This window comes from Hibiscus syriacus, unplaced genomic scaffold (genome assembly GCF_006381635.1).
Source record: "Hibiscus syriacus cultivar Baekdansim isolate YM2019G1 unplaced genomic scaffold, ASM638163v2 tig00111835_pilon, whole genome shotgun sequence".
NCBI classification, from domain to species: domain Eukaryota; kingdom Viridiplantae; phylum Streptophyta; class Magnoliopsida; order Malvales; family Malvaceae; genus Hibiscus; species Hibiscus syriacus.
This window is the reverse complement of record NW_024063193.1, coordinates 1,053,719-1,125,807: the sequence shown is the minus strand read 5'-3', so window position 1 is coordinate 1,125,807 and position 72,089 is coordinate 1,053,719. Positions and strand designations below refer to the sequence as shown.

Sequence of the window (72,089 nt, the reverse complement as noted above, 5' to 3'; positions counted from 1 at the left end):
GTGGAGTATTCAAGAACGGAATGAAGCTCAACAAAACTCAAAGGCTATGCACATGTTGTGTTGTGCAATTGATCCTAATGTATATAAAGGAGTTTCTTCTTGTTCAAGTGCCAAGAAAATGTGGGATAAGCTTGAGGAGATCTATAGAGACAAGGAAGAAGAACCAAAAAAGTGATGTCTCTATTAGCTCTCACAGAGCCAAAGGTATCTTCTAACTCAAATATATCAAATTCAAAATCTTTTAATGAGTTACAAGATGCTTATGATAAATTATTTTCAGAGTTTGAGACCATGAACTCCAAATACAATAAATTGATTTCTAAATTTATGCTAAAAATGATCTTCTTTGAAAGCTAAAACAGACTTGGAAAATCAAAATGAAATGTTGAGAAAAGAGTTAGAGCTTTCAAAAATAAAATCTGAAAACTTTGAAAAAGAAATTTTCAAATTAAACAAACTTTTCTAGAAATGAAATGGATTTTGAAAATCAAAATGAAATCTTGAAGAAGGATTTAGAACTCTCAAAAATGAAATTTGAAAGTATTGAAAAAGAAAATTTCAATTTAAAAGATAAGCTTGAATGTTTAACAAAAGAATTAGAGATCATTCTAAATAATTCATCTAGTTCAATAATGACAATATGTTCACATTGTCATTATCATGGTCATAAGGAACATACTTGTCCTTTAAAGAAAGGAAAACGATTTAAAATTAGACAAGTATGGATTCCAAAAGGAACAAGAGGCATTGAAACTAATGTTCAAGGATCCAAAGCAATTTGGATACCAAAATACTTAAATGTCTCTTGTAGGTGTGTGGGAGCAATGGTGATGAAGTTGATGATATTCAAGATGCTCTAGCCACACATGAAAAAGTAATGGGTAACCTCTAAACTTAATTTGTTTTATTTTATTTGGTTGCTCATTTATTCTATGCATGCATGAGGTTTTAAATGTTAAATAATTCTAAATGATTATGTTTTGTCTCATGTATGTTGAAAAATATTGTATGATGAACATGGTAATTTTTTTTATAAACTCTAGTTCATCATATTAATTTTTGGTCAAAATTATTTTTTAAAATGTAATTGATATCTCTTTAATAATTAATATTGATTTTTCAAGAACTTTGGTTTTGCAAAATTTTGATCTGAATTTTTAATGTTTATGCATAGATTTTGTTTAAATATTATAAAGTTTTAATGCATAACATTTTCAAAAACTTTATGCATGTGCTCTTACTCTCTATAATCAACATTGCATAATGTTTTATATGTGAATGGGTTAAAAGCATAATCTTTTGAAAAATAAATTTGATAAAAGATACAATGTTTTATTTTAAATGATTACAAAATTGATTGACATAGCATCTACTTTCGATTATGCTTATTGGTCATAAAATAGGGATATATACATGGTTCATTTAGATTCTTTTGATATGACTAATTTATGCCTAGTTTCTAAGGATGAACATGATAGTTGGTTATGGCATAGGAGACTAGGACATGCTAGTATGAGTGTTTTGCAACGGTTAATTCAAGGAGACCTAGTAAGAGGGTTGCCTAAGCTTATATTTGATAATGATAAAATCTGTGATGCTTGTGCTAAAGGAAAACAAAAGTGAGTTTCTTTTAAATCCATTAATGATGTATCAACTAGTAGAGTTTTACAATTGATCCATTTAGATCTTTTTGGGCCAACTAGAACTACTAGCTTGGGTGGAAAACAATATGCATTTGTCTTGGTAGATGACTATTCTAGATATACTTGGGTTCTATTTTTAAATACTAAAGATGAAGCATTAGAACAATTCATCACATTTTCAAAAGTAATCCAAAATGAAAAAGGTTACTCTATAACTAGTGTTAGGAGTGATCATGGAACTGAATTTGAAAATCTTGGATTTACTGAATTTTGTAACTCTAACGGTATTAGCCATAATTTTTCAACACCTAGAACCCCTCAACAAAATGGAGTTGTTGAGAGGAAAATTCCAACTTTAGAAGAAATGGCTAGAACCATGCTTTGTGAAAATAATTTGCCAAAATATTTTTGGGCGGAAGCCACAAATACCGCTTGTTATGTTGTAAATCGAGTAATGATTAGGCCAATTTTAAAGAAAACTCCATATGAAATTTTCAAAAATAAAAAGCCTAACATTAGTTAATTTCATCCTTTTGGATGTAAATGTTTTGTTTTAAACAACGGTAAAGAAAACCTTGGCAAATTTGATGCTAAAAGTGATGAAGGAATTTTTCTGGGTTATTCCTTAAATTCTAAAGCCTATCGTGTATTTAATAAAAGAACTTTAGTTGTAGAAGAGTCTATACATGTTGTTTTCGATGATAATCCCTTCCGAGGAAGGATTCTTGTGTGAATGATGATGTAGGTGTTATATAAATACAAATGACGTTAGACATGACGTTGGAGAACCATATTCAAAGGAAGAAACGAAAAATGAGGAAACTCATGATCCTCTTGAGAATCCAACCATTAAAGAAAGGGAAGTATCTTATCCAAGAGAGTACAACTATGTCAAGGATGGTGAAATTATAGGTGATCCATCAAAAGGGGTAACAACTCGATCTTCTCTTAGAAATATTTGTAATTATGTTGCATTTATCTCATGCATAGAGCCTAAGAATATTAAAGAAGCATTAAATGATGAACATTGGATTATGGCTATGCAAGAAGAGTTAAATCAATTTGAGAGAAGTAAAGTATAGATATTAGTTGAAAGGCCTAGTAATAAATCTACTGTAGGTACTAGATGGGTATTTAGGAATAAGCTTGATGAGAGTGGTAATATAGTGAGAAACAAGGCTAGACTTGTTGCTCAAGGGTATACTCAAGAAGAGGGCATAGACTATGATGAAGCAAACGCTCCCGTAGCTAGGATGGAAGCAATTAGAATGTTATTAGCATTTGCATGTTTCAATGAATTTAAATTATATCAAATGGATGTTAAAAGTGCATTTTTAAATGGTTTTTATAAAAGAAGTGTATGTGGAACAACCTCCAGGTTTTGAAGATTCAAATTTTCCGGATCATGTTTTAAAATTAACAAAAGCTTTTTATGGTTTAAAGCAAGCTCCTAGAGCTTGGTATGAAATATTGTCAAATTTTTTAATTAAAAAAGGTTTTTCAAAAGGGAAGGTTGACACTACATTGTTTTTGAAGCATAAAGGTAAAGATTTATTAGTAGTTCAAATTTATGTTGATGATATAATATTTGGTTCTACTAATGATGTTCTTTGCCAAGAATTTTCTAAGCTAATGCAAAGTGAGTTTGAGATGAGCATGATGGGGGAGCTCTCATTTTTCTTGGGACTCCAAATCAAGCAAAGAAAAGATGGCATCTTCATCAATCAAGCTAAGTACGTCAAAGATATGATCAAGAAGTTTGGACTGGAAAATGGGAAACCTCATGACACTCCAATGAGCTCTTCAACAAAGCTTGACTTAAATGAAGGAGGTAAATGTGTAGATGTTAAATTATATAGGTCAATGATTGGATCTCTACTTTATCTAACTGCAAGTAGACCGGACATTATGTTTAGTGTTTGCTTATGTGCTAGATTTCAATCATGCCCTAAGGAATCACATTTACTAGCTGTTAAGAGAATATTAGATACCTTAAGGACACTCCTAGTTTAGGACTTATCACTAAAAATCCCATCCAACACTCTAGAACTAAGCACATTGAAATAAGACATCACTTCATTAGAGACCATGTCACTAGAAAGATGTATTCTAGAATTTGTTGATACTTTGCACCAATTAGCGGATATCTTCACAAAACCTTTAGACAAGGAAAGATTTTGGACACTTAGGAGAGAATTAGGTTTAACCAACCTATCTTCACTTAGTGTTTAAAATAATTTTGGCACTTTTAAGAATATATGAAAAATGCTTATAATAATTTTTTTGATTGCATTCATTGCTATTAGTTAGGGGGAGTTTATGATTCTTAATGAAAAAATAATTTTATGTTCAAATATCATTTAAAGATTAATTTAATTGTTTGAACATGATTAATTTTCAATATATGAGTTGCCAATACCACTAGAGGAAATTAATTTAGCATTTTGGGTGTTTAAAATCGGATTTTAGCATTTTGGTGCAGAGGGAATCGATCCCCTCATGAGGGAACCGATTCCCCCTTTGAAGGGGAACCGATTCCCCCCACAGGGGAATCGATACCCCTTGGGGTTCTGGTTTTAGCACGGGCAGAACCCAATATTTGCTCAAACCCTCTCTTATTCCTTCACGCCGTTTCTTACCTCTACTCTCTCAAATCTCCATTCTTGCCTCAAATCAATGTTTTTAATCGGAATTCACTTCAAATATCATCCTCTAAACCTGTTGGAATCATCAAAAAAAAAGTGCAAACTTCACCTAATCTCCCTCAAATCTGAAATCCTTCAAGGTATTTTTCCAAAACTTCTATTTCATCAATTTATAAACATAGAACTAGTTTTAATTAGTTATAGGATGAACTTTAGATCGGGCATTAATTGTGTTTTGATTGAATTATGTTGTTGTTATGAAAACTATATTGTTTCTCAAAACCGTATTTTTCAAAAGTTTTCAAAAACTTTGCCATTAGGATTGATTTAGATAACCTTGAAATATTGAGGACTCAATTGAGTTTTGGGATTGATTGAATTACATACATGTTTTTTTTTAAATTTGCAGGTTACATATTCTCTTTCGATTCTTAAACCATGTCAAATCCTAAACGACCTAGGACATTGTCTAGTCGCTCAAGTCAAAACCGACCTCTTATTCCTCCACCCAATCCAAATAACCAAAATATGACCATTATGAACTCTTGTTTCAACGTACCTGGTTATGGACAAGATCTATACCATATGTACCATACTTGTTTTGAGTCAATATAAAATCTAGGAAGAGTGTATCCCTTCGATCCAAGCTATAGAAGATATGGACTTCCAATATCTTCCTACTCTTAAATCCTAGAAGTTTGATAAACGGTTTTAACTCAAACCTTTGGTTTATCATCAATTAGTCCATATTTTTCTATTCCAATGTGGTATGTGTCCAAAACGAGCTCCGATCTGAAACTATAGGAATTTGATCATATCTTTTAGGACAATTCATTTTTATTGACTCCGGCACAATCGCTACCCATTTTGGACTAGATACCTCAGGTTTAATGAAAAAGAGACTGTGGATTTACCCTATAAGTCTAAGGATAATGAGAGTACCCTAGGAACTCATCGTGATAGATTCCTTCATTATTTGATCTCTTTGTGGTTTAGACCATCCGGAGGTAGGTACTCCTCCCTTAGGAACATAGATATATGGTGGATATATTGTATCCAACATAAAAAGAAGATTTATCTACCACAGATCATTTTTAGTGAGTTTCCATAAACATTGTTCCTTCCAAGAATATAGAAACCTTGGTTTATGGTTGTCTCCTTAGTAATTTGTTTATCAAACTCGGTCTTTGGGTAAATGGGTTTATCGTCCTGAACTCAGAACTTTTAATTGTGAAACATTTTGATGTTCATGGATTGTTTTATTTTGGGTGTTTGAATTTGTTGGATAAATGGATATTTGAACTTATATGCTTATATATTTGGTTTGATTTTCACTTTCATTTTGAGCTTAATGTTTATTTTTGCATCATTTACATATCAGTTGCATTATGACCAATTTTGCCATTTCACATTAATTATGAATATTGATTATGAAAACTAATGGCTAACGTTTCTCTTGCTTGTGTGATCTTAGCAGCTTATATTATATATAATCAATTGGCTAACTGATTTCAAAACCATATTTAAATTCTTTAAATGTCTTTTTGATTTAACAAAAAGGGGGAGAAGTGTTAAAGTGTTTTTAATGATAAATGGGAGAATGTTAAAGTAAGGGGGAGTAATTTCAAAACTTGATTTCAAAATCTTAAAATTACTAAAATGTTTTGTTATATCAAAAGGGGGAGATTGTTGAAAACATTTTGATATTTCGATATAACAATTAAGTTAAATGAATTTTAAGATTTTCCAAATGATTTTCTAAGTATATTCGATAGAATTATTCGAATATCAAAACATTACTCCAAATCTTTCAAAGATCATTTTTAATCCTTACTCAAAGTGTAAAATTAAGTTTTAATCTTAAACAATTTCAAAATAATTTTACAAAGTATTTCGAACCATTTCAAAGCCAAAATTCCAGATTGCTCAGAGGGAACCGATTCCCCCCTAAGGGGGTACCGATTCCCCCCTGAATGGTTTGGCTCCGAGAATTCCAGTATGCTCGGAGGGAACCGATTCCCCCCCAGGGGGTACCGATTCCCCCCTTGTATAACAGTCGAAATATTTGAATTTTACACTTAGGGAACCGATTCCCCATAGGGGGTACCGATTCCCCCACGCTCCAGCTGTTTTATTAATTGTTTTCACACTAAAACGGCTATATCTTCACTAATCATCCCCAACGTTAAAAAAGTGATTCAAGGTGTATTTAAACAAGTTCTGAAGCCCTTGATCAACAAGAAATTATAGAGAAACAAGAGAGAAAGCATCAAACACCAAGTTTGTGCAAATCAAGCCAATTTTTCTTTCAATATTCATTTTGCTTTCAAAGAACACCATTTGTGCTCATTTGTAATTATTTGTGAGTGTTCTTTTCTTGTTCTAGAATTGTGCAAACATCTTACCTTGAGAGGTTTTCCTTGTAAGTTTGCAAATTTGTAATCTTCTCTTTGGGAAAGAGTGTTCTCAAGAATTGGGGTATATTCTTCAGGGTGTTGTAAGGTTATCTCTTTGGCCTCAAAAGAAAAAACAAATTAGTGAATTTGTTGGAAAATCCTTAGTGTGGATAGCTAAGGTAGTAGACGTAGACTTTGATTGAGAAAGTCGAACCACTCTAAATCGCTGTGCAATTACTTTCAATTTTCTGCAAAAGCTTCCACCAAATTTTTAATTGCCAATTCACCCCCTCTTGCCCAATTCCGTCAATCAATTAACTCAACAGTATGGGTTCAAACTACCTTAAAAATTAGTTAAACTACGCCATAAGTCCTCAAAATTACAAAAAACCTAAAATGATACTAAAATTTTAGAACATCTTAAATGAGTATCTAAAATTGGAATATGACAAATCTTCCCCTTAAGAAAATTTCTACCTCAAAATTTTATTTGGCGGAAAAAGATGAGGAAATCACTCGTTCATCGATCTTCGAGTCTCCCAGGTGGCCTATGAAATACTACGGTTACTCTATAGAACCTTAACTATTAGTATACAAAGACTTCTCATAACACGATCCTTGAAGGCAATGATCCGAATAGGTTCCTCTTTATAACTCAAATAAGGTCTCAGTTTGATATCCTCAATGGAGATGATATGCGACGGATCAGAACGATAACACCTCAATATATAGACATGGAATACATCATGAATGCACTCAAGTTCAGGCGATAACTCAAGTCGATTAACAATTAGACTAACATGACGTAGAATCTGATAAGGTTCAATAAACCTCAGACTCAACTTTCCTTTACGACCAAATCTGAAAACTTTCTTCCACGGAGATACTTTCAGAAAAACTTGGTCACCCACATTGAACTCAATATCTCGCCTCTTCAGATCAGCATAAGACTTTTGCCTATCAAAAGTAACCTTAAGCATGTCTTGAATCAACCTAAATATACTCTCAGCCTTCTAAATAATATCGGGTCCTAAAACTATCCTCTCGGACAACTCAATCCAACATAACGAGTTATGGCACCTATGACCATACAATGCCTCATACGGTGTAATCTGAATATTGGTTTGATAAATGTTATTGTATGCAAACAACTAAAGGCAATTGAACCTCTCAACTACCACTACCCTGGAAATCTATAACACATCCTCTCAGTATATCCTCTAGAATCTGAATAACCCACTGAGACTGACCATCAGACTGTAGATGATAAGTTGTACTAAAATTCAATCGGGTACACAAAGCCTCATGAAGAGCCTTATAGAATCGCAATGTAAACCTTGAATCTTGATCATAAATAATAGACAAAGGAACCCCATGAAGAAAAACAATCTCAGAAATATACAATCGATCCAATCTGTCTAGAGTATAAGTGGTCTAAATCGAAATGAAATGAGTAGATTTGGTGAGACGATCAATGATAAGCCATATTAAATCCTTCTTAGACTGCATCAATAATAATCTACTGATAAAATCCATAGTTAATTGCTCTCATTTCCACTTGAGAATCTGAATGGGTTAAAGTAAACCAGATGGAAACCGATGTTCAACATTTACTTGTTAACAAGTCAGACACTTAGTTACATAATCAATGACATCTCTTTTCAAACCAGACCAGTAACACCTTTCTATGAGATTCTGGTACATCTTAACACTACCCAGATGCATAAAATAGAGATTATAGTGATCCTCCCGTAAAATAGTATTTCATAACTCAAGACCATTCAGAACACAATAACATCATCGAAAACATAATGCACCATTCTCATCGAAGGTATTCTTAGAATAATAATCCTTCTCAGCTTGTTTTGAAAACAAGAATAAGAATACATCGAGAGATTGCTTTGAATTAATATCAGCCTCCAAGGTAGGCTTAACTCATAGTTCAGTTAACAAAGTACCATCATTATATAAACTTATGCTGGCAAACATCACCCTCAAATCAGTAATCGCTATACGACTCAAAGCATCAATAAATATATTGGCATTTCTATTGTGATGCTAATTCTCAAAATCATAATCCTTCAGAAACTCTAACCAGCGATGCAGTCTCAAATTAAGATACTTCTAAGTCAAAAAATATTTCAAACTTTTATGATCGATATAGATATATCACTTCTTCCTACAAAGGTAGTGACTTTAGATTTTCAGTGTAAAAACCATTGCAGCTAACTCGAGATCATGAGTAGGGTAGTTACACTCAGGCAACTTCAATTGATGAAAAACATAAGGTCTCATAAGCTACTACTTTACCATCCTGCATCAGAACAGAACCCAAACTAGTATGTGAAGTTGTAAAACTAATATTTTGATATAACAAATAAGAGCAAAATATTTTTGGACTAAGTTGAATTTATTTAAAATTTTCATCAAAATAATTTAAAGTCTAATCAAAACATTAAAATGAGTATTTTGACCCGAAATTTCGAAATTTCTACAAGAATTTTGAAAATTTTGAAACTTTCCAAGATAGTTTCCTAAAAAGTTTCGATACTTTCCAATAGTTTTGAAACCATCTCAAGAGTTTTGAAACTTTCATTAAAGTTTCAATACTTTAGGTCCAATGGTCATATTTTTTCCAATGGCGCTTTCGAAGAGTTTTGAAACTTTCCCTAGAGTTTCAAAACTTTTTGTGCAGAAAGTCTTCCAACGGTTCCAAACCTTCCTAAACGGCTAGTAACTCATTCCAACATATAAAAAAAGTTCAAGACACTTGAAGAAGGTGAACAACACTTATCCAAGCAATCAAACACAAGGGAAATTTTTTTCATTCTTTATTTCTCTTTCTCTTGCAAATATTTACATTTTTGTGAGCTTTAATTTGTAAACACCTTCCTTTTTAGAGGTTTTATTGTTTATAATTTTTTTCTTTGTAAAGGGGTTTTGGTTCTAACTAAGCCTTTACAAATCTAGGGAATTTGTAAAGGTTATTCCTTTATCATTGAAAAAGAAAGAACAAATTAGTGGATTTGTTGGAAAATCCTAAGTGATGAGCTTAGATAGTGGATGTAGACTTCTTTGAGAGAGTTGAACCACTATAAATCATTGTTCAAATTTTCCTATCTTCATACTCCTTACTCCCTAAACTTCAAAAATCCAATTCATGTCCTTTGGGTATATTCTGGTTGATCGAACGAGCTTCATCGAGCCTAACAATTTGTATCAGAGCGGGTCACAAATCAAAGGTCTACAACCTTGTTAAGATCCTTAAAGGCTTCTATCAATTTTCTCAAGCAACCTAGAAGATGGATTTTTCCTCTGGTTCTTACTACATCGAAGATTCTTAACCTGTTAACAAAGAACCATATTTCAATGGAGCAAATTATGCTCATTGGAATAATAGGATGGTGATATTCATTTAAGATACCGATTTAAATTGTTGGAGATTTATCTTGACGGGTCATTCTACTCCAACTAGAGTTATGACAGAATGGAGTGAAAGAGAGAATAAAGAGTTCCAAATCAATGCTAAGGTCATGAACATTTTTTTGTACATTAGGTCCAGATGAATATGAAAGATTATCCTCTTGTTCAAAGGCCAAGGAGATTTGGGACAAGTTCCAAGTCACTCATGAAGGAACCGATGAAGTGAGAGAAACGAAAATTGGTCTTCTCAATCATAGCTATGAAAATTTAATATGAAACTGGACGGAGACATCAAAGCTATGACGAATAGATTTTTAGTGATTGTCAACGATCTCAAGGGATATGGAGAGATCATCCGTAATGAGAAGCTTGTTAGGAAGATAGTACATTCTCTTCCAAAATCTTGGCAATCGAAGAATACGACGATCATTGAAATGAATAACTTAAAAACTCTACCACTTGATGAACTTATTGGCTCCCTTTTCACTCATGAGATGATGGAAAATGAGGAAGAACAAGAAGAAGAGAAGAAACAAGAAAAGAAAGAAAAATGTGTTGCCTTGAAATCCTCTACTCAAGATGAAAGCACTTCAGGTGAAGAAAAAAATGAAGAAAAATAAATGACCAAGTTCTTCAAGAAATTCCAACGATTCATGGCTTCCAAAGAAAACAAGAAGCATGAATCAAGCAAGAAGAAAGGTCTCTGGTAAGCTTTGAGTGCAAAAGGATGGGATATGCCAAGTATGAATGTCCTCTCCTAAAGAAGAAGGGATCAAGCAAAAAGAAAACATTTGTAGCGGATTGGAGTGATGAAGAAGACTCCGATGATGAAGTAGCTACCCTATGTCTCTTGGCCATTCGAGAAGATTCAATGGTAACTTCTAACTTTTTTGATTCAAATTCTTATTCATTTAAAGAGTTACAAGATGCCTATGATGAGTTGTATTTGGAATTTGAGACCATGAATTCCAAATATAATAAATTAATTTCAAAATTTAAAGTTTAAAATGATTTGATTTTGAAAACAAAAGTTGATTTTGAAAAACAAAATGAAACTTTGGAAAATGATTTACAGCATTCAAAAATCAAAATTGATGATTTAGAAAAAGAAAATTTTGATTTGAAAGTTAAGATTAAAAGCTTAACAAAAGAAAAATAATTAATTTCTAAAAACAACTCATTATGTTTAAAAATGGCAAAATACTCACATTGTCATTTTCATGGTCATTTGGAACATACTTGTCCTTTAAAGAAAGGAAAACATTTTAAAATTAAACAAGTATAGGTTCCAAAAGGAACAAGGGGTATTGAAACTAATGTTCAAGGGCCCAAAGCAATTTGGATACCAAAATCCAAATAAATGTCTCTTGTAGGTGTGTGGGAGCAATGATGACAAAATGAAGAAATTGAGATGCTCTGGCCACACTTGAAAAAGAATGGGTAACCTCTAAGCTTAATGTTATTAATTTTTATATAATTGGTTGCCTATTTTTTTTAAGCATGCATGAGTTTTGATCTTAAATTATTATGTATTGTTTATCATCTCATGTATGTTGAAAAGTGTATAATGATGGAAATTTTAAAGTTTTAATAATTGTTCATAATTTTTTAGTTCATCATAATGATTTTTGCTCAAAATTTGGTTTTATTGTTTTGTTTTACAAATTTTGATTTTTGACCTTAAACTTAAGAGAAAATAACCTCAGTGACCGAAAATCCTTTATAATATACGATTTTAACCAACTTTTTTTGGATTTTCCAAAATGACCAACAAAATCGCAATGCGATCTCTAAATCGCAACGCGATCTCTAGTATCGCAAATAAGTTTTCAGATTCGCAACGCGAATTTGGAAAATCGCAATGCGATAGTCCGAATTGGCGTTGCGATAGCACTGTTCACCATTGCGTTAGCACTGTTCACATTGCGATAGCACTGTTCACATTGCGAATTTGCGATAGTATTGTTGTTTCCTGTCCAGAAGGATGCAAAAAAGCTTCAAACTTGGGATTTTTTTTGTTTGAATTCTCTTTAATGGTGTATGAATTTATATAGGAAGAAAGAGATATTGTGATGATCAACGACAAGTAAGAATCATCTGGAATTAGTTAATATGCTAAAAAATAATTGAGCATCCATTAATAATTCAAAAAGTGACGAAAAAATAACACTGAAAGGAAAAAATTTACAAAAACAAGATAAAAATTTGTACAAAATAAGATAAAAACTTGAACAATTTTTGTAAGAAATTAAAGAGACTTATTGCACAAAGAAAACTAAAATCCTTGATCTGTAAATAAAAGAGATTTATAAACTAAATATGTGAAATAGAGATCATTTGTAATTAAATTATTTGCGATCAGATCGATGTAGATATTACGAGCGTAAAAAGAGAAAAAGAGTGAAAGAAAGAAAGAGAGATTGACGGTGAATTAAAAGAAAGAAAATTAAGAGATTAAATATAAATAAATAATTATATTTTATTCTATCATAAATAATTTAGAATTTATATTTATTTAATTTAATATTATTTAAAATTTATAGTTTATCATCAATAAACATTATAAAATTTATTTTTATTTTTAAAATATTATATTCTATCATAAAACCTTATAAAGAGAATTCAAACAAAAAAAATCCCAAGTTTGAAGCTTTTTTGCATCCTTCTGGACAGGAAACAACAATACTATCACAAATTCGCAATGTGAAGAGTGCTATCGCAATGTGAACAGTGTTATCGCAATGATTTTGGACTATCGCAACGCGAATTCGGACTATCGCATTGCGATAGTCAGAATCGCATTGCGATTTTCCAAATTCGCGTTGCGAATCTGAAAACTTATTTGCGATACAGGAGATCGCGTTGCGATTTAGAGATCGCATTGCGATTTTGTTGGTCATTTTGGCAAATCCAAAAAAAATTGGTTAAAATCGTATATTATAAGGGATTTTCGGTCACTGAGGTTATTTTCTCTTAACTTAAATGCTTATGTTTATGATTTTAATTGCAAATGATATCTCTCTAAAAATCGATATCAGTTTCTTTAAATGCATAATATTTTTGGATAGCTTAATGCACATACACTTAAATACAACAATTAATATTGCGTAAAGTATATTAAACTTGGATATATTGAATTTCTTGTGCTACTAACTTGTTTGTTCATCTTTGTTGAAATTTAATGTCTTTTAAGTATCAAGCTTTTAAAGTCAAATTTTTGTTTGGAATGCATTTGTTGAGGGGAAGCTTTTGATTTTTCAAATGATTTTAATGCTAAGATTCTCTACTTACTCTCCATTGTTATTTTTGAACCTAAAGTTTGAATTAATTTTTATATAACAAAAAGGGGCAGAAATATAGGTTTGAAAAATTCAATTTCAAGAATGAAAAAAGGGGAGCTTTAATATTTTCTAAAATATTTCTTTTTTCATTAAATGTTTTGATAAGGGAAAGCTTTTGCCAAAAATTTTTTTCAAAGGTTTTGTTATATCAAAAAGGGAGAGTGTAACACCCCAACCCGTATTTGACTCGAACACGAATTCAAGGTTCCACATTGACTTTTCAAATCTTTGATTTTTAAACAAATAGTTGGCAATAAAATTTTCTTTTGAATAGTAGAACATTTATATAAAAGATAAAGAGTACAACTTTCCAATTCAACTGAAAACATACAGTTCATCATTTACATATATATACCATAAAATTTACATTTACAAAAACTGATAAGAGCATTTCCATTTAAACCAAGGATACATGACAACAAAATGTACAAAACTTAATAACCTACTATTTCAAATTGTTCTGATCTGATCTTCACTGCTTATGTTGTCATCTCCTAATATTCACTCTTCTGATCTCTTTGAATCTACGTGTGAAACAATTCACACGCTAAGTCTTTGACCTAGTGAGCCAATAAGTAGCATAAAACATTTCAAAAACATTTTCCAATTGAATATATAAAACCTTTCATACTTGAATGAAATATGGTTTCTAAGTTTTCAGTAAATCACTCTTTATTTAGCTTACATCTTTATTCTCTTAGCCCAATGTATAACACTGAGAATTTAGGATATTTGAGTACAATGAGGTTGTGCACAATTGTTGTCATCACAGTTCATATAATTTGCATTGAAGTGCCATGTAGAATTTGTCCCGAAAGACCGCGTAGAATTTTTCCCGAAGGACCACATAGAAATATCTCGAAGGATCACATAGATTGTCCCGAAGGACCGCGTAGAACCCTCTACTCTTTTGCATGCCAACTATACCCCTAATTCTCACATATACTCCTTGGGCTTTAACTTCTAATTATTTTAAATTTCACCATTTAAAGTGTATCTTATTTGAATATAGAGCATTCTCGTAGATCATTTATACGTAAAACATTCCACATTCACATGACACATGTTCATATTCAACACATTTAACCATAAAACTTAATTTAGCATATAATTGAATAAAACATCATATAATATTGCATAAAAGAATTGAAAATAGTTTTCTATCGAAAACTTTGAAGTTGTCTTATCGCAAGCCGTCCTCAAATCCAATATAAAACAATTTGATTGCACTCACATTTGCCTCACTAAAGTCTTTTACTCTTATGTTTGAAACTTGTAATATCGAGTTGTCCGAAGGTTGATTTTGATCAAAGTCTACACAAAACAAACGAAAATAAATATCGGAATTCGAATCACTTATCCTCAATCATAAAAACTTAATCTGCAAGAAACACTAAATATCTCATTTCATACTTAGTAGTATCGGTATTCCATCTACAGTACTGATACTTCTCTTTGTTGGTATCGATACCCCCATGGTACCGATACCATTTCTACATAATGGAATTTTAGCTTTAAAATGGTAACGATACTTTTACTCTTGGTATCGATACTCCCCTTACAGTATTGGTACCCCAACAATCAGTACCAATACTGATTCTTGATTTTTAATCGATTTAGCCTTGAAGTATTGGTATTGTTCTTATAGTACCGATACCCTTGCCCAGATTTCATTTTTCCCAATTCGAATTTTAACCCAAAATCATCTAAATCCTTTACTTTTAACTCTAAGCATCTCCTCACTCTCATTCATACTCATACTAATCACTTATCTTCATAAGGTCATATAAATCTAGGACTGAGCTTTCCTATGCCTAAAACGAAGTACTTTCTTCAAGGTGATACTTTGAGGAAAACTTTTTCACCTTCTTTAAATTCAATTTCCTTTCTTTTCAAATCCACATATGACTTTTGCCTGTCTGATTCCACTTTTAGGTTATGTTGGATCACCTGAACCTTTTTTTCCACTTCTTTTATCAAATCAGGACCATGAACCTCTCTCTCCTTTAATTCATACCAATTAAGAGGCGTTCTACACTTTCTTCCATATAACGCTTTATACGGTGCCATTTTAATACTGGATTGATAACTATTATTATATACAAATTCCACAAGCGGTAAATACTTTTCCCATGATCCATGAAAATTAATCACACATGCTCTTAACATATTCTCAAAAACTTGTATGGTCCGCTCTGATTGACTATTGGTTTGAGAGTGAAAGACAGTACTAAAGTTCAGTCGAGTTCCCAAAGCTCCATGCAAGGATTTCCAAAATCTTGAAGTAAATATTGGATCTCTATCGGATACTATTAAGACTGGCACTCCATGTAATCGAACTATCTCCTTGAGGTATAAAGCTATATACTAATCCATCGAATAATCTATTCTGACCGGAATAAAATGAGTGGTCTTAGTCAATCTATCTACAACAACCCATATTGAATCCATCTTGCCTGGTGTCAAAGGTAATCTATTTACAAAATCCATCGTAACTCTCTCCCATTTCCATTGGGGAATAGAAATCGGTTGCAAAAGTCCCGAAGGCACTTGATGTTCAGCTTTCATTTATTGATGTTTTGTTATGGCTCTTTTTATGCCTGGCAATAAAAATGCTCTTTCATATCTTGTTACATCTTGCTTCCCCCTGAATGCATAATTAATGGACTACAATGTGCTTCAGAAAGTATATCTCGCCTTAAATCCTCATCATTGGGAATATAAACTCGATCTCTGAAATATATACATCCATTTGACTTAACTTCAAAGTCTGAGCTTTCACCTTTCTGAATTTACTTGAACCAAACTAAACACTTATCATCTTTCTTTTACAAATCTTGTATACGCTCCAATAATAATGGACTTACCTTCAATTCAGCCAGCAGAGCACCATTACTTTTCAACACAAATCGAGCACTTAAGGCACGTAAAGCAGCAAAAGTCTTTCGACTCAGAGCATCCGCTACAACATTAGCTTTCCCGTGATAATAGTCTATAATCGCGTCATAATATTTAAGTATCTCTATCCACCTTGTTTGCCTTAAGTTAAGCTCTATTTGAGTCAACAAATACTTCAGACTTTTGTGATTAGTAAAGATGAAACATCGTTCACCATATAAATAGTGGCACCAAATCTTTAGTGCAAAGACTACTACTGTTAACTCTAGATAATGAGTCGGATAATTCTTCTCATGAGGATTAAGTTGTCCAGAAGAGTAAGCGATTACCTTTCCATCTGGCTTTAAAACCACATCTCAACCCATTTAGAGAAGTGTCACTATAAATGGTAAATTCTTTGCATACTTCTGGTTGCACTAGCACTGGAGCCTCCGTAAGAATCTTCTTTAAAGTTTTGAAACTCTCCTGACATCTACTTGTCCATGCAAAAATCACATCTTTCCTTAACAGCTTGGTCAAAGGGGAGGAAATCATCGAAAAGACCTTTACGAACCTTCGATAATATCCTGCCAATCCCAAGAAACTTCGCACTTTAGAAACATTTTCTTGGAACTTCCCAATCTAAGATAGCTTTTATTTTCAATGGATCTACCTGAATTCCATCAGAAATCACATGTCCTAGGAAAGCCACTTTCGATAGCCAAAACTCACACTTAGAAAGTTTAGCATACAACTTCTTGTCACGCAATGTTTGAAGAATCACACTACGATGAGCCTTATGATCCTCCGTAGACTTTGAATATACTAGAATATCATCAATAAAAACTACCATAAACTGATCGAGATAGGGTTAAAAAACTCTATTCATCAGATCCATAAACACTACAGGGTCGTTCGTCAATCCAAATGGCATTACTACAAATTCATAATGGCCATATCGAATCCTAAATAATGTTTTTGGAATATCTTTCTCTTGCATCTTCAATTGGTGATAACCTGAACGTAAGTCGATTTTAGAAAATACCGCAGCTCCTTTAAGTTGATCAAATAAATCATTGATTCTAGGGAGAGGATACTTATTATAGTCACTTTATTGAGCTGTCGATAATCAATTCAGAGGTGTATCGAGCCATCTTTCTTCTTTACAAATAATACTGGAGCACCCCACGGTGACACACTGGGTCTGATAAATCCTTTGTTCAAAAGCTCTTGTAACTGAACTTTTAACTCCTTTAGTTCCTTTGGGGCCATCCTGTAAGGGGTCATGGACATAGGTGTTGTTCCCGTCATAACTTCAATTTGAAATTCTACCTCCCTATCTTGAGGTAACCCTGGTAATTTCTCCGGGAATACTTCTGGGAACTTTCGAACAATAGGAATATCTTCCAATTTTTTATCCTTAACTCTAGTATCAATTACATTTGCAATAAAAGTTGGACATCTTTGCAGCAACAATTCCTTGGCTGACATTACATATATTACAGTTGATAAAGGATTGAATCTTTCACTAATTACCATCACTTTTCAAAATTACTCGTTTCAATCGGCAATCGACATTGGCATAATACCGATATAACCAGTCCATCCCCAAAGTGATCTAAAACTCATCAAAGGGTAATTCCATCAGATTGGCAGGGAATTCAATTCCCAGAATATTTATGGGACACCCTTGAAATAACTGATTTACCCGAGCACTATGCCCCAATGGGTTAAACGCTATCACATCATTGCTTATAGCTTTTAATGGAAGTTTCAGTTCTTTCACCAAATTACTATAGATATAAGAATAGGTTGATCCTGGGTCAATCAAAACCAAAACAGGTTTATCACATAACTGAAAAGTACCTGCAATGATCTTCATTAGTCTTGAGGTTGTATACCCAAGCAGTTGAACGAATTTCAGGTTTACTGATCGACTCAGATTGATTCCACCCTCTGCCTCGTCCTCTACATCTCTGAGATACAGCAGCAGATCCCTAAGATGATGCAACTTCTCTAGTCATTAATGGGCAGTCCCGGATAAAATGTCCCGGGTCTCCATACCGGAAACATGTTCCAAAGGCCATTCTATAAATGCCACTATGTTGTTTGCCACAATGTTGACATTGATTTGCTTTTCCTGCTATGGATTCTACCGATTAATTTTGCCTAGCTCTTCCCGCATTAGATCCTCTACCTAAGGATACAGTTGACTCGGATCTTGCTTAAGGTCGAAAACCTGAACCTCGACTTTTCTTTGATTATGATGCACTTGACGAGGCACAAGTTCTCTTTTTCTACTGGGTCATTTGTTCCCCGAATCTTTCATTCTGAGCTCGCTCCAAAGCTTTAGCTCTATTCACTACTTCTTGAAACATGGAAAGATTCAATGCTAACATTAATTCTTTCAGTCTAGGACATAACCCTTCCACAAACCAATTACAAGAATAGTTTTCTGTTGGAACCAACTCCGTTGCAAATCGACTTAGCTTATTAAATTGACACTCGTACTCATACACAGTACGATTCCCTTGTTTCAAGCTCATGAACTCTTATTTCATCTTACGAATAAATTGATCCCCAATATATTTATTCCTGAACTCCACCAGGAAAAATGGCCATGTCAACTGATCCCTCGTAGCTCTCATCGACACATTTGTCCACCATATCCGAGCTTGTACTCTTAGTAACGATATAACTCCATCTAACTTCTCCACTTTAGAATAGTGGAGACCCTCCAACATGATCTTTATATCATTCAGCCAAAAGTCTGCAGCCACATGACCTTCATCAGCTTCACCTTTAAACTCTGATGCTCCTAATCCTTTCAATTCTTTGGTTACATTCATCTTAGGAGTTCAAGTAGCAGAAGATTGGAAACGTGTCAGATTAGTGTCCAACATTCTGAAAAACACTCCTTGATCTTGAATAGGCACCCATTGAGACGCTCGTTCTTCACCTAGCCTAAATGGGGCATGCGAATTACTACTTCCTTCTTGACCTTCTCCCACTTCACTTCGGGAGCAATCAAAATCCGACATCTAATAAGAGAGAATTATTATTCCATCAGTGAGGACAACATAATAATTACCTTATCAGATTAGAAATTTTTTCTTCTAGTTTGCATGTACACTGTTTAAAACAAAACTACTTCATTTTGAACTTAAAATCAATTAAACCATAGCTTTAATACCAATAAATGTAACACCCCAACCCGTATTCGACCCGAACACGAATTCAAGGTGCCACATTGACTTTTCAAATCTTTGACTATTAAACAAATAATTGACAAAAAAATTTCTTTTGAATAGTAGAACATTTTTATAAAAGATAAAGAGTACAACTTTCCAATTCAACTGAAAACATATAAATCATCATTTACATATATATATACCATAAAATTTATATTTACAAAAACTGATCAGAGCATTTCTATTTAAACCAGGGATACATTCCAACAAAATGTACAAAACTTAATAACCTACTATTTCAAATGGTTATGATCTTATCTTCACTGCGTATGTTGTCATCTCCTAATCTTCACTCTTCTGATCTCTTTGAACCTACGTGGGAAACAATCCACACGCTAAGTCTTTTACTTAGTGAGCCAATAAGTAGCATAAAACATTTCAAAAACATTTTCCAATTGAATATATAAAACCTTTCATACTTTAATGAAATATGGTTTCTAAGTTTTCATTAAATCACTCTTTATTCAGCTTACATCTTTATTCTCTTAGCCCAATGTATAACACTGAGAATTCAAGATATTTGAGTACAATGAGGTTGTGCACAATTGCTGTCACCACAGCTCATATAATTTACACCGAAGTGCCACGTAGAATTTTTCCCGAATGACCACGTAGAATTTGTCCCAAATGACCACATAGAAATATCCCAAAGGATCACATAGATTGTCTCGGAGAACCGCATAGAACCCTCTACTATTGGCATGCCAACTATACCCCTAATTCTCACATATACACCTTGGGCTTTAACTTCTAGTTATTTTAAATTTCACCATTTAAAGTGTATCTTATTTGCATATAGAGCATTCTTGTAGATAATTTACACGTAAGCATTCCACATTCACATATCACATGTTCATATTCAACACATTTAACCATAAAACTTAATTTAGCATATACTTGAATAAAACATCATATAATATTGCATAAAATAATTGAAAATAGTTTTTGATCGAAAACTTTGAAGTTGGCTTATCGCACGCCGTCCTCAAATCTAATATAAAACAATTTGATTGCGCTCACCTTTGCCTCACTAAAATCCTTTACTCTTATGTTCGAAACTTGTAATATCAAGTTGTCCGAAGGTTGATTTTGATAAAAGTCTACACAAAACAATCGAAAATAAATATCGGAATTCGAATCACTTATCCTCAATCATAAAAACTTAATCTGCAAAAAACATTAAAAATCTCATTTCATACTTAGTAGTATCGGTACTCCATCTACAATACTGATACTTCCCTTTGTTGGTATCGATACCCCCTATGGTACCGATACTATTTTTTCATACTGGAATTTCAGCTTCAAAATGGTATCGATACCTTACTCTTGGTATCGATACCCCATTACAGTATCGGTACCCCAAAAATCAGTATCGATACCCCAACAATCAGTATCGATACTGATTCTTGATTCTTAATCGATTTAGCCTTGAAGTCTCAGTACTGTTCTTATAGTATCGATACCCTTGCCCAGATTTCATTTTTCCCACTTCGAATTTTAACCCAATATCATCTAACTCCTTTACTTTTAACTCTAATCATCTCCTCACTCTCACTCATACTCATACTAATCAGTTATCTTCATTAATTCTCTTATAACATCCAAATTTCTCAATAATATTCTTATAAGTAAGAATCATATATTTTCATCAAACATGTTATTATTTATTTCTAACACTTCAAATCTCTTAGCTAGGACTTTGACAAGTCAATTCTACCTTTAGAATCCATTTATCAACCAATTTACCAATTTTCACTTCAAAACATATCTTATTCATTCCCTAACAACTCCTTATTAACATAGTTTTTCTTCATTTCCAAGCTTCCTTAATCTTATCTACCTCTTAAAGCTTTAATACAAACTCATAATTTAATAAAATCAACAACTTACAATAACTCACCTTAACCCAGGAAGCCAGGAGCCAAAGAATAAAAAGAACAGAAAATAACTAAGTCTTCAAAATAATTCTTATTTCTCCCTTATCCACTTAATATCTTAATATAATATGGATAAAAATCCATATGTCGAAAAAGACCATCTTTCCCTTCTTCTCTTCCTTCTTTGCAATTAACTCCTAACACAAAATATCCAACCATTAGTCCTTGAACTTATCACTTATTCCAATTACACTACTAAATTTTAAATTTCTTACATTTTGATCATTGACCCGATGTTTGGGGTATTACAGAGAGATAATATAACTAATATTTTGATATAACAAATAAGGGCAAAATGTTTTTGGACTAAATTGAATTTATTCAAAGTTTTCATCAAAATAATTCAAAGTCCAATTAAAACCTTAAAATGAGTATTTTGACCACAAGTTTCGAGACTTCAACAATAGTTTCGAAACTGACCAAGATAGTTTCCCAAAAAGTGTTGATACTTTGGGTCCAACAGTCATATTTTTTCCAACGGCTCTTTCGAAGAGTTTCAAAACTTTGTGTGCAAAAAGTCTTCCAACGACTCCAAACTTTCCAAAACTGCTAGAAATGACTAGTAACTCATTCCAACATATAAAAATAAGTTCAAGACACTTGAAGAAGGTGAACAACGCCTATCCAAACAATCAAACACAAGAGAAAAGCTTTTCATTCTTTATTTTTCTTTTTCTTGTAAATATTTGTGTTTTTGTGAGCTTTAATTTGTAAACACATTCCTTTTTAGAGGTTTTCTTGTTTACAATTCTTTTCCTTTGTAAAGGGATTTTGGTTATAGCTAAACCTTTGAAAAGCTACGGAGTTTGTAAATGTTATCTCTTTATCCTTGAAATAGAAAGAACAAATTAATGGATTTGACAAAAAATCCTATGTGAGGAGCTTAGGTAGTGGATGTAAGCTTCATTGAGGGAATTGAACCACTATAAATCATTGTACAAATTTTCCTATCTTCATATTCCTTACTCTCTAAACTTTTAAAAGCAATTCACCCCTTTTCTTGGCATATTTCGGTTGATCGAACGAGCTTCATCGAGCCTAACAGAAGCATCACAATAAACTATATAATCCTTTCCAAACTCGGGTTGGATAAAAATTGGTACCTAAGTCAGAATAGATTTCAATTACTCAAAACTCGACTCTTGAGCTTCACCCCAGATAAAAGAGACATTCTTCCTTAGAAGTTTCGTCAAAAGAGTTACAATCGTAAAAAACCCTTCTACAAACCTTCAGTAATAACTTGCCAAACCTAGAAAACTACGATCCTTAATCACATTCTTAGGTTTTCCGGTTTTGAATAGCCTCAATCTTTTTCAGATCAATATAAATACCCTTAACAGAAATAATGTGACCCAAGAACATTACCTCGCTAAGCCAAAATTCATACTTACTGAACTTCACATATAGTTGTTTTTCCTTCAAAGTCTACAGAACAATCCTTAAATGCTCATCGTGATCAACCTCAAACTTCGAGTAAATCAAGATATCATTGATAAAAACAAAAAAAAATTAATCCAAATACGGTTGGAATACACGTTCATCATATCTATAAAAGCAGTAGAGACATTAGTCAACCCGAATGTCATCACTAAAAACTCATAATGACCATAACGAGACTAAAAATATCATTTTAGAAACATTAAAATCTTTCACCTTCAGCTGATAATAGCCATACCGAAGATCAATCTTGGAGAAAACAGTTGCACCACGGAACTGATTAAACGAATCATCAATGCACGGTAATGGGTATTTATTCTTAATCGTCAGCTTATTTAGCTTCCGATAATCGATGTACAAACGCAAAAACCCATCATTATTCTTAACCAAGAGTACGAGAGCTCCCCACGGAGAGCTACTAGGCTTAATAAACCCTCGATCCAATAACTCTTGTAACTGAACCTTGAGTTCCCTCAATTCCTTAGGTGTTATGCGATAAGAAGCCATGAACACTGATGCAGTACCTAAATACAGTTCATTTACTAACTCTACTTCTCCCTTAGGTGGTACACCTAGTAACTCTTACGGGAATAGCTCTGGAAAGTCATTCACCATATGAATCTGTTCAATTCCAGAAGTAAACTTCCTCAAATCTAGAATATAAGCAAGGTATGCTACGAAACCCTTCCGAATCATTTTTTCAACTACCATGGCTAATATAACATTAGACAAATAAACCTGTCACTCACCAATCAAAATAATCTCCCTATCATCAAAAGTCTTCAAAACTACTTTATTGCATTCATAGTTCATATTAACTCGATGTTCTTTCAACCAATCGGTACCCAAAATAAGATCAAACTTGTCTAACGCAAGTTTCATAAGATTTACCGGAAATATCTCTCTACAGAGCTCGAGAGGAATGTTTTTATAAAAAATTTCAACCACAACAGACTGACCTATAGGAGACTAAAGAGTAACATGACAGGAAATGAGCTCAACTGGAATGCCAAGATTATAGGCTACGAAAATTGCAACATACTAATGGGTAGACCCGCTATCAAGCAAAGCAAAATAATAACCTAAATGAACGGTTAAAGTATCTATGATAACATCTGGCTCATTACGATCTTCACGTCTTCTCGTAGCATAAACAAGAGTATACTGCCTAGACCCATACCTCATAGAACCTCTAACTGGGGAAAATCATCCCTACTCAAAGAACCCAATTCACGACTAGATGAAACTGGTCGACTCTGACTACGACCCCTTGGAGTATGAGATATCCTGAACTGTCATATCACTCTATTTCAGATCTATAAACTCTTGTTTTCGCTCTTTCAGATAACGACTACCCAAAAATCGACTCTGAAAAGCACTTCGAAAAAACTCATAGGTCAATTGATCTCTCGAAGTAGTTATCTTCACTAAATTCACCCAATTCAGAGCATCATCCTTCAACAATGAAACAACATCTTGAAGTCTCTGAACAATCGGATAATCTATCTCATCTAGAAGATGATCGATATCCTTAATCTAGTACTCCCCAATATATGGGGATGCTCGAGTAAGCCTTCTGAAATACTCTACTCAGTTAGAAATATTATCGACAAAACAATAATGACAATGTCCTCTGGTTGAACTCCAACGGATCTCTAAAGTAAACATCATACTGCTCGACTAACAACATCATCCTTTAAATCATCCACTGATTTGCCTCCAGTGGCAGATGTATGCCCAGTATGTTTAGTACGTCCCTTATATGACTCAACTTCAGGAACTAATAAATCTCTATCAGAATAAATCGCTTGGCCTCTATGGCCTAGAGTGTCACCAAATCTACTGGATTGTACAGAAGGACATTGACTTCTACGGGGTAGCATACTATCTACTAAGTCTAAAATAAAAAAGTACACATAAGCTAAAGTTAGATATGGTATTAGAGTCTTAAATTAGAATATTAATATTCAAAAACAGACAAGTTTAAAATCATTTAAAAAAAATTTGCATTCAATACAAATTTCAAAAACTATTTCCCATACCCTATGTTTTTCGATGCATGAAACTGTTGTTTTACATAACAATATAAAATTTGATGGGTAACAAGTTCGAAAATTAAACCCAAACTCTGATACCACTAAATGTAACACTTTAGACTCGGCCTAGACATTATGATTTAATCTTGGAGATCACATCAATATTTCAAATTCACAGAAACCATGAAACTTTTAGAATAAAACATGCATTTTCAGAATTTCAATATAAATCCGAGTTCAAAATTATTAGACCTTAACAAAAGAAAATATACGAGTTTAAATATCAAAAACATGTAAAATACAAAATCCCAAAATCATATATGAGTGCATATAAAATTGACGAAAAATAAATAATATAAAGTCTAAAAAAGTCCATACAATGACTTAAAGGAAAATGAGCTACTGAACGATCCTCTAGGTACCGATTGTAATACTAAAAGTCGAAAAGATCTGAAAATATAGAAACTAGAATAGTGAGCTAAAAAGCCCAGTGTGTCTTTTACGATAAAATAGATAACAATATATATATATATATATATAACAACACAAATCATGCGTAAACAGTAAAATCAAAACTTATTCATCAGAGTGTAACATCACTAACATAAAACTATACCTTTCGCCACAGATAAACAGGATGGGGACGTTCCTATGAAGAGGATCCAATTCAGAAACATAAATCAATATGAGGATTATGCCCTCCAAAGAGGATTCCAAACAGAAGCATGACGATGATATAATTCCATGTAGAAACAGGATGGGGAATTAATCCCTTTTAGAATCAGGATGGGAAATTAATCCCATGCAGAATCAGGATGGGGAATTAATCCCATGTAGAATCATGATGAGTAAATAATTTAATACAGAACCAAGAATGCATCAATATGCAGATCATGAGTGATGCAACATTATTGAGAAATCAGAAATGTCACAAATAAATGTCACCACATTATGAACATGCTTTTAGAGAGTCATTTGACATAATAGCATAATACATCAAAAGTATCGAACAGATCTAGAGAACACACCTATAGTAGCTAAATAACACTGACTAAGCCTTACATTTCCCATAGTCGGTTCCATTAGGTCATGAGGAGTGGGGACCTAAAAATAATACCCCCTATATGAATATAGATATCAACAGATAAACAGAAATAAACTATAAAATAACTAAACATAACTTACACATATATCGGGACGAGTGGATGTAATTGAATTAAGTAAAACGGGAGTGGTCAGGGTTTATTAAAGAGTTTCTGGAGACACGAGAGTACCTTAATAAAATAATACCAAAAAGTGAGTTCAAAATCTCACAATTCACTTAACATAATTTCGATCTCAAGCGATAAATGACGCAAAACATCGCTTTTAGGTTAGAATCTGGCAAAACAAATTAAAGACATTGAAAAACATAAATACATGGGTCTTTGAAAAAAGTCAACGGTTAAAATCAACGGTCAACGAGTCGGGTCGGTCGACTGATCCAGTAAGTTCGGTCTAGAAGTAAATTGGTTCAACCGGTTTTGCAATTAAAACCGCCCAGAGTAGTTCCACACGTGCACAATGGTGCGTGGGTGTGTGGACAGGTTTTTGGTGATCGGAAAAATACCATAATTTGTAGAATTACATTTTAATGCACGAGGAAGTACTTATCTGGGTCGATTTGCGACGGAATTGATTTTTTGAAAACCAAAAACTAAACTCCCTCACTTGACACTAACGGAAACGACAAATTGAAGGTACCGAGCGAACAACGACGAAATGAACACAATAGCGCCGACGATGAGAGTTATGACGGCTTGAGTGTTGACAGAATAAAGAAAAATTGAATGAGAGTGATGGTGGAGAGAGAAAACGAGAGAGATAGAGAGATGAAAGTGGGGGAAACGGCTTAACAAAGGGAAAAAAAGAGTACGAGTTCAAACTGTCCTAAAAATTGGATAAACTATGCTATAGGTCTTGGAAATTAAATAAAAACCCAAAACGGTACTAAAATTTTAAAACAACTTAAATGAGTATTTAAAATTGAAATGTGACACATACCATTTGGACATACTACCATGTTGTTGACCTTTTGTTGTTTATATTAAATTGTTCACTGTTATGTATTTTTAGGGATGACATTGGATTAATTATATATATTTTCTTAATTATTTGAATATGAAGATTTGTTTTGAAGTTTATATTTGTTTGTATTAATAGATTATTTGAATATTATTATTAAAATTTGAATCGAATTAAATAAGTTAAGGTATACCATAGATTTATAAGTCACTTAATTATGCTTAAATGATCATTTTGTGCACTTAACTTTTAAAAGTTACAAAATTATCACTAAATAACTTGGTAATATATAATCATAATATTTTTTTTAATCATTAACGAGACACACAAACTTTCCTTTTTAACTGATTCGGTGATAATTTTTTGTGGTTAATCTCTCATTGTTTTATAATGGAATTAAAGATTGGATGTGGGGCAAAAGCAGGTTGGTACGGCGTTTTAATGATTTAGAATCTTGGGGTAAGACGTTCAAATCAATTACTAATTACTAATTACATAAGGAAAAGGAAAATGACACTATAAATCAGGAGTAAAGCATTTCCTTTGCAATGTACATGCGAAGATAACGATGTTTCTAACGACAGCGTTTCGAAACTGAATCTTTGAACATTGAGCTGAGATGTGAGCTGTTTCAAATTAAATTGCGCAAGTTTGGAAGTTGGATTTTGCAAGTAGAAAACTCTTTTTTTATTATATAAAATTTAATGTTTGACACAGTTAAGGGAGAGTGCATATTATATGTGATTTATGAGGAAAAGAAAGAGGGAGAAAACAAAAAAAAAAAAAAACTCACCTTTGACTTCCTCCTCTTCTTCTTTTCTCTCTCTCTCTGGGTTCTTTTCTCTTTTGTTCATAAGCTTTTTTTTTTCTTTCAATCAATGTCCTTATGTGTTTGACACTCATATGAAACATTTTGCTTCTGTCTCTTGGATGGATCCCCAAACAATCCCAAGGTATGTTCTCTTCTTTCTGCTTCTTCCTTCGTTGGGGTTACGTTTCTCTCTGTTTTGTTCAATCTTCCCTTTTGAGTTCCATTTCCTGAGATTTCTGAGGGAAATAAAACCGAACTCAGCTGTTTGATCCCCTTTCACATCTAGAGATCGGGAATGATCATTTCTTCCTGTATCTGTTCTGTTTTTTCTTTTTTGAATTTGTTAGTTCGTGGATCAGTTGATTCATCTGGTAGATAATTGATAAAAGAAAATGGTTTAACGTTGTTAAACTCTTGCAGTTTGCTAGATCTTCATTCTGTTGTGCTGCAACAATCCGTTAACCATTGTTATAATGAGCTTTTGTTTGTATATCAATTGACATAGTCATTTCTGATATTATCTCTTATATTTCTGATATAATGGACCATTTCCATGTTTGATTCATCCCCAAGAAGTTAGTGAATCACATAGATAGAATTTCACTAATTGAAATAATGTCTAGTTAACGTTTAGATCTTGCTGGTTGATTCGATGGTGTGTTTTTATACTGCATTTATAAGATTTGGGTATTTTTTTTCCTTCCAGGCATTAGTAATATCTACAAGGTCTGGACAAGTCTTGAAGAAACTTAGGAAGAGCGAATTATGAATTTAATGAAGTTCCCAAAGCGATACTTGATTGTTATTTTAACCTTCGTTAGCACATGTGTTTGTTACATAGAACGTGTCGGATTCTCTATAGCTTACACTGTTGCGGCCGATGCTGCCGGGATAAACCAGTCAAACAAAGGCACGATACTTTCCACGTTCTATTATGGCTATGCCCTTTCTCAAGTTCCCGGAGGATGGGCGGCTCAAAGGATTGGGGGAAGGAAGGTTCTGCTTCTCTCGTTTGTGTTATGGTCATCAACTTGTTTTTTGGTACCGCTAGATCCCGATAGAGTCACTATCTTGGTCGTTGCTCGGTTGCTCGTTGGTGTAGCACAAGGTTTCATCTTCCCTTCCATCCACACTGTCCTAGCACAGTGGGTTCCGCCACATGAGAGATCGAGATCCGTTTCACTTACAACATCCGGGATGTACCTAGGTGCAGCCATGGGGATGCTTGTCCTTCCCAGCCTGGTGAAGTTCAAAGGTCCCCAATCTGTATTTCTTGCAGAAGCAGCATTAGGTGTCCTGTGGTCTTTGCTTTGGTTTGAGTATGCAACCGACCCCCCTCGATCGGAGCATCCGAAAGCCGCCGCCGCTGGTTTTGGAGAATCTTTGTTACCTACCGATGCAAGTCAGAAGACAAAACTCGAGAAAGGAGGGAAAACCGCCAAAATTCCATGGAAGAGAATTTTATTCAGCAAGCCAGTTTGGGCAATTGTGGTAAACAATTTCACATTCCATTATGCTCTATATGTATTGATGAACTGGCTACCAACATACTTCGAGCAGGGCCTTCAGCTCAGCCTTCAGGAAATGGGTTCTTCCAAGATGATGCCCTATTTAAACATGTTTGTGTTCTCAAATATCGGCGGGGTTGTTGCTGACGACTTGATCACCAAAAGAAAAATGTCTGTGACTAAAACGAGGAAGCTCTTGAACACCGTAGGATTTATAGTCGCTTCGCTTGCACTGATGGCACTCCCAATCTTCAGAACATCCGGTGGAGCTATTCTATGTTCTTCAGTGGCACTCGGCTTCTTGGCACTTGGGAGAGCTGGCTTTGCAGTGAACCATATGGATATTGCACCCAGATATGCAGGAATCATGGTGGGGGTCTCGAATACATCCGGTACTCTATCTGGGATTATCGGAGTTGATATGACCGGACGGCTTCTCGAAGCGGCTAAAATCGAATATTCAGATCTTTTGAGTCCTGAAAGCTGGAGAGCAGTCTTTTTCATTCCGGGATTGTTGTGCATACTTAGTTCTTTCGTGTTCTTGCTATTCTCGACGGGGGAGAGGATTTTTGACTGAAATAAAGCCATGTAAAACATGTAATTTAATATAGAAAGCCATAGAAAGGTTCTCAAGGAATCAACACAGAGCAGTGTGCCGTTGGAAATCATTCTTTTATTGCTGTATGTGTTATTTGGTTTCTAGAGGTTTTAAGGATGATTATACTTCATGCATGGATATTGAGACTGATTTGATTTGCAATGTGGCATGATTGTTTTGAAACCCCTAAATACTTGTTGGTAGTAGTTATTCGAGTTTATGAATGACACAGGACTCCAATGGTGATTCATCTTGGTTAGTTGAATAAAAAATCGTCTGTTCGCCAGTTGAATTGATGTGATTTGGTTAGAATTTTTATGTCAGTTAATGTGTCGAGATGTGCATTAACATGAAGATGAATTAGATCGGTAGAAGGTTTTATAGGAGAGGGGAATTTGAGATTGGTGGCAATGGTTAAAAGGCTTGATAGAATGGGTACTAGACTCGTTGACAGTGTTCCCAGATGATAATCGAAAGCATGATCTCAAGTTTTGGTCTGAATATTTGCTTTCGGTTTCACGAATTAAAACCAGAGATTGTTGCCAATACCATGAATAAGTGCTTCATTTTCATGGCTAATTTCACTTGAAATAATATAACCAAATCTTTATGGTCTTTACATTATGCCGTAGCAAAGACATACAATACTTGGAAAAAAGAATACGAGGGAAGATCAAAACTTCAACTCAATAACTCAGTTATTCTTAACCTGCTTTGAACCAACAGCAAAGAATTATGTGATGACTTCAAGAGGCATGCCTTTGGTTTCTGGAACTTTTAAGAAGACAAACACAAACACTTGCCAACACCCCAAAGACACCGGTAAGACCTATGGATTTGAGCAACACCGGTAGTGAATATGCGACGATTATGGAAGAAATCCAGTAAACAAGGGAGCATATGGAAATGCAGATGCCTCAAACCCGTGTTGGGAAGATCTCGGCGCAGAGAATGCTGGGAATAGGACTTAACCCCATGGCATAGAAACAGCAGGTGAGCACAACGCTAGTGGTTGAGATCACTGCACGCAGGACGCTCCCCAGTCCCACAATACTTCCGAAGACCAATTGAGAAAAGATAATGCCAGGACCGGGATTGTGAGGAGTAATAAATACCTGAAGAAAGTGGAAGCAAGCAACAATAATGAAAAGAAAAGTTGGGTAGTTTTACGGTGTTAAAAGCTCATATATGAATCAGAGAACAGTTTAAAATATAATTAGTTAAAAGCATAAACTTAACATTCCAGATTATTATCTCGACCGTTGCAGTAAAATCCGAGAAGCTTTTGGTATTTCTCGGTTCTTTTTCACCATGTTATGGGCTAACTTTCGGCATACTAGACACTAACTGCAATTACGCCAGAAGAAAAGTGTACAGATATCTTGTGTTTTGAATTTCTCGTTGCACAAGATATCCATTGTTTTAAGGTAAGACTCGTTATCATTCCAACAGAACTCGAAAAGAAAAATGAATACATTTACCTTCTACCAGAAATGTCAACGTATCGCATGACAACGGTTATACTAGGAAGCATCAACAAGGTGGTAATACAGCTGACGAGCAGTGATGCAGAAGATGAACTCATTCCAATTTTCGAACCAAGACTCCAACTCCTGCCAGTTCAAGAATTGAAGGAATGTAGTATAGAATGCTGCTCATACCGGAGAACTGTGTTTTAAGAAGAAAAGAGAAGAGTGATCTTCAATAAGGAAATGATTTTAAGATGAGAAACAAAAAGACAATATAGAATTCTCGATATTTCTGCATACACAAGTTAGAAGAGTTATTTTGGGTCGATATTTGAAAGAGAAGAAGCAGACCAGTAGAACAATATGGCAAGGTTCTCCACATTACCTGCTGAAGCATTTCAATTCTGATGCCTACTACTAAAGCATGATTGACCCCTGGTTCAAAAAGATCATTCCAAATTGATCCCTTTGCAGTTTCAGCTGGATGAACCATGGCTGGTCCTACCGGATCTTGCTTCATAAGATCCTTGGAAGAAATAGCTGACTGACTCACCAGAGCAGCAGCATGGAAATTGTCGGAGCCTCCAAGGACATCAGCAGCAGTCGAAGACATTACAGATCTCTGCCTAAATCCAGTCATGCTCTCTCCGTGAAAGTAAATTCTTTGAACTGATGTCTCCTTTCTTCCATCTCGGCCTTCTCTCTCATAATATTTCCATGCTAATTGACTAGGATTTGAAGGCAATTTGTAGGCAAATCCCCATGCTACTCATTGATTCCATAGCAATTTGTAGGCAAATCCCCATGCTACTCATTGATTCCATAGCATTTGTAGGCAATTGACTAGGATTTCTCATTCTTGCAATGCTTTCCTGGGCAGTTGGAACGATGTCCTTATCCACACTGGTCTGCCATGAGATCAAAGGAGTCCGCACATTGTCATCAGAGTCATCAGATTTCTCGTCTTCACTCTCTCTCATAACACTCTCCTCATCCGACTCTTCGGCTCTTTGGGGTCTAACTTCTTGTTGACTTTGATTTACCAAACCAGACATGCTGCTGCTAACAAATGAAAAAAGTGAACTTCTGTGCACACTTCCTGCTTCGGAATACCTATCATGGACACTTCCAAAGAGGGTGACAAGAGGATCCACATACGCAAGAGTACTCTGAGCTATGCTTCCTTGCTGAGACACAAGACCGGGTCTGAAACTTTTTTGTACGCTTGCTTGCTGAGGCACAGCACCAAATCCGAAACTTTTCTGTCCAGTGACAGGTCTGGCGGTCCAGGAAGGACCTTCTTCAGTCCCATGTAACTTGATTCTATCTTTTTCAGAAGATATATCAGGGAGTCTAGAATCCCGATTGATGGGGGTAATGATGTACTCCTCTATCGACGTTTCACCTCCTACACCGAGCCCCTCAACTAGCAAAGCCATCTCAACTGTTCATCTAAATAATATCAGTACCATCCACATGACGAGTCATTATTCGTCATATGCAGCCCATGGTGGGCAAAGACTAATAGCCTTTGATATGCACACAAAAACTCATTAACAAAAACACAAACCTAAAAGATTGACTGGAGTCGAACTAACCTGAAACATCTTCCCTGCCACGTATCATTTGCAAAACCTTCTTTGCTTCATTCATTCTACCTTTGCCTACAAGCCATCTTGGTGATTCAGGCATGAAGAATACAGTTAACGCAAAATATTCAAGGGAGGGAACAGAAAGAACCCTAAGCATCAATCTCCAATTCGGTAATGCTGTAAACGACATTCCAAAAACCATGCAATATGAAAGAAACATTCCAATGTAACCATTAAACGGAGGAAGAGTATTTAAGAGTCCCCTTATTTCTGATGGTGCAGTCTCAGATATATAGATTGGGACCACAGTTACAGCCAAAGCGACTCCTACTCCATCCAAAAGTCTCGCTAAAAGTAGGACGTTGATGTTGGGAGACCATAACATTACGATACCACTAAGAAAATAAAGCATAGATGATATGATTAACAAGGGACGACGGCCTAGCCAGTCTGCCAAGTTTCCCGAGCCAATAGTAACGCAGGTGGCTCCAATGAGAGACATCTCTATAAGCAGGCCTTCTATAGTCGGTTGACTCTCCAAATCAAACTCTTTCTTTATGTACATAACAGCACCTACAGAATGAAGCAAGAAGAGGATAACTAATTAAATGAATCTGAAGAGAAAGCCAAATCACAACATGCTTTACCATGGATCTTTGACAAATATGAAAGTGAGCATTTGTTTTGATAAATTACAAATTTGGGGAAAGGGGTGGAATTTGAACCCTGGAAAATGATCATTTTAGCCCAAAGACTGAAATTTGCATACGTTCGACTTATACATACATGTCTATATATATAAAATAATGAGAAAATAATCTCAGTGACCAAAAATACCTTATAATATACGATTTTAACCAACTTTTTTTGGATTTGCCAAAATGACTAACTAAATCGCAATGCGATCGATAATTCGCAACGCGATCTCCAGTATCGCAAATCAGTTTCCAGATTCGCAACGCGATTCTGACTATCGCATTGCGATTTTCCAAATTCGCGTTGCGATTTTCCTAATTCGCAATGCAAATACGTAAATCGCAATGCGAATACGTAAATCGCAACGCGAATCTGACTATCGCAATGCGATTTACATAGCGCCATTCGTATCCAACGCGTATTTTTTTTCAAATTCCAAACACGAATATATTAATATATCGGAACACTGAATCGTCCACAGTATATCCCGTAATCGCAGCTCATAACCTAAAACCCTAAATCACAACTCAGTCTCATCTCCATCTCTCACTCTCTAAGGCGATATCCGTCCCCATCTCCGACGAAATCAGTCCCCATCTCCGACGATATCAGTCTCCATCTCCGGCGAAATCATTCACGATCAGAAATGGAAAATCAACCAAATCAACCACCAAGGGTTAGTTTTTTTAATTATTTTTATTTTGAAATTTTTGCATTATTATTAGGTTTTTCATATTGAAATTGATGATAAATTTACTGGTGTTTTCAATAATAGATTAACCATTTCACTTAGATTGCTTATTATATTCATTCGATTGCTGCCAATACTGCTAAACTGTTTAGTCTTTAACCCTGTGAAGTTAGTATTTGTCTTTGTTTTGTCTTTTGGTTGAAGTAATGCAATCCATTCAAGTTTCTTTCAATTTTATTATTTGAAACCGAGAATGACTATCGCAATGCGATTTTCATTTTGCGTTGCGATAGTCAAATTCGCGTTGCGATAATCATTTTCGTGTTGCGATTTTCATTTTCGTGTTGCGATTTAAAGTTTCAGAAACTATTATTCTTCTGCAAATTAAAACTTGAATGAATTGCATTACTTCAACCAAAAAACAAAAAAAAATACAAATTCACAGTGTTGCAAATTTAAGTTTGAAGAATAAACTGCTACTTTTTATGTTTATTGTTCTTGGTATATCTTCACAGTGTAGTTTTTGGTATATCTAAATTGGTATGTTTATTGTTTTTGCAGAACTTTTATTCGGCACAATTGACCTTAAGAAATAAAGTAAGCCTGGCCAAAACAATTGCGTTTTCACCTACACAAAGAAAAATATTTGAGGATACTTGCTTTGGGCCATGGCTGAAAGTATAACATCCGGGTGGAGATGCTATGTTGACCCATCTGTTTCTTCAAACCATGACTAGCGATCTACCAGAGACTATACAACGTCGTGATGAAGAGATATGGTTTGATTTTCCACCGGCCTATACGTGTTTTGGGCGGGAGGAGTTTTGCTTAATCACCGGTCTACGCTTCGAACACGATGATGTAGATCGGTACACTAGACATATTACCCGCCTATCATGGTTTTCCCGGGTTTTTCCTGAGCTGTCAACGGAGAAGTCGAATTTACACGTGGAAGACTTGACGAGATTATTGAATAAGAAAGATGGTTTTACTCGGATGGATGACGTCGATGTTGTCCGAGTATGCCTTCTAATACTTTTGCAAGCTGACTTTTTAGGCAGAGAGGCCCGACAACCTATTCCTAATGATATAATTAAATTGGTAGAGGACCTAAATGCATGAAACCTGTTTCCGTGGGGTTCGTATCTATGGAGAGCTACATGGAATAAGTTGTCGTCTGCCTTTGATGATCGGAAAAGTTTGCGTGGCGATGGTTCCAAATACACTTTGTCAGGCTTTATTTGGGCCTTTAAGGTAATAATTTTTATATAATGTTTCCAAAATTATAATTAATTCTTTAACAATTACTAATGTTTGTTATTATATTGTTTGTAGATTTGGATATTTGAGGCCTTTCCCGCCATGAGACATATGCATTAAAAACTTCTAATGATATTCCTAGGGCTATTTCCTGGAAGAGGAAACGGTCCTTGAAGCAATGGGAAGATTTACTACCGTATACTACAATAATTAATGTAAGTTAACACAAATACTACCATATGTTTATAAACAAGTTATTACTAGTACACGTTTAACTTTGTTTGAGCTTTTATATTGTTAGGAGGCCAACACTCCATTACAGAGGCTGACCCACGGAAGATGAGCCTGCCACTGATTGGTGGCAAGCTAGTAAGCTTTTTTTGATGGCACGGATGATGAGCAGCCACCACTTCGAGAGCCATCACCTCACCCAGAGTCATCACCTGATCGACCCGAATATACACCTCTACAACGAGAGTCATCACCTATTCTGTCACATCATCGAGCCTCTTCTCTACCATCACCTCATGATAGGCGACCGGCAAAGATGCCACGACGTTTATCTCCCTGTTCTCCACCTCCACGGGATGAGTTAGGGGAGTTACGTAATGAGGTCAATGCCTTGCGTGAGGAGGTCGGTACTTTACGCGATGACAATGGTGCATGGCGTGTTGAGGTGTCTACTTTACATGGTGAGGTAACAGCTCTACGTGAGATTGTAGCATCATTGCATAATGAGGTTCATACTCTACGCAACGAGGTAGATTTAATATTTTTCATTTTTAACTTGATGATAAATTTACTCGTAATTTCACTTAGATTGCTTAGTAAATTCATTCGGTTGCTGCCAATTCTATTTAAGTGTTTATTTTTTAACCCTGTGAAGTTAGTATTTGTTTTTGGTTGTCTTTTGGTTGAAGTAATGCAATCCATTCAAGTTTCAATTTGCAGAAGAAGAATAGTTTACTATCGCAATGCGAAAATGACTATCGCAATGCGAAAATGACTATCGCAACGAGAGAATCGCAATGCGAAATGAAAATCGCAACAACAAAATTGGATCGCGAAAATGACTATCGCAATGCGAAAATGACTATCGCAATGAAAGAATCACAATGCAAAATGAAAATCGCATTGCGATTCTCTCATTGTGATAGTCAAATTTGCATTGCGATAGTCAAATTTGCATTGCGATAGTCATTTTCGCATTGCGATAGTCATTTTCGCGTTGCGATAGTCATTTAAGCGTTGCGATAGTCATTTTTGCATTGCGATTTTAAGTTTCAGATTCTATTCTTCTTCTGCAAATTCAAACTTGAATGAATTGCATTACTTCAACCAAAAGACAAATATTAACTTCACAGTGTTGAAAATTTAAGTTTCAAGAATAAACTACTACTCTTTATGTTGTCATTGAACCTGCACTAAACCTATATGTTGTCCTTTTAAATGTTTATATAAGTGCTTACTTCTGGAATGTTATCTGATGCATTTTGTGAACAATGATATAATAATGACTTGGGTGAATACCATGCAAGTTTAAAATATATTTGTCTTTGTTTTCACTTTTTAATATCATGTCTGTTTATTTACTGATTTATGTATTAATTTATTTTTAGCGGCCCGCTAAGGTGGATGCTCTACGTCGGGTTTTTCTTGCAAGACGAAGTTCATGCATCAGACGGTTTGCACGTTCCATTACGTCTCCGTTCACCCCAATAGTGCGAAGAATCCGTAAGAAAAAGCCCGACTCACCTGTCATCGTTCAAGAGGCCTCCCCTATCGTTCAAGAGGCCCCTATCATCCCTCAAGAGTCCCCTCCCACCGTTCAAGAGGCCACTGTCATCGTTGAAGAGGTCCCTCCCAACATTCTAGAGCCCGATTCACACGGCGTAATATATTGAATTATTGAGAAGCCCCCTCACGTGCCGGACATGATGGATGACTGTTGGCTTTCGTATAAGTTACCGGCCAGTACCATTCCGGCAGATGAAGTGGAGAGGAAACAACTACCGGAAACAATTCTGGATAATACCCTTTGGGCTAAGACCGCAGTTGATTTTTATCTACATGAGCGGAGCCAAGGGTGTTACGCTGACATATACAAACTCAACGATGATATGCATTTGTTGATTGAACGGTCTTGGTGGGGTGTATTATTAGGGGTTGAAGACAACAGCTATTTCGATGGGAGGTAAGTCTTATATTTCTTCTTATATTTCAGTTTGATTAATTTTTTTTAAAATTTATATAATTCACTAATATATGTCTTTTTTTTAAAACAACATATTGATGCATGGGTGACACGTCTTCTAATTGTAAGGAAATTGAAGAAAAATATAAAAAAATACGCGATATACAATTATGCCGACGTCTTTTCACGTAGTTCACTTGAAGAATCAACGACAGGAATCATATGTGTTGGCTAATGGACAAGCTAAACTTTATCCTGTATGGTTGGAGGTCGATAAGGTTAGTATATTTGTTTAAATATTTTAAAGGTGTTCATAAATAAGTGCGCAATTTGAATTATTACATTTCGATGCAGGTGTTTATTCCTGTTTTGGAACATACTCATTGGCTTCTCGTCGAGCTTCAGCTCCCATCCCTAAAGACAATAGTATATGACAGCATGATAAATTACATATCATTATCTGATTTGAGAGATATTATTAAGGGATGGAGCTCTCATTTGGCTAAATTCTTGGATGCAATTAATTATTGGACTAATTCTGGAAACAAGAAGCCAAAGAAGTTCAATGTTATAGTTATCAGAGACGAGACCGCGCCACAACAAACGAAGGAAGCCAGAGGGGATTGTGGTCCTCTCGTATGCATGTGCTTGGAGCGTTTGACGACAGGAAGTACACAGTTTCTACCTCCCACCGATAGAGATAGATGTGCAGTAGGCTTGTGGTTTCGGCATTTTATGGCTATAGCGATATATGCGAGACGCTGCCTACCTGCATCTGCGTCATGAAAGTGTCCATAAACAATTTGTATGTCAAATGCAAGTGTTGTTAAACATATATACTCTTTTTGGTTTGAAAATGTTTGGTTAAGTAGCTAGAATTCAATAATTTGTTGTTTGTAGGTTTTAGATATGTAGAAAGTGTTGTTGATTCAATGTTTGGTTTCTGCAGGTTAATCCTGAAGTGAGCTGCGTGAAATGGATGTATGTGTGCAAAAGTTGATTCAATAATTGATGAGGATATAATTCTTATTATTATTTTTTGATTGTTTAATTGATTTGTAAAAGATGATTTGTAAATGTTGATTTGTTTAATTGATGTGTACATAATTATTATTTGTACTTGTTTAATTGATTGAAATGTAATAGTTGATTTGTTGATTTCAATCTGCATTATGTTGAATGCAAAACAGACTATCGCAACGCGGAAATGACTATCGCAACGAGAGAATCGCAATGTGAAATGAAAATCGCAACGAGAGAATCGCAATGCGAAAATGAAAATCGCAACGCGAAACTAAATTCTCGTTGCGATTTTCATTTTCGCATTGCGATTCACTCGTTGCGATTTTCATTTCGCATTGCGATTCTCTCGTTGCAATAGTCATTTCCACGTTGCAATAGTCAATTTCGCGTTGCGATAGTCATTTCCGTGTTGCGATAGTCATATTCGCGTTGCGATTTCCGTGTTTCGATAGTCAAATGAATGTCTAATAAGTGATAACAACTGAACATATCATAGCAATGTTCAAACTCAAGTTACTAATACATGCATAACTGAAAATATTAAAAGTTCACACATAATATACACATAATACAACATTTGCATTTAAAAATCACCTAAGTTAACAGTCCCAAAAGGTGAAGCCGGTTGTGATTGGGATTTTGATGAGGATCCATATTTTGGTAGAGGAAAAGATGATTGTGATGGCACTGGTGATCCACATGTCAACCTTGTATGACCACTTTCCTTGCACCGACTACATGTCGATCTCTTCTTATCTTCACCCTTAGACGGTATACGATCGTGACTTTTTGGTCGGCCAGGTAGCCTTCTGTCCATGGCTGGTGGCAAAACTGTTTGTAAGTCATCTGGTATGTCCCACTCAGAATGATGTGGAATAGGGTAGACAATCTCGACATAAGTCTGTCGATATACTTCTGTAGTGTAGCAATCCATAGCGTATGCGCTTGAATCATCTTGGTTTAGATGAAGAGCAACTTTTATAACATGGCCACACGGATTACCAGATGTTTGCCATTTCATACAACTACACGTCTTTGCATTTAGATCGACAAGCCCATTTAAGTTATTATCCAGTACTTCAAACAAAGTGTTTGAACATGGTTCAACTCTCCATGACGTTGGCTTCACAACACGTTTCGTTATCTTTTTTTCAGTCCATGGTGTAACACGATGTTCCAATGTTTCTATAAATTTAAATAAATAATACTTAGTAAAATATATGATAAGTTACGAATTTAAAGAAATAATACATGCATGGTTTCTTTTCTTGTAGTACCATTGTTGAATAGAGGCTCGAAAAAACTCCATTAACATAGTAATGGGTAATTTCCGGGAATGAAGACTTAGAGCGTTGATTGATTCTGCACTATTAGACGTCATGAAACCATATCTTGCTCCAAGTTGATGTACTCTTGACCATCTTTCAAACCCGACATCTTCTAGTGTTTGAGCACACTGAGGCAAAACACGTCTTAAACAGTTTATATGCTTATTAAAATCCACTTCCCGATAAGCTTTTACAGCCTTACAGTATGTCCATTTGTGATTTTTTATACCAGCAGGCCTTGATTTTAGATTTCTATACAAATGAACACCACAAAGTCCATGAAAAGCATCTGGGAAACACCTTCTAACAGCGTTGTCAATTGAGTTTGCCCTATCGGATATGATTTTTAGATTGCTAATAGGACCTATACAATCCCTAAGATGCCCCATAAACCATGTCCATGAATCAGAGGTTTCAGATTTGCCAACCCCGTAAGCTATTGGCAGTATCCCATTGTTAGCATCCATGGCTACTGCTAATAAGTTTACTCCAAGGTATCGACCTTTTAAATATGCTCCGTCAACTATAATAACTGGGCGCATGCAAGTAATAAACGAACGAATCTACAAAATCATATACACAAGAAATATAATCATTTAAATGTGAAATGCATGTAACTAACAAAAATGAGTCAACAAAATTATATTGAGTTACTAACCGCAGCACCAATGGCGATAAACAGCAACTCAAAGCGTCCATCTCTATCTGTTTTGATATGAGTTACCGACCCAGGATTTTTCATCTTTAAATTGTGACAATAAGCCGGCAGTTGGGCAAACGATGCTTCTGGCGACCCCCTCAACAATTCCAAGGCATAACATTTGGCTCTCCAAGCTTGAGAATATGAGATACTAATCTTGAACCGAGCATTCATGTCAGTCATAATTTCATGTCTCCGATATACCCTGCCATTCAAAAACATTAACTCAGCCAGAAAACCACCCAACACCTTTTTGTTTGCCTGTCTATGGTGAGGAAAAACTTGGGTTCTTGAACTTGTATGTTTATCAATAAAAGTCCTAACTTGAAACATTTCGCAATCTTTTATCCTCTTTGCAATCATACGCCACGTACAGTTTTTGTCAATCATACACCTTGTTTCGAAACGATCTTTGCTTGATTTGTTAACTTTTAGTTGATAGCCATCTTCCACACTTTTCGTATACAAAGCTATCTTCAAGTCTTCCTTTGTATCAAAACAATCATCTTTCTTGATACGAATAATTTTTGTGTAACAATCAACTGCTATCTTTACCAACTCTTCTTCTGGTATCTGAAGTAATTCTGGCATATTCCAGTTATACTCCCGTGGCATTTTCTTCGGGGACTTTTCTTTGGGGATTTCTTCTTCTTCTTCTTCTTCTTCAGGGTTATATGAATTACAGAATGGATGTTCAACATGTTCATTTACAGTCGTAACTTCCTCCTCATTATCATCAACAACATTTTCCTCGACAACGCCTGTTTCATCATCAAAATTCGGGTATTGACCAATATCAAAATCATTACACGCAGGGTCTGTTTCTTCTTCTAAAAAATCATCAAAATCCGAGTATTGACCAAGATCAAAGTCCGGGTATTGACCAAGATCAAATTTCGAATACTGACTAGTACTCACAATTTTTTCTGTTGGCTCATCATCGTCTAACTGGTCAATACGAAAACCGGAATTTGGTGCTGAAAGTTGATTGGGATTTAGATTAGGGAAAGGTTGTGGGTTTTGAGATTGTGTTTGGTATTGGAAATGTGGTGAAACAATATTTGCTTGGTGATGAAATTGTGGTGGAACCATTAAATTTTGAGCACCATAAACTGGGGTTGAAAAACTTAGTTGATTACTACCCGCTACTGACCCAACTTCACTACTTCTAGGTTCAGCAACATACAATGTAACATCATCACTTGAAACACTAATGTAAGCAATGAATCGTTCAACATCTTCATTGTCGGTTAACAAATAAACTTTACCATTTCTCTGATAAGATAGCCTAAATCCACTTAGGGGCTCTAAATTCAATTTATTTGCAACACGTAACATTAGAGTTTCATAAGTTAACTTTTTTAATGACAGTTTTAGTTGAAGATTCATGGGTAAAGGCATATATTGTAAAACACCATGAACATTCTCTCATGACCCTCCTAAACACAAATTTATCCAAACATGATCAACATTAGATGATTTCATTATTGTAAATTAATTTACTAAACAAACGAGCTGCGAAACTAAAACCTGTTGCCGAATGGGAAAGGATGTCGTTGGATATAGGAACGGATGTCGCCGGAGAGAGTGATAGATGAAGATGGAATGAGTTGCGATTTAGGGATTTAGGTTATGAGTTGATGCTGCTGCGTAGTTATATACCCAAAACATTTGTATTGCGAAACTAAAACCTGTTGCGAATTCAGAAATCGAGTTGCGAATTTGAAATTCAGTATTGCGATAGTCAGAATCTCGTTGCGATAGTCAGATTCGCGTTGCGATTTACGTATTAGCATTGCGATTTACGTATTCGCATTGCGATTTACGTATTCACAACGCGATAGTTAGAATCGCGTTCCGAATCTGGAAACTGATTTGTGATACCGGAGATCGCGTTGCGAATTATCGATCGCATTGCGATTTAGTTGGTCATTTTGACAAATCCAAAAAAAGTTGGTTAAAATTGTATATTATAAGGCATTTTTGGCCACTGAAGTTATTTTCTCTAAAGTAATTATCAGCCATTGTAGCACTGTCCCATCCTTGCAACAAGTTGCCAATAGTTGCAGTAAGAGCTACAAGCACAGCTCCAATCATTTTGGCAGAACAAAATTTCCAATCCTCTCAATAAATAAACCCTGAAAATTAAACAAAACAATCCACATCGTGAATCAAAATGTGTACCATGAAAACCAACATGGAAACAAACAAAATGTAAAAGGCAATAAAAACCCAAATGTCCAGATCCAGTATGAAACAAAACGTGAGGATAATTTCACCTATGAAAGCACAGAGGTGTGGAATCACAGAGATAAAGAAATGGCCAAATGAGCAATCATTTTATTTACTTTACACAATTACCATAAACAATGATATGCCAATTGAGGCGATCCCATTAACCCTTTTGCAACCTTCACGTACTCCAATGCAGATTTTAATCACTCTGTAAAGGAAAATGGTGTGGCATTCCACTCTTTGGTCTAGTTAAAATGGCGATAAAACAGAAATAGCCATCAACCAAAAATGCAAAATTAGCTGTCCAGTCCTTTCAAGTTTCTTGCTTTGTTGGAAGAGAATTGTGGGTATGATTGCATGGCTCCAAGAAGAACGCCGCCATCCGGATCATCCGGGTATTTTCTATTTTCAACTTTTATGTAACTTGACCACGTATAAGCTGTCCCATTCCTTGGATTGGATTTACAATTTTGTATTTGGAGCAAACTATATTAAAGGTCACTAAATTCTGTTGCTATGATTTTTTCAGTCATCAAGTTTCAAAAGTTATAAAACAATCAATTAAAAATATTACAAAACAATTATTTATTTTATATTCTTGTTCTAACCTCACACTAAGTTTTTAACTCTGTCCTTGGTGTTTATGAATAGTCCATCAAAACAGGCACGCGTTGACTGTTTTCTTAGTTTCTTACAATCTGCTTAGGAATTCTGGGTTTCAATACATTACATTTACATATATATGCCTGACCAAGTCTATGAATAAAATTATAATTAATAATTAAAAAAATGCAATCATTGTTCATGTGCATCTCTCATTTTATTTAATTCTATTCCACTGTTAGATTCTATCTAAATCCATGTTCTAAGATCCCATTTATCCAATAAGACTTCTTGTTAAAAGGAACTTCAAAATTATTATTATTATATTAAAAATAAATAAACAAAGTTTGCATCTTCTTAACTATGGATAGACCAGAGGCATGTTTGAGATGTTCAGTGATCACTCTATTTTAAAAATTCAAATGATCATATAATTTAAATATTTTATTTATATTTTTATTAATAATCTAATTTTTATCTTTAAAATTTTACATCCCGTAATTTTTTAATATAACTTTTTACCGATTTGTGCCACAAAATATTGTTTTGCAGAGATAAAAATTAAATTATAAATTCTACAGGGCGTTAACTTATAAATTTATAATATTTTTTTCCATCTGGGATCAAAATGCTAGTTTGTAATCTCTCAGGATCTTGAACTACAATTTCACCATTTTGATGGGCATATGCCTGTTTTAAATGTGTTTCATGTTTGATCTGTTTTAATATTTGACTTTCTTCACTGTCTTTCCGTTTGTTCGTCTGATGGATTAGAGAAAATTATTTGGGAGCTCAGCAGAACAAAACCTATAGTACTTTTCTCCCAAAGTATAGCGAAGGGATTCCAATAGTTCTTCCTCCACCAGAGATCCTTGAAGGTAGAATTTCATAATGGGAATTATCTCTTGTTGGGCAATTTCTTGGAGCAGCACCTAACTTCGCCTCTTTACAGAGGATTGTTGACAATCTATGGAACAAAGCTCTACTGGGTTCGCGAGTTCAAGTAAGTTCAGCTGGAAACAATCTTTTCATTTTCTCCTTTAACACAGTTTCTACTAGAGATTGGGTGTTAGAGAACGATCCATGGCACATACAAAACAAGCCACTGATTCTTAGGAAATGGGAACCAAATATGAAAAGACTTAGCTTCAATTTGTCTAAAATACCAGTTTGGGTTCATCTTTACAATGTTCCTCTTGAACTCTTTTCCCGAACTGATTTAAGTTATATTGTAAGCGCCATAGGAGTTCCACTTTCAATGGATTCCGTTACAACTTCAAAATCCAGACTCGAGTATGCCAAAATCTGTATCGAAATTAGGTTTAACGATGAAATTCCAAAATACATAGATGTTGTCTTGAAAGAAGGTCATTCTACTTCGATCCAAGTGGAAATTCCTTGGCTTCCACCTTCCTGTAAGAATTACAAAGTTTTTGGTCATACTGACAAGGGATGTTTGCAGAAACCGAATTCAGCTCCACCTGTTATTCAAGTCTGGAAAAAGAAGGGTGAAACAAAATCTAATATTGGTTCCTCAACAACATGAGGTATTGAGATCCTACATAAACCTCAAAATTTTGAATCTAAGGCTACTGAAGATCAAAATCATATTGTTGTTGTTGAAGAAATTGAACCTGATCACTATAAGATTATGTCAGTCCCTAAAGATAAAGTTGATCAAATTGAACAAAATGCATCCGATCCTATAATCACTGATCCTAAAGACCTAGTTGATGAGAAATAACATCCTTCAAATGATTTTACCAAACCTATTTAAGATGGAAAAAAAACACCCAAATAGCTATACAAAATCGGGGTAGAGGTAAGCCTGCTAAGGACATTTCTAAATCATCATTAGCAAGATCTAAAAACAGGTTTAACGTGCTCAACTCAGTTGAAGAAAATCCTCAAAGTTCAGATAGACAATCAAGGAAGATTTGAACTGCTTCATTGGGGGTTACAAGTTTGGTAAATGAGCTAAAATCGAAGAAGAATGAACATTTAGACAAAACTAAAAGTATCTCAGTAGAGGGTAATGGGGGTATCGAGGGATCCTCCTCTAAATGATAATTAGCTTTTGGAATGTTAGAGGTCTCAATAGACCTCTAAAATAAGAAAAGGTTCTTCAAAGAGCTAACCACTACAAAGTTGATATTTTATGTTTAATGGAGACTAGAGTCAAATCCGATAAGTCAGAGGTTATTCTCAAGTCAAAGTTTGCTAATTGGAATGTTTGTACAAATTATGATTATGCTTCAAATGGGAGGATTTGGGTGCTATGGAAGAAATGAATTGATTTTTCTATCATCTAAGTTAATGATCAGAGTATTACTGTCAAAGGTTCCTATATTGATACTCCTCTATTCATCTCGACTATTTATGGAAGCAATGAAGGCACAGTTAGAAGACAGTTATGGAACCAGCTTCATGATATGGAAAGAAATATTCGGCATTCCCCTTGGATATTAAGAGGGGACTATAATATTATTCTTCACTCTTATGAAAGTTCGGGTCATGATTTAATTGGCCTTTACCTTACTTCTGATATGAGAGATTTCCAAGACATCACTCAAGAGTTTGACCTTCAAGATCATCCTTATTTTGGGCCTTCATTCACATGAAGCAACAAACAGCAGGAAACTTTTCTGGCAAGGAAACTTGATAGGGTCTTGATAAATCCCTATTGGTTTAGTTCATTTCATCAATCATTTGTTGAATTCACTACTCCAGGCGTCTCTGATCATTGCATGGCCATTGTTTGGCTCTCCGAGGAGATTCCATGTAATAAACCTAAGCCATTTAAATTCTTCAACTTTTGGACCCTTCACCCAAGCTTCATGAACGAGGTTAAGCAATCATGGCAAGGTTCTGTTCAAGGTAACCCAATGAGAAATCTCTTTATTAAATTAAAGAGACTCAAATTATGCCTAAAGAACTTAAATAAAGATAACTTCAGTGATCTCTCGGCTCGAGTAAGACAAAAGAGAAGTGAGTTGGAGGTTCAACAACTTCTTACTTTAAAAGGAGAGGATGTTATTGAAAAGGAGTAAATCTTACAATCTGAGCTAAACACTCTTGAAGATGAAGAGGTAATGTTTCTCAAACAAAAAGCCAAAGTACCGTGGCTTAAGGAATGAGATAAATGTTCTAAATTCTTCCACTCGCATGTTGCAATTAAGAATAAAAGAGATTCCATTCGAGTTCTTGTAAATGATCAAGGTAATAGACTTGAAACATTTGATGAAATGGTAGCTGAAGTAACTGATTTCGTCTCCAACCTGCTCAGTAATACTGATCCTAGGGTCAGAGATACCAATCCTCTTATTCTGAAAGATTTGATTCAATACTCTTTTCCTGCAGAAGCATCTTCTAGTCTTGTCAAGGAAGTAACCAAAGAAGAGATCAAGGAAGCCATTTTTAGCCAAGGAAATGATAAAGCTCCTGGTCCTGACGGCTTCACTCCCTATTTTTCAAGAAAACATGGCATATTATTTGTAATGAAGTGGTGACAGTTGTCCAATATTTTTTTCCTCAATTCTCACCTATTGTCTGCTTTTAATGTTACTATCCTATCTTTGGTTCCTAAAGTTACAAACCCAAAATCAGTCAAAGACTTTCGACCAATTTCTTGTTGCTAAGTGATTTACAAGAAAATTACCAAGATTCTGGTTACAAGATTGACTAATTTCCTTCCTGACATGATATCACTGAACCATACAGCTTTTATTAAAGGAATGAGCATAGTCGAAAATACTTTCCTTGCCCAAGAAATGGTAAAAGGCTATGGAAGGAAAAATATCTCCCCAAGATGCTCCTTGAAAATAGACCTCCACAAGGCATTTGATTCCCTTCACTGGGGGTTCATCTTATCTATTCTTAAAGCTCTTGATTTTCCTATGAGTTTCATTGGTTGGATTGAAGCTTTTTTTACTCAAGCTAAGTACTCAATTTTGTTTAATGGAAGTCTTATTGGCTATTTCAAGGGAGCTAGAGCAATAAGACAGGGCGACCCTCTTTCACCTTCCTTATTTATCCTTACCATGAATACTCTTTCACCCTCCTTATTTGTCCTTACCATGAATGTGTTATCTAGAATGCTCAACTTGGCAGCTGCAAGGGGTATGTTCGACTTTCACCTTAAATGCAAGAAGATTGGTCTTACACACTTAACATTTGCTGATAATTTGTTGATTTTCTGCAAGGGAAATATAGATTCTATAATTGGAGTCATTAGTGTTTTAGATCAATTCTATGATATGTCTGGTCTCAAACTCAATGCATCCAAAAGTGAAATTTTTGCTGCTGGAATCTCTTCAAGAACTTTAGATGATATTAAGTAGATTTCTGGATTCAAATACGGTAACTTGCCTGTGAGGTACTTAGTTCCACTAGTCACTTGCAAGCTCTTCGAGAAAGACTGCGATATTCTAATTGAGAAAATTAAAGCAAGACTTCATCATTAGGCAGGAAAGACTCTGAGTTATGCGGGCAGACTTGAACTCATTCGTTCTGTTCTGTTCAGTGTAGTGAATTATTGGTGTACACAACTAATCTTTCCACAATCTATCTTAAAAAAGATTGATCAACTATGTTCCCGATTTTTTTTAGAAAGTAACAGATAAAACTGCTTCTGGAGCTAGGATCAGTTGGGAAAAAGTCTATCAATCAAAGTCATAATGAGGGCTAGGATTGAAGAATACTAAATCCTGGAACAAAGCTTGTCTTTTGTACCTTATTAGGAAAATTCTCTCGGTAGAAGGCTCATTATGGGTTGCTTGGCTAAAAGAATATGTTTTGAAGGAGACAAACTTTTGGAACCTGCAAATTTGACCTAATGCAAGCTGGTGCTTTAACAGATTACTAAAATTACGGACTGAAGCTTATCCTATAATTTCTTCTGGTGTTACATAGATTAGAGATATCTGGGAAGAGATTCGGAAGAAAGGGGAAAAAGTTCTATGGCAGAGATTGATTTGGTTCCCTCTTCACATTCCAAAACATAGCTTGGATGGCTCACTTGGACAGACTTCCTACAAGAGATAGACTCCAAAGAATGGGAATCATTACTGAAGGTAATTGTGTCTTCTACAACACTGCAATGGAAACACGGGATCATTTATTCTTCCACTGCCCATTGGTTGTTTCTATATGTGATTCTATAATGTGTCTTAATGGGTTGAGAAGAACTACATCGTCTTAGGATGAAATGGTAACATGGGCAAGTGGTGTTTGGAAAGGTAAATCCCTTCTCACAACTATTTTGAAGCTTGCTTGGTGCGCTTTTATTTATACCTTGTGGGAGGAAAGGAATCGAAGAATATTCAAAGGTTGTTCCCGAGAAACTGAAGATCTTCTTAATATTATTAAGGAAATCGTAGGTATACAATTAAAAGGAAAAAAATATCAATAGACTAGAAAGTATTAATTTTACTCTTTGTAATTCATGGGTAATACCAGAAGAGGCTCTCGCATAAGGTGTGGGCACGGCTTATTCATCCCGAGCTATCACAGAAGAAGTCTTCAGTTAAGGCATGGGCACGGCTTATTCATCATGAGTTATCGCAGAAGAAGTCATCAGTTAAGGCGTAGGCACGGCTTATCCATACTGAGCTATCGTAGAAGAAGTCTTCAGCTAAGGCGTGGGCACACCATCTATCGGCTCAGTTCAGTGTTTTTTTGTTTCATTTTTTTCGTTAATCATTTTTTTGGATTGGGTTTCGATTATTTTTTTGGATCAGATTGGATCTGATCACATTTATTTGATTTTGAAGCAGACTCGGCTTCTTTGGGTAATAAAAGAATTTTATTTATCCAAAAAAATAGAGGTATGAAATTCAGAATTATACCTAGATTTATTTTATTGCGCTGATTAGCCTGGTAATAATAATAAAGAAATAGAAAGCCGCGTTTTTAGCGAAAGAAAGAGGAAAGAGAGGAGAGTTAGGTGGCAAGCACTCAGCAAGCACGATGGTTCTCAAAAACAGTACACACCAGAAATAACTACAAAATCTAATTTTAAACATTTATACAACACCCAACACACAGCTGCTTCTTATATTCATCATCTTTACCACCCATTTCCTTCAATAATCTAATTAATATCTCTCCAACACTGGCACTTGTTCTTTCTCTTCCCTTTCTTATGTTGATTGCTATTTATGTTTAGATTTTTTTGGCAATTTGGTATTTTTTTAGCTTTGGAAAAGGTTTTTTTCCGGAAGGGGAAAAGAGGTCTCACTTCCAAATAATTCTTTAGTGACTGGTTGATAAAAAATGTAGTTCGAGGAGTCGCCACCAATCATTGATTAGGGTGTGATTGGGCACCCAAAAACATATTTTCCATTTTAATAAAATATTAACTTTAATTAAAACGACAAACTTACGTTATGCGTTACCAAAATTCGAATTCGGGAGTCGGTTACGTGTGGGGAATGATTAACACCCCCACAACGCCTTAAATCGGTACCTAGTCGATTAATTAATTGTCTTTGCAATGACATTTATGAGTTCGAGTATAATTTAATTTAAGATCCCCTAAAAATAATTTTCTCTAAATTTTTGGACGGACACGATAATATTTAATTATTTCCTGTCGAGAAGAATCAATCTCTTATACCATAAAGCAATCGATTCTTACTCTAATCGAAATAAAGAAATATTAAAATTTCATTCTAAAGTTCATTATTAATTCAAAATAACAACAACCAAAATAATTTTAAGAGTGAAAATGATAATATCTAATTATTTCTAATCGAGAATAAATGACATTTTGTGCGTTAAAACAATCATTTATTACCCCAATTGAAATAAAGAGATATTACTATTTCGTTTTAAAATTCAATATCGTTTCAAGTGAAAATGATAATATCTAATGATTTCCATTCGAGAATAAATGATCTTTCGTGCATTAAAATAGTCATTTAATACCCCAATTGAAATAAAGAAATATTATTATTATTTCTTAAAATTGGTATTAATTCGAGAAAATGACCTCTCATGCCTTAAAGCGATAATTTATTACTCTGACCGAAATGAAAAGATATTACTATTCTCAATAGCGATTCAAATGTTTTTATTTTGAAAACCTATAGGGAAAACACATGCAAAAATAAAGAGAATAAAAAGTGCATATCAAGCAAGCAAAATTAATTAATTATTTTACCAGTATTTAATGAGAATAAGGATGTTCAATTAAATAAATATCTCGAGACGAGACCTTAGATTCTATCTAACAGTCTTTTATCGATGAATTTAATTAAAAGAACATAGCCTTTTTCTCAATCCCGGAATTTTAAAAATGAAATCAATTTAATTGGCAACACTAAATAGGATAGACTTTCATTTTAAAATTATCGAAAATAACTTTCTTATACGTCAAGACAATCACTTTACAGAAATATTAAAATGATCGAATATTACCATTAGTCAATTTATTTCTATTCGAGTTAAGTAATGCTTATGAGTGTAACATGAAAAATTAATTAAGGACTAAAATGAACTAACATGCAAAAAAAAAATAGGACTAAAACAATCATACTATCATGCCAAAATAAAAATAAAAATAAAGTATACAAGTGACTAAAATGGGCATTTTCAATATTAAGTTCTAAAATTGCAAAATATGAAAATAAATAAAACGTGAGGCTAAATTAAAATAAATTAAAATTGCATGTAAAAAATAAAATAAAATAAAAACATATTCGGGTTCGAAATACAAACATGCAAAAAATACAGGGGCTATTACCTAAATATTCCAAAGCCTAGATCTACAACCATATACATACAACCTATGCTAAAACTAACCTAAACAAATTAAAAAAGCCCCCCGAAAGAGGCTTTTGGGCCTTCGACCGCCGCGAAGACTCCCCCTACAAGACTCAGGTAAACACTCGATCTACTCTTCTCTATATTCTGTTCTTACATGCAAGGTGGCTGTTTATTTTCTATTTTTTTATTTTGAGCACGCTAAAAATGAAAATAAAAAAGGGACACCTTTCAAATATTTCGAATTTTGTTCCTTGTATTTATTTCGAAATCAAATGGACTGACCCTTATTACAGGTTTTTTTCGGGTCTTTATAAGCCCGTGTTTACATGTTTTTTTATCTCATTTTTCTTCTATGAAATCATTATTTTGTGTGTAGATTTGGTTGTGGTCTTGTTGCTTGTGTTGATTGATGATTCCTGACATTGCAGGGCCTCGGTTGGTGGTGGCAACGGTGGTAGTCGTCCGATGGAGATGGGTGATGGAAAAGGACTCGATTTGGATCGTTTGATAGGTCCAGATCCGACAGCTGAGAGAGTGCAGCTGAGATGGGTTAGGGTAAAACCCTAATCAACTTTTGATCTGGACCGTTGAATAGGTCTAGATCTGACGGTTGTGGTTCTTGGCGACGCTAAGCTAAGGGTGACAAATCTTAGTCGGGTTGGGTCTCATATGGGCCGGGTGGTTTTGCTCTGGTTTGTTTGTTGTATCTAGGTCAGCTGATTGGGCTTGGTTTGGGTATGTTGTAATTGGGGCCCAATTTTGGGCTATTGTAATTGGTCTGTAAACATGGAATAAAAATTAGTTAATAATAATTTTTATAATAATAATAATAATAATATCAAATCTGGGGAAAATATGGGGAAAATGGGTCTCATCTGGGCCAGGTGGTTGGGCTCCGCTTCTTATTGAGGGAAAATCAGATCTGGGGACGTTTGTAATACCCCAAATAGTAGGTCAGTGACTTCCTTGAAAAGATGTAAAATTGGAGGATTAAATTGAATAAATGATAAATATAGGAAAATGATTTGGAATAGTGTTGGACTAAATTGTATCAATAGATGAATAAAGAGGGCATTTTGGAATTTTAGAGTGGAATGAATTTAAAACCCATTTAAATTAGGGATTTAAGAAAAAGGGGAAAGTAAGACAACAAGCTTAAGGAAGGTAAACTTTAATTAATCAGTTTTTCCTTTCGATTATGGGCTAGTTTTGAAACCTTAAGTGATATGGAAGCTTAAGGAAGGTTTAAATGAGATTAAAACTAAGTGATTAGTAAAATATTTGAGATTTAAAGAAATGAGTTTTAAAATGATATGTTGTTATAGGAGTGTTTATTGATGTTTATTGGTATAATTGACTTGTTAAAGAGGTAAATGAAAGATTAGAAGCATTGGATAGGATTAATAGCATATTAGAGAAAGTGGTGTGATTCTTAGAATTGAATATTCTTGGAAGATTTTAGATGTTTTAAAAAACTAAATGAAAGAAAGTTTTTATGGATAGGTAAATAAGAGCTTAATGGTATTGTATGGTGTAAACATACCAAAATTTGACCCCATTTGGGTGATAATCGAGATGAAAACTGGAAAATCTAGGCAATGGTATCGGTACTGATAGATCAATACCGATACTATAGGATATAATGGGATAAAATAACTAAGTAGTATCGATACTGATTCAATCAGTATCGATACCGACGAGGTTGTATCGATACCATGATAAGTGTATCGATACCAAGTATGATCGAAGCTAAAATTGGTATTGATACCGGAAGAGGGTATCAATACCATAATATGGTAGTATCGATACCATGGTAAGGGTATCAATATTAGGAAACTTCAAACCTAAAATTGGTATCGATACCGTAAGGGGGTATCGGTACCATAGTACAGAAGTATCGGTACCAGGGTAGTAGTATCGATACTATTGAGCTTGGAACAACCAATTAGATTAAAATTGTTATGGAAATTGAGATAATGATATTTTGAATATTCTTAAAGTACAAGGTTAAGGAATATACTAACATTGGGTATGGTGCATGTTTTAATGGATGTTTGAGTATATCGAAACCAAGTACATGAGTGATCAACTTTACAATTTGGGTATAATAGCGAGACAATCCAGGTGAGTACATTTAATTATGTACATATATGTTACAGTAGTCATAGTTAGATGAATTATTAATGTAAGTATGGTGATTACCAAATGGCACTAAGTGTGCAAAATTAAGGAATTCATACTAAGTGTGTGAATTTTCGTATTGGGCACTTTGTGTGCAAAAAGAGAAGAAATTCATACTAAGTGTATGAATTTCCTTATTGGGCACTTTGTGTGTAAAAAGATAAGAAATTCATACCAAGTGTAAGAATTTTTATATGGGAAATATATGTACGAATATAAGAAGTTCATAATAAGTAGGTGAATTTCCGTGTTTGTATTGATTATGCAACTCACGTAAATTATAGTAAGGGTTAAGAAATGACGTATTTGCACTACCAATGTAAACTATAGAGTTTATAATGAGTTGAGAAAGTTCATTGATTTTATAAACAATTATTAAAGTAGAAATTCTTCTAAAGTTAAAAGATTTGAGGCCTAACTGTGCATTTGACATAAATGTGTCATTTATGTCAGTTAGATGAAAGGCTAAGTGCCTTTGAGGCCTAATTGTGCATTTAACAGAAATGTGTCATTTATGACAGTTAGATGAAATGATAAGTGCCTTTGAGGCCTAACTGTGCATTTGACAGAAAGGTGTCATTTATGCCAGTTAGATGAAAGGCTAAGTGCCTTTGAGGCCTAACTGTGCAATGACAGAAATGTGTCAATTATGCCAGTTAGATGAATGGTTAAGTACCGTTGAGTAAAAGAATAATGGCCTAGCTATGCATTTGACAGAAATGTGTCAATTATGCCAGTTAGATGAACGATTAAGTACCGTTGAGTAAAAGAATAATGGCCTAGTTGTGCATTTGACAGAAATGTGTCAATTATGCTAGTTAGATGAACGATTAAGTACCGTTGAGTAAAAGAATAATGGCTTAACTGTGCATTTGAAGAAATGTGCCAATTATGCCAGTTAGATGAATGTTTAAGTACCGTTGAGTAAAAGAATAATTGTCTAACTATGCATTTGATAGAAAGGTGTCAATTATGCCAGTTAGATGAACGGTTAAACACTGTTGAATAAAAGAATAATTAGTTGTACATTTTACAAAAAAATGTCAAATATGAAAGTTAGATGAAAGGCTAAATACCTTTGGGTAAAAGAATAAAGGAATTTTAATGTATTGTGATATGAATGGTACATAAGTGATATGAAGGGATGATATATAATATATATATATATATATATATATATATATATTGTTCAACATTGTATAACTAGTATGAATAGATGTTATAAATGAAAAACATAAACAGAACATAATGGGCATGAAAGGATACCGAAATCAAAATACAAAACGGTGTGTTAATAGTATTTAAGGTGCTTCTATAATGATTATAAAATATACATGATCAATTGGCACCTTGGTGTGATATATGGGTAGTACTTTCACATTAAATATACAAAAGGAAAATAAAGAATAATGGGGAAAAAGATACATAAGAATAGGTATAATTGACATACTAGGAATAATTTCCATGATGGTATGAAAGAATTATGATTTAACTGAGAATGGCTTAATTGATCCTTATGAATGATGCAATTAAATGTTTCATTCAGTATTCATAAGATATTGTCATATAATTGTAATATCTTTAAAGTATTATGTCTTACTAATTAAATACTTAATGTGTGTTATTTCACGCGTAGGTAAAGACACAGATTAGTTGCGTAAGGAGTGTAGCAGTAGCATCAACTTTCATATGTTAATGTTGACTCTCATCAGTAACGGTAGAATAATAATGTTTATTTTTGAACAATTGCTGGCATGTAATCAAATTTAAAGAAAAAATCTCTGGAATGTTTATAAAGTGGAAATTTGGTAGTATATTTCGATGACTGTTTTATAATTGTGATGAAATGTTTTAATTTAAATTTTGAAACGAAATTTTATGGGTTTTCAAATGAAAAAAAGTTTTAAAAAGTGATGTGACATCTATATCTCGTGCACAGAAAGGTATATGGGAGATGGATGTTACAACGTTAACCCATTCCACTGTCACTCAAGGAAGATTGAATCGAGGAAGACTTATTCCACTGTTACTCAGGGAATATTAAATCTTGAAAGAGAAGGATCTATTCCGCTTCTTCTGGAGGGAATATTAGATATGGGGACGTTGATTCATTCCACTTTCACTCAGGGAAGATTGAATCGAGGTAGACTTGTTCCACTGTCACTTAGAGAATATCAAATCTTGAAAGAGATGGATCTGTTTCGCTTCTTCTGGAGAAAAGATCATATCTGAGACGTTGATTCATTCCACTGTCACTCAAGGAAGATTGAATCAAGGAAGACTTGTTCCTCTGTCACTCAGGGAATATCAAATCTTGAAAGAGAGGGATTTGTTCCACTTCTTTTTTAGGGAAAATCAGATCTGGGGACGTTGATTCATTCCACTTCGCTCAGGGAAGATTGAATAGAGGCAGACTTGTTCCACTGCCACTCAAGGAATATTAAATTTTGAAAAGAGGGATATGTTCCGCTTCTTCTTGAGGGAAAATCAGATATGGGGACGTTGATTCATTCCACTATCAGTTAAGGAAGATTGAATCGAGGCAGACTTGTTCAACTGTTACTCAGGGAATATCAAATCTTGAAAGAGATGGATCTATTCCACTTCTTTCTGAGGGAAAATCAGATATGGAGATGTTGATTCATTCCACTATTCTACAGGGAAGATTGAATCGAGTTCGATTCAATTCTCTTGTCTACGAAAATATCAAAACTAAAAATTAAACATTACTACTTGTTAGTATATTTGAAAATTTGAAAAATCATACTTGAAGATTTGGATTTTAAGATAATCTTTGAAAATCGATTTTTCTTGTGGAAATTTGTCTCGCAACCACCGAATATAGGAGTATGCCTCTCTAAACATGATTTCTTTTCATTTGAGGATTGAATTCTAGCTTTCATCTGTTGGGATTTTGATATCATGAATCTTCTCTTTTCATTGGAAGATCTGTAAAAACCATATGTTTATGTGTGAAATGCGAATGTAATGTAATGCATTTTCTTTTATGCCAATGATGCTCTTATGCATGCATAAATCTTGATTCAATTTTCATTTGACTCCAACGTGGGGAACTAGGTATTCTTCTACTTGATCACCCCTCTATAGGGTTTACTCAGATATCAATATAGCAACTTATGATTTCAAGCTTACAACTTTTAAGAGCCTCTTTTTTACCTTTTATCTGCGTTAGTCTTAGAAGAAATATTTTATTTCTTGAATTTTTTCCACGGTCAGAAATACGACCCTGATGCCCTTTTTTATCCTTGACTTAATTGCGATGTCAGAGTTGTTTTTCTAGAACTCTACAATTAGTTGATGCTTGACTGATTGTCTTTACAAGGTAAGCTCTGCTCATATTCATGGTATGCCCTTGACACTCCAAGTCGTGAGACTCATTCTCAAGGTCTTCTTGGTATGAATTTTGTTATCTCAACATAATCATGCCCCAAAGTGTGTACTTTCATGGCTCCTCCCTACTTGGGTGCCAAAATTAATCCTTGACTGGTCGCACTCTTGCATTCTGCCATGAACTGGGATATGTACCCCTTTCAAATAAGGTGGTCATCTACTTCTCGATGGGTTACCAACAACGTCATGAAGAAGTGTTACAAGTTTTATCCTCCAGTCATTCTGATCTCTCGGACCATTTTCTTTCAAGATTGTGGAATGCTTCAATATTCTGGCATCACTTATTACTTTTCTCCAATAGAGGCAGAATGTACCTCACCTGCTTCAAGAACCTTTTGCATTTGAGACTGTCCTATTTGAAAATGTTTTCTCCTCTATTTTATTTTAGAAATCAAAGAATGAAAGAATTTTTTAAAGTATTGCCCCTTAATTCAGGCTCACAATTGAAGCAAATCATAAACATGAGTTCACTTAATATCAAAAGAATCAACAGTTCTTTAATATTTTCAAATTTATAGCTCTTTGACAAGTGTCATAATTGACGGGTTGGCTTCACGTTGGCATCCTATTTTCTAAGGTTCATCCATTGAGACATCCTCATTTGTGTATACGCCTATGTGAACCTTGTGACACGACCTTCTTTCTTGGCTTGACATATTAAGTGGATGCGGACAAAATGAAGCAACTACCATATTCAATTTCTAGACTTTTGGAACACTTCCATTTCATTTCTCTGAATTCTTCCATTTGTTCAAGCTTTGTAGACTCCTCTAATAAAGGCAGTACAGAAATATTAGTCTAAAAATGAAATTTCTGAGTGCTTGTGTGAAATTGACTATAACAAGTGTTTCTTAACTCCCTTAGTCCTTATTTACCGAAACTCCTTATTTAGTTAAATTTGATTTAATTTTCCATTGTTAGGCTAGCTGAATTCAGCTTTATTGTATATATATAGTAAAATTTATCCATAAAGTCGGGGTGTTTAACCAATAGCTCTAGATGGATTGCTCAAGCTTTATTGTATACATATATAATTACATTATGGGTATACGGATTCAATTTCTTAAGCTTGTCAAGAAAACATGTTATAGTCCAAGTGTTGTTGAAAGTCAGAAAATATCATCCTTAAAGTTCAATTTCCAAGCAACTGACCTAAACTATATTCACCTACTCGACTATTCCATATGTGAAGATCATGATCATCATTGAATGTCATCAACAAAAGTAGAAACCAATCAACTTTGCAATCTTATATGCAAGAAGACCCATTTTGTTCAACTCCTTACATACTTGAATGTCAAGCCTTTAATTGTCTCTTCATGCGGAAAGAAGGCTAGTTTTATCCCTACAGGAGAAGGGTATGTGTTTGAGTGTATCTTTTGAGGTAAAGTCAAGGGTCCTTGTTTTATTAGGGTTCAGTCTTGTCACTTTGTCAAAGATTCATAATTCTAATAATTTAAAGAGTTTTTAATTCAGTTGATATTCAAGGAATTTCAAGATTGAAAATTTGATTCAATGCTAACCATCTTTAAAGTAGCATAAATTCATTTAAAATATCCTTACAAAAAAGAAAGCTGAGAAGGTACAAAAAGCAAGTTCAAACAAGATGTTGCAAACATAAAGTGCGATTGCAGTGGAGAACGACCTTCACTTGTTCAGCTAGAATGCCTTATTTCATTAGAATGGTGGGTGTCCAATTGGATTAAGGTCTTTACGCTCACTTTCTCCCCATTTCTCGATCATTTCTCTTGTCTGGACTCATTTGTTAACGAGTTTTTCTATCTTTTCCATCAATGGTATGACTTGTCAGTGTGATGGCCCAATGCCCCCAGATGAAAATCGTAAGCACTATTCGGGTCATAACCATAAGCAGATGAGCTAGTCTTCACTCTTAAAGGCCTTGGAGTTAGGTATTTCCTCTTGATTAAAGGAAATAACAAGTAATAAATGGGCACTTGAAAAACCTTGAGGGTCGTATTTTTCCAAGACATTTTTGTAGCCAGTCTCAGATTACCTCTATTTTAATTTTCTTCTTATCATTTCCCATTTCTTTATCCTTTTTTAGCGTCATAGAGTTGAATCCTTTATCTATGCCTCACATACCTCGTTTTCCTTGATTTTGTTCTTTTCTTTTTTTATATCCTCTTCCATATGCACTTTATTTGTTTTGACCTCATCAACTTCATTCTAGGGGATGACTCCCAATTATTTGACCGAAACAGACTGATTGTTAACATTTACCTCTATAACTCTATAAACCAAAAGATCTCGGACTTGTCGCTTGAAGTTGTTGCAATTCTCGATGGAGTATCATTGGGCTCCAGTACGATATTTATAAGAAACTTTCTCATTATTCCAACTCGGATAAGGGGGCAGCAGAGGCTTAGCCAGAAGTAGAGCAATCAGTTGGGCTTAGAGCAACTTGAGATATAACTTGATATACGGAAATTAAAAAAGATTGAGTAGAAGCTCTTTTGACCTCACTTTATCATTTTCATTATTATGACCATCTTAAAGACCTTGTGACTGATCATCGAGATGTTCATTTTGAAGGTTTAACTTTTGACTAACGTCTTGTGAAAGACATTGGTTTGCATATCTCTCTTCATCGACAATTTTTGAGATTCCGGGGAGCTTAGGCTTTCCATCTTCAAAGCATAACAACCCTTCCATGATGAGGTTTTGAACTTTTAATCTCACGACTACACAATTTTTCGTAGAGTGGCTAAACTCTCTGGAATAACAGGCGTATTAATTTTTGAAACCTTGACAATCTAGATGTAAATAAGTATTAGGCCTTGGAGGAATAGGCGTTAGGATGACACTTTAGAAGAGAAAGGGTAACAAACCTGCATATGACCCCTGGAATCGGAACAAGAGGCACCTTATTGTTTTTCTTTATGTTTTTATCCTTTTTTACTGACATTTGAACTTCCTCTGTGACTCTCTTCTTTGAGTTAGGTTCAACTTTCGTGTTAGAAGTTTCACCCTCAATTTTTTCTTCTCCCAGTATGATCTTTGTCACATTTTCTGGAATCATATCTAATTTCTGAAGCTGACTTGGATTAACACATTCCCCAACAGGTTCTTGATCACTTGCTGTCATCGCATTGGCTGCACCACTAACATTCATATTCTCACTCGAAGTCTTTATCTTTTCTAGCATAACAGGGTCCTCTAACGAATTCGCCCCATACATTACTGTATTCATCATGCTCATCAACTTGGACATATGTTCGTTGGACAAAACTTGGAATTTTCTTACTTCATCAATCATTTCTTGTTGGGTCTTTACGAGTTGCTCCTAGATTCTCTCGATCCTACTAACACGTGTTAATATTTCATTCATTGCTTTGGATCTTTCTAGAACCATGCCCCAGGTAACTTCAATTGGCTCTCAGAAACTCTTCCACATTATCCTTTTTATTAATATTGGTATTTTGTTAATGAATATGAAAAATATGACTATTAATGAATAAATTACAATGCGAAAAGGTAAATGCAATGTAAATGCAATACAAGGGGTTGATTCTGGAATGATTCCTTAGAACAACTTTTTATATTAGAAATGAAGTTCGGTTACAAGGCTTAAACATATCACAGATAAATCTAAGCTATCTCTCTTAATTGTTGCATGTTCCCCAATAAATCTAAAATCCTATGAGCTTCTTAAGTCTCGGGTTCCAATCATTCGCTTACAACATTAGCATAATGTGATAAGTCAACCAAGTACTGAGCCACTCCTTGAGCATGCTGCAGGTAGTTAGTGATCAGGTCATTTTGACGGTCATTGGTGTGTGTGTACCCAATCAGATCTGACCTAGTCTGTAAAAGGCCTTTATTTGTTAGTTGGGACTGCTCAGACCATCTCATAAAATCTGCATTGTTTCCTACCTCTTTTTGAATCCTTTATTCCATATTACTAACCTTCTATATGGACATCGGTTAAAGATCAACACCATGGAATGAATAATGCAATGCAAAATGGTAACAAAATAAAACAAAATGACAAGAGAAAATTGATCAATAATTATGAATTCAATCAGATATAATATAATTTGTTTATAAAAACCTACCCCACATGTTAGCTACCCAATCATGCTTTAGTAGATCCTATCCAAACAAGATTTCTACCCACATGCTTCGTTTATAGAAAATCCTAACCTCATGCCATCTAGTTCGCATATTTATTCAAAATATTAAACCAAATAGCATGATCTCTAGTTCCCACACATTTAAAAAATTATACTACAACAATTAAAAGGCTCAAATAGGCCTTTCCTTGTGTACTCTCCTCACGAGACTCTTATGAACTGGGTAAGGCTTTATATGGGTTCTAAGTTTACTACATGTTGTGTTCAGTTCTAAAGTAAAAGGTCCTCATATTGTCCTTGTTTGTGCCCCATTGGGCTACCAAACCCTTCAATTCTGACCCATCACAGGCTTTCGGATCGATTTTAATTTGAGGGTACACATCTCCTTATGTCCGTACGGAGGTGAAAACAATCACCAAGACGATAAGACGTGAGCCCTAGGAGCAATTCACTATCATATACGGAGGTGAAAACCACACGCTGAAGTAGTTTCTCACTCCAACGTAAATAAGACAAAGCATGGTTGTAGCTCATGTTATGCAAATGTGGATGTGCAGTGTGTGAGGAAAAGTGAAAACAAAGCAAACAACACTGAACATAAAACTCAAAATCCTGAACATTTATTTACTCTGAAAACATTAGCAAACAGATCAGTATAACTATTTAATGGTTAATTAAATTATAACTGAAAATTTTATTCAAACCACACAAGGGATCAAAAATCAAATTAGAGAGAACTGGTAATTTTTATTTTAAAAGAAAATTAATTAGTTAACTAATGACATTACTCTCTAAAAAACGTCCTAGTGGAGTCGCCAACCTGTCGAAATGGTTTTTTTGGAAGGGGAAAAGGGGTCTCGCTTCGAAATAATTTTTGGTAACCGGTTGATGAAAAATGTGGTTCGAGGAGTCTTCACCAATCCTTGATTAGGGTGTGATTGGACACCTAAAAACGTATTTTCCATTTTAATAAAATATTAACTTTAATTAAAATGAAAACCTTGAGGTCTGCGTTACCAAAATTTGAGTTTGGGAGTGGGTTAAATGTGGGGAAGGATTAGCACCCCCACAACGCCCTAAATCAGTACCTAGTTGATTAATTAATTGTCTTTGCAATGAAATTTATGAGTTCGATTCTAATTTAATTTAAGATCCCCTAAAAATAATTTTCTCTGAATTTTTGGACGGACACGATAATATTTAATTATTTCATGTCGAGAAGAATCAAACTCTCATACCTTAAAGCAATCGATTCTTACTCTAATCGAAATAAAGAAATATTAAAATTCTATTCTAAAGTTCATTATTAATTCAAAATAACAACACCCGAAATAATTTTAAGAGTGAAAATGATAATATCTAATTATTTCTAATCGAGAATAAATGATATTTTTTGCGTTAAAACAATCATTTATTACCCCAATTGAAATAAAGAGATATTACTATTTCATCTTAAATTTCAATATCGCTTCAATTGAAAATGATAATATCTAATGATTTCCAATCGAGAATAAATTATCTTTCGTGCAATAAAATACTCATTTAATTCCCCAATTGAAATAAAGAAATATTATTATTTTTTCTTAAAATTGGTATTAATTCGAGAGAAAACGACAATATCAAATTATTTCCAATCGAGAATAAATGACCTCTCATGCATTAAAGCGGTCATTTATTTCTCCGACCGAAATGAAAAGATATTATTATTCTCAATATCGATTCAAATGTTTTTATTTTGAAAACCTATTTGGAAAACACATGCAAAAATAAAGAGAATAAAAATCGCATATCAAGCAAGTAAAATTATTTATTTATTTTACCAATATTTAATAAGAATAAGGATGTTCAATTAATTATATATCTCGAGACAAGACCTTACATTCGATCTAACAGTCTTTTCTCGATGAATTTAATTAAAAGAAATGGTCTTTTTCTTAATCCTCGAATTTTAAAAATGAAATCGATTTAATTGATGTCACTAAATGGGATAGACTTTCATTTTAAAATTATCGAAAGTAATTTTCTTATACGTCAAGACAGTCATTTTACGACAATAATAAAATGATTGTATATTACCCTTAGTCAATTTATTTCGATTCGAGTCAATTGATGCTTATGAGGGTAACATGCAAAATTAATTAAGAACTAAAATGGAGTAACATGCAATCAACATGAAAAAATTAAAATAAAAATAGGACCAAAACATAAACAATGAAACCATCATGCCAAAATTAAAATAAAATAAAGTATACAAGTGACTAAAATGGGTATTTTCAATATTAAGTGCTAAAATTACAAAATATGAAAATAAATAAAATGTAGGGCTAAATTAAAATAAATTAAAATTGCATGAAAAAAGAAAATAAAATAAAAACATATTCGGGTTATTTCATAAATATTAAATTTATTTTAGCCTAAAATATACATATTCGAATAAAAAGGTTATATTACTAAATCAGTACCTATATATTTTTAAAAATTAAACAATCACTACACATGACCAAAATACAAAACACGCTAAACATACAGGGACTATACGGTCAATAACCCTAAAAATATATAACATGCATAAAATGGATAAATCACAAAAACAGTCCCTACAGGTGACTAACATATAAAAACACGGCTAAACTAGGGGGATTAAACAGAAAATAAACCAAAAATTACAAAGAATAAATATAAATGATTAAATTATGAAATGGGTCCCTCATAGGACCACTGTAAAAATGCGTGTAAGTTAGGGGGACCTAAGCGCAATTTCCCCTAACTTACCCTATAAATACAATTTAAAAGCCTTATTTTTTCATTTTATCCGAGCTTCTAAAAAATCTTCTTTTTTTCTCAAAAGCTTCGGCTGGCCCACTGCCGACCGTCCCAAACTGTTCCCAGCCGTTGTACGGTCGTTGTCCGGCCGCCGCTCACGGTGGTCGGATCTCCCAAACTCACCCAAAATGAACCCAAAGCCTAGACTACAACCCTAGACCTACAACCTAGGCTAAAACTATCCTAAACAAACCCAAAAAGCCCCCCGAAAGAGGCCGACCGTTCAGCTTTTGGGCCTCTGGCCACCGTGAAGACTCAGGTAAACATTCGATCTACTCTTCTCTCTATTCTATTCTTACATGCAAGGTGGCTGTTTATTTGTTATTTTTTCTTATTTTGAGCACGTAAGAAATGAAAATAAAAAAGGATACCTTTCAAATGTTTCAAAATTTTTCCTTGTAGTGCTTTCGAAATCAAAGGGGTCGACCCTAGTTACATGTTTTTTTGGGTCTTTATAAGACCGTGTTTATATGTTTTTTTATATCATTTTTCCTCTATGAAATCATTACAAAAAATAGATTTTGCATGTAGATTTAGTTGTGGACTTGCAGGGTCTCGGTTGGTGGCAACAACAGTGGTAGCCGACTAGTGGAGATGGGCGGCGGTAGAGGACCCGATCTAGACCGTTGGATGGGTCTAGATCCGACAGATGAGAGAGTGCGACTGAGATGGGTTAGGGTAAAAACCTAATCAGCTTTTGATCTGGACCATTGGATGGGTCCAGATCCGACGGTTGTGTTTCTTGGCGGCACTAGGCTAAGGGTGACAAACCCTAGCCGGCTTGGGTCTCATCTGGGCTGGGTGGTTGCGCTCCAGTTTGTTTGTTGTATCTGGTTCAGCTGATTGCACTTGGTTTGGGTATGATGTAATTGGGACCTAATTTTAGGCTGTTATAATTGATCTGTAAACATAGAATAAAAATTAGTTAATAATAATAATAATATAATATTATTTATCGGGCTGTTGTTGACAACTTTACTTACCTTTTTTGGTGTATTACAAATCAGTGAATATTTTATGCCTTTTTCTTTCTAATTTTGATGCTCTGATCTGATATGGGTTTTTTTATGCTTAGATTTCTGGGTTTTGCTTGAAAATTTCCGGGAAAAACTTCAAAGTTTGTGAACTGATTGATAAGATACAATTGTATGAGGAAAATAGTGTTGTGGGGGGAATATTGATTGTTCCATGGGCAATACGTGTTGTGGATCTTTCAAGGGGAAGCTTTATTCTTTGAACCGCACCGCCACCAAGACTTCTTCCGATCGATCGAATTCCACCGATTATTCCCCTTCCACTGTTAACTCTAAACAACTTATTGCCCAAGAATTCTCCAAAGAAACCACCAAAAAGGACCCAATTTGCATGTTGTTAGCCCCTCCAACAAGAAAGACAATGGCAACATGAGACGCGGTATCAATCAACAGGCTTACTATGTTTTGGGTCACAAGACTCCCAACATCCGTGACCTTTACACTTTGGGTCGTAAGCTAGGACAAGGACAGTTTGGCACTACTTACCTGTGTACCGTGATCTCCACGGGCGTCGAGTATGCATAAGAACATTGTGACGATTAAAGATGCATATGAGGATACTTTGTATGTGCATATCGTGATGGAGCTTTGCTCTAGTGGTGAATTGTTTGACCGCATTATCCAGAGAGGGAATTTCTCTGAGAGGAAGGCGGCTGAATTGACTACGATCGTTGTTGGGGTCGTCGAGGCTTGTCATTCGCTTGGGTTATGCATAGAGATTTGAAGTCTGAGAATTTCTTGTTGGTTAACAAAGATGATGATTTCTCTCTCAAGGCCATTGACTTTGGACTATCTGTCTTCTTTAAACCAGGTAAGGAACTAAATGTTGTAACATAAGTATCTTGAGGCTGGAGCATACACCGAGTAGCTAATGGAGAATAAATTTTTGACATTCAATCCACTATGTGTTCCTCGTTTAGTAGGTCAATTAATTGATCTTGTTTAAACCCAATCCATATCATTTAAACTTTATGCCTACTACCTTATCGGGTTTATGTTATGAATGCCTATTAAAGGGTGCCAACGAAGCACACATTTGTAACAATTGAAGAGAGAAAATTTCTTATTTTAGTGAGCCACATAGTAATTTGGTAATTTGGACCCCTTTAGAATATGCTGAAATCGATTTGTTCTTGAATCAGGTTGATTGACATAATGTGTGGTTTACTATGTTAGGCCAAGTTTTTACAGATGTGGTTGGAAGCCCATATTATGTTGCTCCTGAAGTATTTCTCAAGCATTATGGACCAGAAGCAGATGCATGAACTGCAGGAGTTATACTCTATATATTGCTAAGTGGAGTGCCACCTTTAGACATCTATTTTTGTCCGAATCTAAAAAATATTATTTTATTATTATTATTATTATTATTATTATTATTATTATTATTATTAATTTATTAATTACATATTTGTTGTTGCAGGCCTAAACCAAAGACCATTACAAGCCTAACACCAACTGGGAGCCCAAAATCAGAACCAAGATCACCCCAGAGGCCTAAAGCAAATGCCAGCACGCCTACCTGGGTGACCCATCACTCAACAACCCAACTATCCCCAAACCCGAATAACCCAACTATCACCCGATTCAAACCCAAATTCGTGTCCCGGATCCGACCCGACCCAGGATCTGATCCGACTCCCTAAGGTTTCTGAACCCTAACCCTAGGGATATGATATTGCTATCGCCGCCTATTTCTATTGCCACCACCGGCTGTTCTCACATGCACCAACACAGTGACTGAATCAATCAGTCCATCAACAATAATAATATCAAAGCAAATCAGTCCAAAATCTCGAAGAGATTTATTTTTCATATATCAACGCATATCATCAAACATAAAGGGGGAGACAGAGAAAGTATCAAGGGGATTCAGGATTCAAAGAAAAAAGAGGATAACATAAAAGGAAAAAAACAAAGGGAGACAAAAGGGGGAACTAGAGAGCATTTGAACAAAAAAATAATAAGGAAAAATAATAACATCAAAATCAAAAGAAATAGAGAAGTATTCGAGAAAAAAAGAGAAAAGAGAAAAACATCAAAAAAAAAAGAGTGCTTACCTTGTTCTTGGCCGGAGTTGTTGTCTCCATCGAGACAAAGGTTTCGATTTTAGAAGGTAACCTCTATTTTCTTTTTAGATCTAGGACAAAGGGTGGTCTTTTAGGGGATTAGGCTTGATGTTTGGGTTGAGGGCGAAGTGGGGAGTCTTTTGGGGTGTTTTTCTCTTTCCGACCGCCGTGGACTCCACTGGTGACAACAACCCTTTCTCTTCCCCGATGAGGGAGTTGAGAGAAAATGATATTTCTCTCTCATTCCTCTATTTCTAAGCTAAGACAAATGAAATTGTTGATTGAATTTTGGCCTTGTTTGGCCTTAAATACCAAGCGTAGAACGACGCCGTTTCAATAGGGGAGGGCATCAACGTGTTTTAAAAAAAGGGTAAATAGTAGTATAGGTCCCTTCCTTTTATAATCTCACCAATATTTGTCACTTCTTTAAGGGTAAATCACATTTTAGGTCCCCCACATGTTGTAGTGTTCTATTTCAGTCAGTTAATGATTTTATTTTATTTCGAGCACTAATGTTTTAATACTTGTATTTTAGTCATGTTTTTACTTATTTTTTTATAATTGTTAATGTTTAACTTTGGTCATGATATTTATAATTATTTTAATTTAGTCATTGTGTTGTATATTGTTATATTTAGGTTTATTTGCTATTTTTACCTTCATATTTTTGGTTGAGTTTATTTTGGTCCCTAACTTTATTTATGAGTTATTTTCACTTCTAGTACATGTACTATTTAATAGTTTAGATCTTATGGTTTATTTTTATTTTAGGTTTAGCCCTCTGAATTTCTATTTTTCTATTTTAGTCTTTTAAATTTATGTTTTTGCTATTTTAGTCATTTAAGTTTCTATTTTTTCTATTTTGGTCCTTTAAATCGAATATGATTATTTATTGTTTTTATTATTTGTATTTTGATTTGTTAAATTTTAATTTGTTCTAATACTACATGTATATGTATTTTGTATATTACGGCTATATATGTATTATTTTAAATAGACGTTGTTAGCTATGTGTATTGTGAATATTTTATTTCGTAGATTTTAAATTGTATTTGTTTTCGGTGTTTATTCATTATCTATCGATTAATGTTATCCGAATATTTTCAAGAACACGTATTTGTAGAATGGGCGTGAAAAGTATCACTTGATCGAAGTGGTTCAATCTGATACGACGTTCGAACGAAATGGGACTTGAAATAAATTTATTTTACTTTATTAATTAAATATTTTTATGTGAATGATTCAATACGTTTTTTAATTTTTTTTATGCAAATGTCAATATTAATTTTTATTTCGATATGCGTTATTCGAAGATAAAATATTCTTTTATAATGAGAAATGGTTGAGATAGCTTTCTTAATAGAGGATTGCGAATTTCAAGTTTTCTTATCGAGCAAAAGGATTTTCTTTTAAATAATTAATTCGAAGCAATTTAATAAATGGATCATATTTAATTTTATATTCGATTCCTAATTTCCACCAAGCACGACAACGTGTAAGCGATTCAGTACCAGTTTTAGGGCGTTGTGGGGTGCTTACCCTTCCCCACACGTAACCGACTCTCGGGCCTGTTAAATCGAATTTTTGGTAAACACATATCAGTTTTTGTCTAAAAACTGGTTTTTCTTAAAATTGTTTTTAAAAGATGTTTTTAGGTATTCGACCTACTTAACCCAAAGGTCGATGACGACTCCTTTTCCATTTAATTCAAATCAATTCAAAAATCACAATTTTTCCAAATAAAATGTCATAACTGTGTTTTAAAATAATATTTAATTGTTTTTCAAAAAAATTGTTATAACAGCTTGGCGACTCCACTGGGGACTTTTTTAGAGAGTCGGGCTGTAAGTCGCTTACACATTGTTGTTTGGTGGAAATTATGAGTTCGAGTCTTTAGTTAGCTTATGATCCATTTATTGAAGTTTTTTTAATTTCTTCATTTTTAATTGTGGCACCAATATTTTATATCTTTGTTTTAAACAAGTGTTCAAGTCTCTATTGAGAGTTTTCTTTTTTCTTTAGAGTCAAAGGTTTGTATGTTCCTCCTCACACACATCACGTGCATCTGTATGGTATAATCTCTAGACCCGAGCTTTGATCCAAATAAGTCGAGGTTAATGCTTTACTCTCATAAGAATTTATTCTTCGTATGAGTTTTAGCAAATATCCCACGGGATACATACCTTATACCTTCGTAGGGATTTATTCCTCGTATGAGTATAAGGCAATGAATTCCCTCGAATTGAACTCGTTCCGTTTGAAACCTGTAATGGGTGAGGATCGAGGGTTTGGTAGCTCAAGGGGGCACCGACATCAAGGATAATTCGAGTATTATTTTCCTGTTAGAGACGAAGCCATGCATATAGTAAATCGTAGAATGGTCACCCTAGGTATAGTTATACCGAATCTCTGTCCGTAAGTAGGTACCCAAAGTAGGTGTACACAAAGGAGAATCATTTATGAACCTTTCCTTTTGCTTTAAGTTATGTTCGAATAACATCATGTGAACTAGATACCATGCAGTTAATATTAATTTCTTGAAAATAATCATTGTGGGTAGAAAACATGTCTGGTTAGGATTACTGTCTAATAAAAGCATGCTCGGGTAGCTATCATGAATGGGTAGGTGTTATATTTATTTGTAGATAGCATCTTTTAACTCTATTGATTATCTTGTTTGTACTAACTCATTTGTTCGTACTAACTCATTTCTTTTCTTTTGTTTGTCATTTTCATCATTCTTTGCATTGCATTGCATTGTCATAACATAATGTAAAAGTGTTGATCCGCCATGGGATATTCGAAAGAAAATTTTCACAAGAAGAGGTGAAAGTTTTCAATCAAGCAGTCGCGTATACAAACATGCATCAATGGCTAAAATAAGTTCAGAGTACAAGAATGAGACTTGCTCGAAGATAGTGCAACATTCGAGACTAAAATGATGATCCATTGATCCGAGGAGTAATCCAGCAGCAGAGCCTTATTTACGATCATCTCATCTCTAGTCATCAAGGAGCGACGCACTGACTTCAGTACCACTGGGTATTAATGAGTTAGGTTACAGAACACTGAAGGGTCATCATTTTCAATGACGAAGATCCGAGATGAAATAATGATTCACTTTATACTCAACATCTAAGAGAAGGCATGTCTGTAAACTGAATTGTCTTGTAATGTGAAGGATTTTATCTCCGGTGAAAATTGTTCTACGATATTCATCATTAGGATCAACATTTTTGCATCTGCATTTGCATCATTGCATTTTGCATGTCATTCATCTAAGCATTTTTTACATGCATTAGTCATATCTCGTGGGGGACTTTGAGGAAGTGTTTTCTAATTGTGCAATTGCATTCACACAGTACTAAGAATGGATGCAAAATTTGAGAAACTGAAGAAAGATCTTGAAGAGAGTTTGCAAAAGATGCAAGCAGGGTGGGAGGTTAAAATAGAGCAGACGTAAAAAGCCATCGTGGATCGTATCTTGCAAAACCAAAACGACCTAGTTGACCAAATGGTAAAAAAATTGGTTGGGCTCAACCAAGAAAGAGGCAAAGAGAAGATTTCTGTGACTAGAAGAACCTCCGAATGTGTGATAGCCCATGCTAATCAACTGATACTCATTTCGCCCCACAAGCTTCCAAGCCACCAAGTAGGCTTCTTCGCCACTAAAAATTGTACAACTGTGATAAATCCTCGAGATAATTATACTGATCACAACATGCCAAATTTGGATGAGATGAAAAGAGCCAACAATGAGATCCCGGAGAATATAAAATAGTGGTGCTGAGAGACATTCCAGGGAATGAGGGGACATAGCTCTCACAATGAAATGGATGCAACGGAACTAGTCTTAGTTCCCGACTTGGTGCTTCTGCCCAAATTCAAGATGCCCAAATTTGAAAAGTACAGTGGAACCAGTTGCCCCAATGCCTATCTCACAATGTTTATCCAAAGGATGACTGGATACACCAACAATGATCAAATATTGATCTACTGCTTCCAGGACAGTTTGAATAGACCCGCTTCTAGGTGGTATAATCAACTGAGTTATACCCAAATCCGCTCTTGGAAGGATTTGGCTCGTACCTTTCTATACCAATACAAGCACATGACTAATATGACCCCTGATCAAACAATGCTACAAAAAATGGAGATAAAGAGTGATGAGAGCTTCCGACAATACACATAACGATAGAGGGATGTTACATCTCAAGTGTATCCACCAATGACTGAAAAAGAGTTCATTACTCTATTCATCGATACATTGAAGTCTCCATGTATCAACTACATGATAGGGGCTGCCACTAAGAGTTTCTCTGACATCGTCATGTGTGGAGAAATGATCGAAAGAGTTGTCAAGAATGGCCATATAAGAAGCACTAGTAGTACTAACATTGAGGAATGAGCTAAGATCAATATAATGGGATCTTATCTAACTAATCTGGGGACCAAATCGCATAATGTATTCCGTGAAAAGACTCGCATCCATCCAATTTCGATGACATATGAGGAATTTCTCCCAATACTAGTTGAGAAAAACCTTGTGACTCCATTTCAATCCAAACCAAGAGAGGCCCCATATCCTGAAGACCATGATATTAACGTCATATGCAGTGTCCAAAATCTGATTGATTTAGGGGCATTGACATTCAACGTGTGTTGGGGCATTCTGATCGGGAATCGGCTGGGGCATCCATCAAGAGTTTAGTTGCATTCTCATTCATGATATATTGTTTGAACTTGTTTAATAATTGAGGTTGTAAATCTTTGACAAATAACAAGATTGAACCCCAGCAAAACAAGGACCCCTTGATCCTACTTCAGAAACACACCACAATACATACCATTCTCTTGAAGGGACTGAGCTAGCTCCCTCATCGCATGTACAACTAATCAAAGGCTTAGCATTCAGGTATGTATTAGGAGCAGACAAAATAGGGAAACTGCAC

At 34.7% G+C, this 72,089-nt stretch overlaps 2 protein-coding genes and 2 pseudogenes across 3 annotated transcripts; 3 read left to right on the top strand and 1 right to left on the bottom strand.

Annotated features, from left to right (window-relative positions):
* Nucleotides 1-18,361: 18,361 nt before the first annotated feature.
* On the top strand, nucleotides 18,362-29,958 carry LOC120171686 (probable anion transporter 5). 2 transcript variants are annotated; one of them, XM_039179355.1, is made up of 2 exons: nucleotides 18,362-18,372; nucleotides 28,599-29,958. In XM_039179355.1, the coding sequence occupies exon 2, from the start codon at nucleotides 28,627-28,629 to the stop codon at nucleotides 29,944-29,946; it is 1,320 nt and encodes a 439-aa protein (XP_039035286.1). In that variant the 5' UTR covers nucleotides 18,362-18,372; nucleotides 28,599-28,626; the 3' UTR covers nucleotides 29,947-29,958. The 2 variants fall into 2 exon arrangements, with proteins under 2 accessions (XP_039035286.1, XP_039035287.1); XM_039179356.1 differs by lacking the exon at nucleotides 18,362-18,372 and adding an exon at nucleotides 27,881-28,003 and having other exon boundaries at nucleotides 28,568-29,958.
* A 574-nt stretch (nucleotides 29,959-30,532) lies between these two features.
* On the bottom strand, nucleotides 30,533-33,271 carry LOC120171743 (annotated as a pseudogene).
* A 10,241-nt stretch (nucleotides 33,272-43,512) lies between these two features.
* Nucleotides 43,513-45,304, top strand: LOC120171707. The gene is made up of 3 exons (XM_039179370.1): nucleotides 43,513-43,550; nucleotides 44,533-44,636; nucleotides 44,688-45,304. Exons 1-3 carry the CDS (start codon nucleotides 43,513-43,515, stop codon nucleotides 45,302-45,304), a joined length of 759 nt encoding a protein of 252 aa, XP_039035301.1.
* A 19,991-nt stretch (nucleotides 45,305-65,295) lies between these two features.
* Nucleotides 65,296-66,497, top strand: LOC120171706 (annotated as a pseudogene).
* The last annotated feature ends 5,592 nt before the right edge of the window (nucleotides 66,498-72,089 follow it).

Excerpts from the sequence above, each read along its gene's own strand:
- LOC120171707 (XM_039179370.1), top strand. The coding sequence starts at position 43,513 with ATGGCTCCAAGAAGAACGCCGCCATCCGGATCATCCGG. Across the intron at positions 43,551-44,532 it reads CCGCCATCCGGATCATCCGG|AGAAAATTATTTGGGAGCTC; the intron begins GTATTTTCTATT and ends CTGATGGATTAG. Across the intron at positions 44,637-44,687 it reads TCCACCAGAGATCCTTGAAG|CACCTAACTTCGCCTCTTTA; the intron begins GTAGAATTTCAT and ends TTCTTGGAGCAG.
- LOC120171686 (XM_039179355.1), top strand. The coding sequence starts at position 28,627 with ATGAATTTAATGAAGTTCCCAAAGCGATACTTGATTGTTATTTTAACC.